The sequence below is a fragment of the Schistocerca nitens genome, chromosome 2 (genome assembly GCF_023898315.1).
Source record: "Schistocerca nitens isolate TAMUIC-IGC-003100 chromosome 2, iqSchNite1.1, whole genome shotgun sequence".
In the NCBI taxonomy this organism is placed as follows: Eukaryota; Metazoa; Arthropoda; class Insecta; order Orthoptera; family Acrididae; genus Schistocerca; species Schistocerca nitens.
In genome coordinates, this window is record NC_064615.1 from 236,502,610 (window position 1) to 236,574,698 (window position 72,089).

At 43.8% G+C, this 72,089-nt stretch overlaps 1 pseudogene; it reads left to right on the forward strand.

Annotated features, from left to right (window-relative positions):
* The first annotated feature begins 31,833 nt into the window (after window positions 1-31,833).
* On the forward strand, window positions 31,834-31,951 carry LOC126238068 (5S ribosomal RNA; annotated as a pseudogene).
* Window positions 31,952-72,089: the final 40,138 nt, after the last annotated feature.

Consider the following 72,089-nt stretch of genomic DNA (forward strand, 5'->3'; position numbering starts at 1 on the left):
AAAGAAGGAGATACAAGATGGTAGACGATATAAAGGGAAGAGGAAATTATGCAGACCTGAAGAGGATGGCAGAGGACCAGACAGCCTGAACAACTACCATGTGAAAACCTGCCTTTTGGCAGCACACTGATGACATGGACCTTGGTCTGCGACTATGAAAAGATGTCTGTACTCTCCACCAACACTAGCCGTGTTAATAAACAATCCTCAACCTGAAGATAATGGTGTGAACCATCGAAACGCGTAGTGGTAAATTAGACAAGTGACAGATGTATAAACTGTTTTATTTTGATTTGTAACACTTAACGACCATAAAAAGTTTATGGTTTCTCGGATAGGAAGAAAGATAGATGCGCATTGTTTCACCGGGGTCGAGAAAGAATCTTCTCGTATGGAAGCGAAAGCATCTTGTTCTACTCCACGACATTCAAATACATCAAGAACCAGTGAAGAACTTGAGTTTAACTTGAACGAACACCTTAGCTGAGAAGAATACGCTGTTGGCACATATGGGAAGACTTCCGCTTGTCTCTATCCCATTATAAAGTTTCATATTTTCGCAAGAAGTGAATCGTAAACCTGTGGAATTACCCTTTCTACCGAACATCCAGTATCGCCGTGTAACGAAACAAGACAAGGACGCTGAGAAATTATACAATCAGAACTAACCAAGATAGCTTGTGGGGATTACTTCTGCAGTACTTGTCTGCGTGAACATGGTTGTGCTTCTTACGACCTGTTGGGCTGGTTTCCTTCAAATCCTCAGCGCTTCGGTGGCTAAGTATCTGTAACGGTATCTTAACTGTGCCCATCCATAAAATAAACATTCTGTATGCTATGAATGTAATGCGAACAATGTGGTTAGATGAACCACGGGCGAGCTCGGAAAAAGACGGTTTTCGCATTTGATTTAGTGGTACACAGTATTAGCAACGAATGTGTAAACTGAAATGTTTATACGATTGAGTGTTGACTGATATTACGAAGCAGGTTTTTAATTGAATTCAAGTGTGAGCTACATAATCTGGTAAATGTAAACACCGCTCACCGATAATGCATTAGGTCTGTCCCGACTGATCGAATGCTGTCTACGAGGAAGTGCGAGGAGCGATGTACGATCGCGGACCATTTGATCGACATGTCGTCAGTCGCTTCAGCCGTTATTGTCAGTGGATGAATCATGATGGCGACGCTGCTTCTGCCTACAAGCAGTTCCTCATTTGGCGTCTCAAGGGCCGAGTGGACCCGGAGACAGGCTTCCCAAACTCAGAAAAATCTGAAGAGGTACCGGGGATCGAACGCGGGTCCTTACTAAATGGAGGGAGCGACGCTAACCACTGTCTTTCTTTTGTCTTCGGTGACCTGGCGTCTTTGTCACTAAATGGTTTTTTTCTCTTTCTTAAGATACTTCTTTCTTTTCTGTTATTACTAGTCATAAGGTAGTTAAACAGCACCCACATGAGTACTAAAAGGAACTCGTTATACTTCGGTTACACGATAAATCAGTCTAATCTAAAAGCCGTAAATTCAACTAAATACCTAGGTATTACAATTACGAACAATTTAAATTCGAAGGAACACATGGAAAATGTTGTGGGGAAGACTAACGAGGGACTGCGTTTTATTGGCAGGACACTTAGAAAATGTAACAGATCTACTAAGGAGACTGCCTACACTACACTTGTCCGCCCTCTTTTGGAACACTGCTGCGAGGTGTGTTATCCTTACCAGATAGGACTGACGGTGTACATCGAAAAAGTTGAAAGAAAGGCAGCACGGTTTGTATTATCGCGAAATATGGGAGAGAGTGTCATAGAAATGATTTGGGCTGGAAATCATTAAAAGAAAGGCGTTTTTCGTTGCGACGGAATCTTCTCACGATATTCCAGTCACCAACTTTCTCCTCCGAATGCGAAAATATTTTGTTGACACCGACCTACGTGGGGCGGAACGATCACCATGATAAAAATAACGGAAATCAGAGCTCGTACGAAAAGATATAGGTGCTCATTCTTCCGCGCGCTATACGAGACTGGAATAATAGAGAAATGTGAAGGTGGTTCGATGAACCCTCTGCCAGGCACTTAAATGTGATTTGCAGAGTATCCATGTAAATGTAGATGTATAAATACTTGATTCTCTATTAAATGTTAATTGCTATTGGATTAAATAACCGTGAAGTAAATTAATGAAATAATTTAAATAAAGTGTTCTTTTTAAACACTTACATCTACATAAAAACGGACGTTTTACTCTTGTGTTCATTAAAGACATTTGATTTAAATAATTATATTTGATTTTCTATTACCCGTCTTGTTTTTCATGGGAATAAGACTGCTGTCTCTTGCGGAAGTCGTGAAGATAGCTACTGAAATAATGTCGATTAAATGTCATATCTTCTCAATATAATGGTGAAAATAGAGTTAAAAGCAAATGTGATATAAGCAGAACACATGTTCCATGGCTTTCTTAACATTCTTTAAACAGATAACGCCGCGGAATCGAACCTGCTAACGCAGTTAGCACTTGCGGTGTCCATATTAGTTCAATATGTCTCGCACCATAACGCCATCCTTAAATTTCAGCACAATATTTAGCTGTTCTTTGCGTATGAAAAATGGTTTATAGAATATTGCCGAAATTCCATTTGGCAACGCAGGTAATCACGTAATTTGCTAGTGGAAGAGACCTCATTCACTATAGTCACTAAAATGGACAGGTAGCGCGCAGGCCTTCAACTGGCCACCTCCTAACCAACACACGGCCACCACTGGCACCGAAGCAGAACCAGCGTTCATCACAAAACACAACAGACCTTCACTCTACCCTCCAATGAGCTCTCGCTTGACACAGCTGAAGCCGCAAATGGCTGGGGTTTGGGGTCAGTGGAATGCTTCTGGCTCGGAGCTGTTGTTGAAGTATCCGGTTCATAACATTGCTCTGTGTCACTGTGATGCCAACCGCTGCTCACATTGCTGCTACAGATACAGTACGATGCGCCACAGCCATACGCTGAACACGTCGGTCTTCCCTCTCCCTAGTGAGTGACACATGGCCCTCCCCGGCCCGGTCTTCTTATGACCGTAATTTCCCGTGATCACCGCTGCTAGCAGTTATGTACAGTGGCTACCTTTCTGCTAAATCTTTCTGCAGTATCGCAGAAGGACTATCCAGCTTCTCGTAGCCGCATTTCACGACCTTGTTCAAACGGCGAGGTGTTGACGATGGCGTCTTCCTTACCTTAAATGTATTCTTCACTAACATCAACTGACCGCGCCCAACCTCGCGAACGCTACAGCGTGTACTCGAACAAATGTGATTTTCATCCTAATAGAAGTGTTACTAGCGCCACTCTTAAGTGACTGGCTAGAAATCTCAATAGCTGTCATCTTTCATATGTGGAAACACGCCTACTAAGTTCCATTTATCTTGAATAACACTAGTTAGGATTTCTTCCCGTCAGTGTAGTTTCTCGATCACATGACATTCCTTTCTCCTACCTTCATGGATTGTGTTTCATCACTTTCTACTTATTCTCACTCTCTTCTATCCCTTCTCTAACGTTCACTGTTGCCAGCCTTTACAGCTTAGAACTAATTTCCTGTAACTTGTCTGTTTAGTAGTATTTCTCATGACCCTTTGTAACTATGTTTATTTCTTGGTCGGATTCTTGAGCACAATGAAAACAAGTAACGAAACAATAGATTTTTCTCTGAATTTTAGTAGGAAAACTACATGTGTCAATGGACAAATGTGGTATTGAATTGACAAGAGTGAGTTCCGTTTCTTCAAAAAAGCATTTAATTTGTTGAAAGTAATGAGAGTTATAAATAAAAATTTAAGTAGTTATTTTATGGAGTATTTTTGTCCGAATTTCCATAGCCAACAGAAGAATGGGAAATCGTCAAATTAAATATTATATTGACCAGCGTCTTTCTTTGAAAACAGTTTTAATTGCTTGAAAGCTACCAGGGTAACTGAGAAAAACTTAATTCGTGATTCGACGGATAATTAAAATATTTCACCAAGAGATACTGCAAGCTATATAAATTAAATGTCAAGAAGTTGATCTCTTGAAGGTCTAGCTGTACTGCACATAACAAGTTACGGTGGTGTGATATTTAAACAATTGAGAGGACCAGAAACAAGACTCCAAGAACTTTCGTAGTGATTTTTGGTCTGAATATTCACTGGAAGAGCGGGAAATAGACTAATGGGGTATCAAACTGACCAGCACGAGATCTATTTTCTCAATAATTTTTTAAAAAAGTTAAGTTTTCCTTGAAATAATTTGTCTTATAGTGAGAATAGAAAATTTTTTAAAAGAAGACGATCGAATGTTTTCTGAAATGATTTGCCTAAAAGTAAGATCATATACAGTAAATGAGGTGCCGATTAGGAATTGAAAGTTACTCCACACATTTGAATTTGCATGAGTCTAAGTTAAACATTGAACTTTAAATTTTCAATCATCAACTCATTTGTTATACGTGATTTTACTTTTAGACAAATAATTTTACAAAATATTTAACCATTACTTCAGCAAAATTCCTTCATTGCAAAACTAGATCTCTGTTTCTCTTTCCGCACTGTAGTAAATAACCAAACTTTTTTTTAATGTTTTCTGTTAGATGTAACTTATAACACACTTACAGTGAAGAAAGTATTTCAGATTTGTAGAATGCCTGATCAGATGTCAGAATCCCACGTCCCACATTAAATCCAAATGAATTATAATAATGGCTGTACATATGTATGTATGTATCTATGAATTTATGTTCTACATCTCCTCCTAACCTCTGGACAGATTTCAACCAAATTTGGCATGCATATTATTTATGTCTGGAAAATATCACTGTGGGTTTAAGAACCACCCACCTATCAAAAGGGTGAGCGTGAAAAAGCAGTGTGGACAATGACACGAGAATCCCCATACTTGAGTAATCCTGTTTTCGAGAGACATGCAACAAACTCTACACATAATTTTAAACCTTAACTATACATTTTCTCGCTGACGACCGCCACAGAATGATGAGAAAAGAAAAAGTTTGTCGCCTACTCTATTTTCGCTGTTCATGCAATAAAAATGTCACATGGATCTTAATGTACTACTTCCCTAGTACTAATAGTATTCACGAGTACCACGGAATGCACAAAAAAGTTAGATCACTGTACGACACTTAGTTTGGAGATACGACATCACAAACACTAAGTCAGTGAAAAACTTCCACGTCATCTAAGACGTTTAAATTTATTAATTCGTTGCTACTATATTTGCAGACGGTATCCACATTTGTTGCTGAATGTACAAACATAAATGTATCATTGTATGACTCATTGATCGGAAAATATGAGGTCGAACACTGATTTAAGAGGAAAAACTGCATATGCATTACATTTTAATTTACTACTTTTTTGCTTCTAACTCTGTTCCCAACACATTTCGCTGACAGCACCCCACATATGCCGCTCAGTGCACCCAGAAAAGTATATCATTGTATGACACATAAGTCGAGCGACGTCATAAACGTTGAGTTGCATATGAAACGGTCACATTATGTATGACTTTTAATTTATTACTTCTTTATAACTAAATATATTCGCAACACAGTTCATTGACCAACATATGACGATGAATGTATCCACAAATTTACGTTGTCGTACAGAACATAGTGCAGGAGGTACGATGACATAAACATTATGCTGATTGAGAACGAAATTGTGGGGCAAAATTCGCTAGCTATAAAGCTGAAACATGTATACAAACAAGTGTGAAATACCTTAAATGCATGTGAAATATATCTGATATGTGTGTATGTCAGCAAATTCATAGGTTAAAAGATCATCCTTAAACCCCTGGAACGATTTCAATCCAATTTGGTTCATGTATTTATTTGTTAAAATATGAATAAAAATACTTTAGGGGTAATAACCACCAGCCTCATATTGGGAGAGAGTGATAACATGGAGGAGGGATAGGGAGATGGACAGACAGTGAGGGTGACATAGGAGATAGGTACAGATAGGAGGAGGAGGAGGTGGTGGTGGAGGAGGAGGAGGAGGAGGAGGAGGAGGAGGAGATGAATTCTGATAGGGGATAGGGGAAATGGACAGAGAGAGGAGAGAAGAAGATGGACAGACAGAGGGAAGAGATGGGAACGCACACAGAAATGTGAAGGGACGAGATGAACAGGGGAAAAAAGGAAAGGAGATTCATAGCGAGAGAGGGGTGGATGAGATGGACATAGGGGAAGGGGCAGATGGACAGAATGTGGTGGAGCAGATTGACAGAGAAGGGGAGAGTCGGAGATGGACAGAAAGAGGGGCTGGAGAACAATGACATAGACTTCGACAGAGAGAGGAGGGAGAAGGGGCTAGACTAATAGAAGACTGCAATAAGGCCGAGTAAATAAATAAAAATAGATGGAGAATTATGGTGAACGAGATGTGTAGTACATGATTGTCACAAAGCATGGTGCAGCGTGTAGCCTTCCTGGAGGAAGCAGGGGTGCAGGAGCGAGGAGAAACCAGACCGCTGACAATAGCTAATCTACGGTGACGCCCGCCCGCCGGTCCCACGCCCTGAGACGCCGCCGCCGTCCTGATCGAGTTATCGACCGAGTCGACTCGCACTCTGATGGACAGACAGACGGTCTTCCCGCTCCGAATGTGATCCGTGCCAGCGTGTCGCGCCAGATATCGACTGCAGCTGTCGACAGTCGATGCCGGCAGCAGGAGCGCCTCAGCCATTCAGCGCGGGCTCTGCACATCAAAGCCGCCTCCCCCTCATACCCGCTCCCCTCTCCCACTCTCTCTCACTGTCCTTCCCTCCCCCACCCCACCCCCACCCATCCACCGACGCCGTCCACAACCTACGCAGTCGACGTCCCCGGTGCCGCCTTAACCGTAACTCCTGCAATATTTCAACGGACTTAAAAGACGCTTAAGACGGAAGGAGATACGTTATGCGCTTGCTTACGAAACATTTCCTTAACGCGACTTTGAAATGGAAACTTCCTGGCCCTGCCGGAGCAAGGAGCCCGAAGAACTTTCTCCTTCCTTTGTTAATGATATACGGTACCTTTCAGAGGATATTTGCAGTTTAAATATTCTTGATCTCACGAACAAATATATTGTAATTGCGAAGTATTTCGGGACCAGAGTGAGCTAAACTACATATTTTCTGGATGTGGTTCCAAGTCCTATTCAAAATATAACTGATGAATATCGATTCGGCTAAGGTTACAGAGGTCTTCTTCCGGGTCACAAGATGGAGAAGAAGGCCCCAGAAACATCGGCCGAATCATTGGTTTGCTGTGTGATGTGGTACCATACCCATAGACCTTTTATGTTAATAACGCTATATATTGTCTGACTGGCTAATCTTTCCATTCCAATGCTCGTTTGATACCACCCGATACCATTTATTCCATTCAGTCCCCTCTGCAACACAGTCAACATGCAGGAGTTACTTGGATAACAAAGTGGAATGACTTCACACACCAAACCTTTTTCAGCATATTTGGTTATTGCTGATTACAAATTTATTGTAATGGTGTGTTCTAGGTATAATAATGTATTCTAGGCACACAAATTAAAGGCCATCTAACAAGTACGACTCAATGGCCTTTCCGCAGTGGTAACACCGGTTCCTATGTGATAACCGAAGTTCAGCAATATTGGACTTGGCTAGCACTTGTGTGATGACCATCTGGGTCAGCCGAACGCTGTCGACAAGTAGGGTACACTCGGCCCTTGTGAAGCCAATTGAGGAGCTACTTGAAGGAGAATTAGAAGTTCTGATCACGAATGATGCCAACGGCCGAGAGAACGGTGTGCTGACCACATGCCTCTTCATATTCATTTCCAATAACGCCTGACGGCTAAGGATGATACGGCGCTCGGTCTGTATCATTGGGCCTTTAGAGGCCTATTCGGACGGAGAGAGTTTAACAAGTACGGGATGCACAAGGTTGGGAATGTGTCGTCCTTCAGTAACCATAGAAGGATAGGGGATGACTTACACAAAATTTTTATTTGGTGTCGTGTGCAGTAGCTTGCTTTAAATGTGGAAAAAATGTTAGGTAACGCAGATGAGTAGAAAGAGCAGTCTTATAACATTCGAATGTAATTTTGTGGTGTGCTGCTAGACATAGTAATATCAACGAAATACGTAGGATTAATGCAGCAGAACGATATTAAATCTAACGAGAAGACCGGCAGTACGAAAGACAAATGATACAGTTCGGTTTATTGGGAGAATTGTAGGAAAGTATGACTAGTCTATAGGATCTACCAAAAGTAAAAACTCAATTTCATGAAACACGTATATGCTGTTCAAAACATATCTATAGAACAAGGTCACATAAGACGCATTAGAAATCGTTAAATTTAAGTATCGTCAACCTGAATGTCGACACAAAGAGACCACCCTTCCGCCAGAACTAGTAACATGCTCCGTAGCCGATCAGGTGGGATGCTGTTAGCTACCACCACTGTCTTACCATGAAATCTGACGCAGGGTACTGATTTTGTACACGTGGCACATGATATAACTCCGCGTGGAGAAGTGAGGGTCTAAGGTCAGGTAACATCGAGTCTACATAAGGAGTCAGCCTCTACCAATCCAACGTCCAGGGAACATGCAGTTCAGATAATCTCGAACAATGAGAGCTTAATGGGGAAGCGTCCCTTTCTGTGATATCAAATGTAATTCAGAATACTATCTGGCTCTAGTTGTGCTCCAACTCTACAAACATGAAAAGTCCATAAATCCTAGTCTAGATCATCCCTAGCGATAAGGTTCGGATGTTTCTGTTCCTCACATCACATCACGTCACCTCATGAGGACTATATTGTCGACCCCTATCTGCTTTTGCGACGGTTCAAGAAAGCACATTTGTGAAATGGGGCCTCCTCTGAACAGAGAAATTTATTTAACAAGTTGTAGCCTCCGCCTTGCTAATCGACATACTGGACTGCGATATAATTCACAGGGATCGCTTTAACCTAATAAAATTTTACAGTGAGTAACGCTATCGTTACCTAAGGAAAATAATGCCGGTTAGTAGAAGGAAGGTGTACAAGAGTCCCTTCTGAAGGAAAAATCTATTCTAAACTTAATATAAATACTGATGATAATTTTGAAATGGGTGGAAATTTAGTGCAATCGCTCACGAACCACAGAAGTGAGAGAAAAGGTATCAAGTAATATTTTTAATACAAAAAATATTTATAGTACAAAAAATACCGATTAGTTGAAATGGGGATAATTAAACGGTCGCCAGACCGTTGGGCAATGAATCTCTAGCATCTTCATAAAGGTATTGGGAAATTAAATTTAAGCAAATAATCACTGGCATGGCAACAGGAGGTTGTCACGCTTTTCCACAGCACAACAGTTCACGAGAAAGTAAATGAATCAGAAAGCAATGACTTTGCTATTATTTATTCTGAAATACTACATTTTGAAAGTAAAATTAAATGAAGTTACTAATTAAATGAATAACTGGTTTTAACTAAGACATTGTTATGTAAGAAACGACTTTCAGTAACCTCAGTCTAACGTGATAGCCGGCCGCTTTGGCCGAGTGGTTCTAGGCCCTTCAGTCCGGAACCGCGTTGCTGCTACGTCACAGGTTCCAATCGTGCCTCGGACATGGATGTGTATTGTCCTTAGGTTAGTTAGGTTCTACATCTACATCTACATCTACATTTATACTCCGCAAGCCACCCAACGGTGTGTGGCGGAGGGCACTTTACGTGCACTGTCATAACCTCCCTTTCCTGTTCCAGTCGCGTATGGTTCACGAGAAGAACGACTACCGGAAAGCCTCCGTGCGCGCTCGAATCTCTCTAATTTTACATTCGTGATCTCCTCGGGAGGTATAAGTAGGGGGAAGCAATATATTCGATACCTCATCCAGAAACGCACCCTCTCGAAACCTGGACCGCAAGCTACATCGCGATGCTGAGCGCCTCTCTTGCAGGGTCTGCCTCTCCGTAACGCTATCGCGCTTACCAAATAACCCTGTGACGAAACGCGCCGCTCTTCTTTGGATCTTCTCTATCTCCTCCGTCAACCCGACCTGGCTCGGATCCGACACTGATGAGCAATACTCACGTATACGTCGAACGAGTGTTTTGTAAGCCACCTCCTTTGTTGATGTTTAAATGGTTCTAAGTCTAGGGGACTGACGACCTCAGATGTTAAGTCCCATAGTGCTTAGAGCCATTTGTACCGTCTAAAGTAGTGCAAAATTTAGAAAATGGATAGCAATTTACTTCTGATTATTGAAAGACTGAATTGAATTTACTTTAAAAAAGTAAGTAACTGACTTTAATTTAAACATAATAACAATAAAATACATACCAAGCCAGCAGAAGTAAATAGCTAAGCTAAATACAGAATAAATGAAATTGCGCATTATTAATTTGTGCTGCATCTTTAGTGCTGCATCTTTAGCTGTAAGTTTTGCCAGTGAAATTTTACCTTACTTAATGTGAAGTTAACACTCAAAATCGCAATCTAGTTAAGCTTCTATTATGCAGTACAAGAATGAACAGTTACTGAGGCAGCAAAATTTAAACTGAATCTGGTCACTGCAAAAAATGTCTGTAAATAGTTAACTAATTTTTATATTTTTACGAAACTCGGCGATTGCTTTGAAATGAAACGGACCTACTTGGTAATAATGCCTGAGAACAATGGCAACGCAGGTGCCCTACAGATTTTAACTATCGCAGGTTATTATTATAGTTAGTCATACTTTGTGAGACAAATGCCACTGGGTAAGCCTCTACAGTCTTAGTTACACTTTGTCACTTGACAGTCTTACGATGTTGTAGACGATGGAGGATGTGACCGACGACAATATCGACCTGCTACTGTTGCTGCTGCCGGTAGAGCGCCACGATTCGTCTCGAGAGCCACGGATAATTATACGACAGACAGTAGTTAAAATTGGAGTTTTCTCCTCCTTTCCAGTACTACCATGCTCTCAGTACTCGCGGGTTAACGAATTAGGTGCGCCTACACTGGCGCGATCATAGCTGCACAACGGGTATGGAGGAGCACCCTACAAGCACTTCCGCACTCTTTCATCACTCAAGCTGCTCCGCTTCCTCTCTGCTCGCAGTGCGACAGAGGCTCTGCATACGCAAAAATAAACAACGGTGCAGCTACTTCCACTTCGACGTTGCTATCGATACATTTACATAAAGTTTACTCGGCCATTACGCAGCAATTTAAAATGTTACATTATAATTACAATATATTATATACATTCAGAGATAAATAAACCATTATATCCATTACATATCAAATAAAGTTTCTGTAAGAAAGCGTAAAAATTCAGAATTAGAAGTACAGTCCAAGTTATCAACGGATATTAAATAGGGAAAAATTTTGTGTGGTGCAGAAGGTGTTTTATCTGCATTTTCAGTGTTGCAAGGTTTCCATTTTAAACGATCATAAAAAGTCAGCAAAATTTCCTTTCGGGTGCTAAAGTCCTCCTCTTCCAGGCGATTCATTACGGAGACTTATAGATAATCTTTTTCCCTTGCTCCACTTGTAAGTGGAACATGAAGTGGAATGACTAGTAGTGGCACAAGTACTTTCCGCCGTGCACTGTATGGTGGCTTGCAGAGTATGTATGTAGATGTAGTTGAGGCTGTAGATACTGCGATAAGGAACAGCTCAGTAGGCCGATTAGCTGATGAGGAATAGGCATCTTTAAAAAGGGCAATCACAGAATCTAGGAAGAGAAACATAGGTACAAAGAAATCATGGGGAACAGAAGAAATACTTCAATTGATCGAAGATAGAAGGAAGTAGAAAAAATTTCAGGGAAATTCAGGAGTACGGAAATACAAGTAAGTTAATAAAGAAATAAGGCGAAATGACTACATGAAAAACGTGGAGAAATCGAAAAGGAAATGATTTTCGGAAGGACTTACTCAGCAAACAGAAAGGTCAAAACTACCTTCGGTGAAAGTAAAGCAAGGATGTTAACATTAAGAGAGCATTGGAAATTCAACTGTTAAATATAGAGAAGAGAGAGGATAGGAGGAAAGAGTATATGGAGGACCTGTATGAGGGGAAAGACTTGTCTGATGACGTAATAAGAAGAAATAGGGGTAATCTAATTATAAAAGATGTAGGTGATCCAGTATTAGAATCAGAATTTATAAGAGCTTTGGAATGGTTAAGATGGAATAAGGCAGAAGGGATAGATAACAGTCCACCACATCTTTTAACGTAATTGGAGAAGTGGCTAATACACTCCTGGAAATTGAAATAAGAACACCGTGAATTCATTGTCCCAGGAAGGGGAAACTTTATTGACACATTCCTGGGGTCAGATGCATCACATGATCACACTGACAGAACCACAGGCACATAGACACAGGCAACAGAGCATGCACAATGTCGGCACTAGTACAGTGTATGTCCACCTTTCGCAGCAATGCAGGCTGCTATTCTCCCATGGAGACGATAGTAGAGATGCTGGATGTAGTCCTGTGGAACGGCTTGCCATGCCATTTCCACCTGGCGCCTCAGTTGGACCAGCGTTCGTGCTGGACGTGCAGACCGCGTGAGACGACGCTTCATCCAGTCCCAAACATGCTCAATGGGGGACAGATCCGGAGATCTTGCTGGCCAGGGTAGTTGACTTACACCTTCTAGAGCACGTTGGGTGGCACGGGATACATGCGGACGTGCATTGTCCTGTTGGAACAGCAAGTTCCCTTGCCGGTCTAGGAATGGTAGAACGATGGGTTCGATGACGGTTTGGATGTACCGTGCACTATTCAGTGTCCCCTCGACGATCACCAGTGGTGTACGGCCAGTGTAGGAGATCGCTCCCCACACCATGATGCCGGGTGTAGGCCCTGTGTGCCTCGGTCGTATGCAGTCCTGATTGTGGCGCTCACCTGCACGGCGCCAAACACGCATACGACCATCATTGGCACCAAGGCAGAAGCGAATCTCATCGCTGAAGACGACACGTCTCCATTCGTCCCTCCATTCACGCCTGTCGCGACACCACTGGAGGCGGGCTGCACGATGTTGGGGCGTGAGCGGAAGACGGCCTAACGGTGTGCGGGACCGTATCCCAGCGTCATGGAGACGGTTGCGAATGGTCCTCGCCGATACCCCAGGAGCAACAGTGTCCCTAATTTGCTGGGAAGTGGCGGTGCGGTCCCCTACGGGACTGCGTAGGATCCTACGGTCTTGGCGTGCATCCGTGCGTCGCTGCGGTCCGGTCCCAGGTCGACGGGTACGTGCACCTTCCGCCGACCACTGGCGACAACATCGATGTACTGTGGAGACCTCACGCCCCACGTGTTGAGCAATTCGGCGGTACGTCCACCCGGCCTCCCGCATGCCCACTATACGCCCTCGCTCAAAGTCCGTCAACTGCACATACGGTTCACGTCGACGCTGTCGCGGCATGCTACCAGTGTTAAAGACTGCGATGGAGCTCCGTATGCCACGGCAAACTGGCTGACACTGACGGCGGCGGTGCACAAATGCTGCGCAGCTAGTGCCATTCGACGGCCAACACCGCGGTTCCTGGTGTGTCCGCTGTGCCGTGCGTGTGATCATTGCTTGTACAGCCCTCTCGCAGTGTCCGGAGCAAGTATGGTGGGTCTGACACACCGGTGTCAATGTGTTCTTTTTTCCATTTCCAGGAGTGTACATTCTACAAACTATTTGACTTTCGGGTAAACATCGTCCGTACTATTGCGACGACTGCAAGAGCATAAAAGCAAGAATTATCGCACAGTCAGCTTTACAGTTCATGCTGCCAAGTAACTCGCAAGGAAAACATACAGAACAATAAAAAAAAACTTGAGGGTATGTTAAACGACGATCATTAGGCAGTAGGAAAGGTAAAGGCACTAGAGAGGCGATTATGACGTTGGAGTTGATAAAGGAAACAAGACAAGAAAAATCAACACATGTTGGACCTGGAAAAATAGTACACAAATGTAAAATGTTGTATGGTGTTAGAAATCCTGAGAAAACTAGGACAAAGCTTTAGGGAAAGACGGGTAATGTACAAGGGCCAAGAGGAAAGAATAAGAGTGGAAGACCAAGAACGAAGTGCTCGGATTTTAGGAAGTAATATAGGGATGTAATTTCCGCCACTCTATTCAATGTGTACGTTGAAGAGACATGACGACATAAAAGAAACATTCAAGAAAAGATTTAAAAATCAAGGTGAAAGGATATGAATGATAAGATTCACTGATGACCTTGTTATCCTCAACGAAAGTGAAGAGGAGTTACAGAATGTGTTGATGCTGTAAACAGTCTGCCGCGCGGTATTAGCCGAGCGGTCTTAGGCGCTGCAGTCATGGACTGTGCGGCTGATCCCGGCGGAGGTTCGAGTCCTTCCTCGGGCATGGGTGTGTGTGTTTGTCCTTAGGATAATTTAGGTTAAGTAGTGAGTAAGCTTAAGAAGTGATGACCTTAGCAGTTAAGTCCCATAAGATTTCACACACATTAAAAAAAAAGTAAACGGTCTAATGAGTACAGAATAGGTATTGAGAGTTCACCGAAGAGAGAGGAAAGTAACGAGAAATAGCAGAAATGAGAACAGCTGGAAATTTAACATCAGGATGGGTGATTACGAAGTGTAGGTAGTCAAGGAATAAGGTGTCCTAGCCAGCAAAGCAGCTCATGACGGACAGAGAAATAATGACATGAAAAGCAGACTAGCACTGATAAAAGAGCATTCCTGGCCAAGAGAAGTTTGCTATTATCAAACATAGGCCTTAATTTGAGGAAGAAATTTCTGAGAATGTAAGTTTGGGCCAAAGCATTGTGTACTAGTGAATCATGGACTGTGGTAAAATCGGACAAGAAGAGAATCGAAGGGCTTGAAATGTGGGGCTTCAGAAGACGGTTGAAAATTAAGTGAACTGACAAATAGTAAGGAGGTCCTGCGGAGAATCGTAAAGGAATGGAATATATGGAAAACACTGACAAGAAGAAGATGCAGGATGATAGGACATCTGTTTAGACATAGGGGAATGACTTCAGTGGTACTAGAGGAAGTTGTAGAGGGTAAAAACTGTAGAGGAAAACAGAAATTGGAATACATTTAGCAAATAACTGAGGACGTAGGTTGCAATTGCTGCACTGAGCTGAAGAGTTCGGCACAGGAGAGGAAATCGTGGCGGACAGCATCATATCAGTCAGCAGACTGATGACTCAGAAAAAAAGTCGTGTCTTTTCGTGAAAATGTTTGTACTTTCCACTTTTGTCGAAGTGTCGAAGTATTTAATCTATTACGCAAGGTTTCGTTGCAGTTACTTTCCCTGTAGAGATCATCATGACTATTTTTCAATTACAAGCCACATGTTCTGTGGATAAACATTATTTTTCTTTAATTCACGGGTTTACACTGTCTTCAGAATCCTCATGTCGTTGACCGTTGCTGATTCTTCCGCCTTTTGGGGTAGTTTGCCCATCCCAAGGGCAACAGAGTGCCCTGAACCTCTGTCTGCTGCTATGATATATTTGACAAGACAGCTGGCTGAATGAGGGTGATTTCTCATGCCGGAATTCTTCTGCCGCGTTGGCTGATGAGTTTTATTCGAAATTCAACCATTGTCTGGGTTCAAACCCAGGACATTGTAGTTAATGGTCTAAGACCCTACCACTTGACCACCGGCGAACTTAGCGCTACTGATGGATCAAAATGACAATATGCTTGTGAGTTGTGGCCTATGGATCTTCCTGTTTTCTCTGTTAGGTTGTGGTGTTTTTGAAAAGATAGTAGGTTCAAAATGGTTCAAATGGCTCTGAGCACTATGGGAATCAACTGCTGTGGTCATAAGTCCCCTAGAACTTAGAACTACTTAAACCTAACGAACCTAAGGACAGCACACAACACCCAGCCATCACGAGGCAGAGAAAATCCCTGACCCCGCCGGGAATCGAACCCGGGAACCCGGGCGTGGGAAGCGAGAACGCTACCGCACGACCACGAGATGCGGGCGATAGTAGGTAGTAGGTAGAGAATTATCTTGACTACTAAATAAATGGGCATACAAATTTACAGCTGGAGTGACCAAGTTCCAAGTTCCCGCTTCAACGGTTCTCAGTCGGCAGTGATTCGATTCTTTCCAACCTTCTCGTATCGCAAGGTAGCATGTTACGCATTATAGTTTTTCTTCTATACTTACCATTCACAAACAGTGAAAATGTACTAAAAAAAGTGTCGCTCCACAATCTTAAAGGAACTGTCATCATTCACGCTCCTTCCTTGCTACATAAATTGAAAGTTAGTGTTCTACAAACTGTGAAATTCTGAATGTTAAAGTGAATAGCATATCGAGTGGTAAAGGTTTTGAGATATTGATCGTTTTTGTATGTACGAACACCCACAAGAAATCCGAGCCCTGAATTGTCAGATGTAAGTAATTTGAACCAGAAGTGCGTACTGGAATCGGGAACGGTTTGTAATAATTTTGTGAGTGTGTTGGTCCTTTTCCGAAATAAAAGAAGGCATTAAGGCTTTTATCTGGTCAGGTTAAATAAACAATAAATAATTTAAATTTCTTGAGAGTCCAGAAACCATTTGGTGCCAGATTATGTGAGTGTACAAAACTGTTACCACAAAGAGGCTATCAGGGAACGCTGTTTCGCATGGGACTCGATCCCGATATAAAATACACTCCTGGAAATTGAAATAAGAACACCGTGAATTCATTGTCCCAGGAAGGGGAAACTTTATTGACACATTCCTGGGGTCAGATACATCACATGATCACACTGACAGAACCACAGGCACATAGACACAGGCAACAGAGCATGCACAATGTCGGCACTAGTGCCGTGTATATCCACCTTTCGCAGCAATGCAGGCTGCTATTCTCCCATGGAGACGATCGTAGAGATGCTGGATGTAGTCCTGTGGAACGGCTTGCCATGCCATTTCCACCTGGCGCCTCAGTTGGACCAGCGTTCGTGCTGGACGTGCAGACCGCGTGAGACGACGCTTCATCCATTCTCATACATGCTCAATGGGGGACAGATCCGGAGATCTTGCTGGCCAGGGTAGTTGACTTACACCTTCTAGAGCACGTTGGGTGGCACGGGATACATGCGGACGTGCATTGTCCTGTTGGAACAGCAAGTTCCCTTGCCGGTCTAGGAATGGTAGAACGATGGGTTCGATGACGGTTTGGATGTACCGTGCACTATTCAGTGTCCCCTCGACGATCACCAGTGGTGTACGGCCAGTGTAGGAGATCGCTCCCCACACCATGATGCCGGTTGTTGGCCCTGTGTGCCTCGGTCGTATGCAGTCCTGATTGTGGCGCTCACCTGCACGGCGCCAAACACGCATACGACCATTATTGGCACCAAGGCAGAAGCGACTCTCATCGCTGAAGACGACACGTCTCCATTCGTCCCTCCATTCACGCCTGTCGCGACACCACTGGAGGCGGGCTGCACGATGTTGGGGCGTGAGCGGAAGACGGCCTAACGGTGTGCGGGACCGTAGCCCAGCTTCATGGAGACGGTTGCGAATGGTCCTCGCCGATACCCCAGGAGCAACAGTGTCCCTAATTTGCTGGGAAGTGGCGGTGCGGTCCCCTACGGCACTGCGTAGGATCCTACGGTCTTGGCGTGCATCCGTGCGTCGCTGCTGCCCGGTCCCAGGTCGACGGGCACGTGCACCTTCCGCCGACCACTGGCGACAACATCGATGTACTGTGGAGACCTCACGCCCCACGTGTTGAGCAATTCGGCGGTACGTCCACCCGGCCTCCCGCATGCCCACTATACGCCCTCGCTCAAAGTCCGTCAACTGCACATACGGTTCACGTCCACGCTGTCGCGGCATGCTACCAGTGTTAAAGAATGCGATGGAGCTCCGTATGCCACGGCAAACTGGCTGACACTGACGGCGGCGGTGCACAAATGCAGCGCAGCTAGCGCCATTCGACGGCCAACACCGCGGTTCCTGGTGTGTCCGCTGTGCCGTGCGTGTGATCATTGCTTGTACAGCCCTCTCGCAGTGTCCGGAGCAAGTATGGTGGGTCTGACACACCGGTGTCAATGTGTTCTTTTTTCCATTTCCAGGAGTGTAATACTGCTTTATTGCACACATCATGAAACTCTTTACTAGAGATAGGACCGTCGATAACGTATGTTGATATATGTCCACACTTCCCTCCGACACTAAATCGTGAGCCCTTGATGTCTCAGAATGCGGTCCGTCAATCAATCCCTACTTCTTGTCTCCTCAGTTCTATTCAGTACCTCCTTATTAGTTACGGGATCGACCCATTTAATTACAAAAACATTCTTCTGTAACAGTACATTTCGAAAGCTTGTATGTCTTGTGCAAACTGCTTACCTTCCACGTTTGACATCCGTACAAGTATATATACAAGACACAACTAAATACCTCTAGAAAAATTTTAATTCTTTAGAAACTATTTCCTTATCATTGGCAGTCTACATTTTACATCCTTTCCACTTCATCCAGTTACCTTTCTACCCAAACACAAAATTCTTCGACTTCTTTTTGTACCTCGTATCGTAATTCCCTCGGAATCACCCGATGTAATTTGACGACACTCGATTACCTTTGTTTTGCTTTAATTGATATTTTTCTTGTAACCTCTCTTCAGGACACTAGCTATTACTTTCAACTTCTCTTGCAAGTCCTTCGCAGTCTCTCACAGAATTACGTTGTCATCGACAAACTGTCAAAATATTGTTTCTTGTCCGTAGGGTGACTAATTTTGGGGGAGGGTGGTCTGTCTACAGTCCATCCTACAGCACGGCTTGAAGAGCTAAGTCATAGTATTATACTAATAACAATAATTTAAATAGTAACAACAATTATTTTTTATAGAGTCCGTTTCATGTTTTCCTTACTCGTAAAAGAACTTGTAATTCTTTTACTATTGCTATCAAATGTCTCTAGGGAGCCCATTACAGTTCTGACAGAAAAGGAGGCAATACATTTTGTACCACATCTAACTTGATATCATAACTTTGTTGGTGTGGGATCCCTACAGCTGTCACAGTAACCCACATATCTGTCGCTGTCGTTTTCTACCTCCCCAGACTTCCTCCTCTTCTTACTCTGCCGGCCGCGGTGGTCTCGCGGTTCTAGGCGCGCAGTCCGGAACCGTGCGACTGCTACGGTCGCAGGTTCGAATCCTGCCTCGGGCATGGATGTGTGTAATGTCCTTAGGTTAGTTAGGTTTCAATAGTTCTAAGTTCTAGGGGACTGATAACCACAGCAGTTGAGTCCCATAGTGCTAAGAGCCATTTTGAACCTTCTTACTCTTTTTTTCTTTTTAATGGCCTCCTTTACCCCATTCCTTTCCTCTTCTCCGTCTCAGGGTGGCACGTTAAGATCTTCTTCAGCTATCTGTCATTCGCATTGTATGTCCGTACAAGACACGCTGACGTTCTTCTGTTCTGTAATAATGCTTTCATGAGTCCAGGTATAAGACGTATTTCTCCCGTGGTCTCGCCGAGATATTGTACACAATCTTCTGAGATAGACCACTTCTATAACTCAAAGTTCGTTTTTATTTTTCCAGTAAACCCTCACGCTCGCATCCACATTTTGTTCCCGGCTATACAATGTTTCTTTCTATAAAGCACCTTCTTCACTTTCCACGTAAACTTAGAATATAACGGTTTAGCTTCTGGACTGTTATTTTCCCAAAGTCTGCTCGTTGCTGTATTTCCCAAGTCCTTGTTCCGTCTTCCGATACGATGCTGCAAAAAAATAGATAAATTTTTACATGCATTTATGTAGTGGACATCAACTAATAAACTACCTACATTTTCTTCACTACATAGGTACTCAATGTTTTGAAAATTTATTTCAGTACCCACTTATCTCTTTCTTAGCGTAAAGCAGGTATCATCCTCTTGACTACTCATCACTTACTGATGGAAAAAGGTGTACTTACATTGATGCTTTATTACCTGAATATGCATTCTTGCACAATTTCTACTCTATGAGTCTAAGGCTTTCTGAATGTACATTTTAAACAATGTGAAAGACAAGCAGCATCTCTCCTTTAAACTTTTGCAATTTTGAAAGGCTGTGAAAAAATGTTATGCCCAACTTTGACAACTGTGATGCAAAAATTTCGCGCGTACTAAATGTAACGTCAACGGCGGTGCGTGGACCGCTATTCTGTGTGCTGTGTAGTCAACTATTTAGCAGCTGCTCCTGGTACGGTCGCTGATAGAGTGACATATCGATGTTGTGCGGAATCAGTGGGTCTTTCATAAGAGAGGACCGGTAGCGCGAGATACAGTTTGCATCCATGTGGGACTTCGAATTATTTTTAGATCTAGCTATTAACTGTACATGGCAGCGACCAACTGCTGTTCGATTCACACATCCTGCCACAGACAGCAGACCGGGAGACCTGCAGCCATCTAAAATGCAACCTCCCACCGGAATAATGGACGGGAAGTTCCAGGTCAGGCGGACAAAAGCGACGAGCTGCCACGTTCAGCGCCGCCGCCCGCGCTAAATGCTGCTACTGTCACAATGGGTGACCACGAGCATGTGGAGGTGAAACTTCTAACGGAGTAAACTGGCTGAGAGTGGAAACAATGTGTTTCCCTTCCACGTGCAACTGACTGGAAACCTCGCCGTCCAGACACACCTGCCGGCTCATGCCAAAGCTTCAGCTTCCCAAAATCACTGCAATAGCAGACTAGCGACCGCTAGAGAGACTGACTGGTAGAAGTTTCTCGTAATGAGAAATGGGAAGGAGCGATCAGTATGTACTTCAAAGAAAAATTTCAGTTATTAAAATCCACTTGTACTACATATTGTGGATTTTAACAACTGTTAAACCTTAAAGGAGTGCTACATACACTGATGGGCCAAAACTTTATGACCACCTGCTTAATATTTGTTCGTCCATCTTTGAAACAATTCTGCGCGTGAGGGATCCAACGGTTTCTTAGTACGTCTGTGTGTGTGTGTGTGTGTGTGTGTGTGCCGACCGTGGTGGCCAAGCGGTTCTAGGCGCTTCAGTCCGGAACCGCGCGACTGCTACGGTCGCATGTTCGAATCCTGCCTTGGGCATGGATGTGTGTGATGTACTTAGCTTAGTTAGGTTTAAGTAGTTCTGTTGTGTACATAGTTCCGCATAGTCAGCGCATACACAACTTTCCCACTAGAACGCGCCTTGCTAAGCGCAACAGCGCAGGTGCAGCGCCCGCCCGTCTCCACACTACGAGATGGCGCTGCCTTAGAGACGGACCAAATTCTGCTTCCGCCGATCCGCGTATTAATATGTCACGCAGCCAATGAGATTGCTGCTAACGTAGAACCTTTTCTCCTCGCGGATCACACTCGCGCAGTGATACCTGAATGCTCGAGGTATTATAACGAGTGTACAGACCTCCGATTAGCCAGTGTGCATTAGTCTGCATTTATCTGCACCTGTCTGTACCGGTCTACATTAATCTGTACCAGTCTATAGTCAAGTTTCAGTCAGCGCCTAATAAGATTACCATATTCCTGTACATATCCATGAAGATAAATGAATAGACACTTTGTCAAGTATCAGAGACATGTGAGAATAAGATTAACGTACCAAGACCAAAGGAACTTCACATCGTCAATTGTAAATAGCATCCAGAATCAAGTTAAGTAAGGTTTGTGATTGTTATTATTTTAATAAATGTGTGTGAATATTAATCAAGTTCTGTTTAAAGTTGATCACCGTCAATCTGCTACTCTAAGCGTGCAAGTGGCATTTCTATCGTCTGACCTAACGGCAGAAGATAAACACACCACGATAAGACCACGAGACATATTGCTGACACTCGCCTACTTCGCTAGAGCGACAAGTCAAATGATCTGATAGTGTGTGTACCGAAGGTCTTACAGTACGCACACCACAAGTTCTAAGTTCTAGGGGACTGATGACCTCAGATGTCAAATCCCATAGTGCTTGTAACCATTTGAACCATTTGTGTGTGTGTGTGTGTGTGTGTGTGTGTGTGTGTGTGACATTAGATGTCTACGCACAGGTCATGTAATTCGCGTAAACAACGGGCCGCTGATTTGCGCACATGTTGATGTCGCCCAGTAAACCGAGATGGGTTCCATAGGTCTTACATCAGGCGAATTTGGTCAACCTGAGTTCACTATAACGCTCCTCAAACGGATAAATTTCGATTCGGCTCCGAGACACAGACAGTTATACTGCTGAACGGTGACATCGCAGTCGGGAAGACATCAAGCATGAAGGGATGCTGGTGGTCCGCAGTTGTCAGCGTCTCTTGGATTACTACCACGCGCCCCATGCAAGCCAAGAATGCCTCCCACCTCATAATGTGCTCCCACCAGGCTACGTACGTGTCGCGGTGAACCTATCGAGTGGCCCTTTACCTCAATGATGGAGTTTGTGGTGACTACCAACGAGCTCGCGTAGCAAAAATGTGATTCACCCGAAGGGCCCACACGTTTTCATTGATCGAAGGTTGAATCCCGATGGCCCTGTGCCCACTGCAATCATAATTGACGATGTCGTTGAATGAATACGTGAATTCGTTGGGGTGGTCTGCTGTGGAACTCCATGTTCAAAAATGTACGATGGACGGTCCTAGAGATTGGGCCGCTCCATGTCCGCACCAACGTGGTGACCAGACCGAAAGTTCTACTGTCACCTCCGTCAACATGTTAGTTATCTAGTAAGTGGATCGCAGGATGCTGGGCTGTGATGTTATCTGGGCGTCTGGGTAAGACTACGCATTAACACGGTCCATCAGGTGATAGATAGTCGACGAAACGAGAATGAGGGTAGAAATTTTAAGAGCAGAGGAAAAAAAGTACCAAAGCTCGTGCCGTGGGAAAAAAAACTTCTGCGATAGTGGGATTGGTAGTAAGAGCAGTAGTGGCGTACTAGATGCGATAGTTCATGCAAGGTTGGATTTGTTAGTATGGGTATCATGCATCATTACCGTGGCAGGCGATGGCGATGTATCCCAGTTGCTGCAGCCGCTGCATTCCTGGAACAAAAAATGGTTCAAATGGCTCTGAGCACCATGGGACTTAACATCTGATGTCATCAGTCCCCTAGAATTCGAACTACTTAAACCTAACTAACGTAAGGACATCACACACATCCATGCCCGAGGCAGGATTCGAACCTGCGACAGTAGCGGTCGCGCGGTTCCAGACTATAGTGCTCAGAGCCATTTGAACCATTTGATTCCAGACTGTAGCGCCTAGAACCGCTCGGTCACCCCGATCGACCATGAATAATGTACTCACAATGGAACATTGTCTTTTTAATTGGATGAAGATGACAGTCTTACCCGTCGGAAACGGTCCGTAAAACACAGGTGTGAAGGCGATCACGGCTATATAAAGGACTGACTGAACCTGTGTCGTAATGCTTCTAACCTTGATCATGATATGAGGTCACGGAAAATCTTCGTGACGAATCCTCGAATTTAGTCTTCGTACAGAATCATTTGATTGTTATTACTATAATCTCAGGCATAATGTACAAGGGCTTCAACACATGATTATGGTACAATAAACTAGCACAGCTACTAGAAAATACTTTGTCTCACTGTTAGTGTTGGTAATATTTGGCAGGGCGGAAGATCGTAATACATTCAACAGACTAAGCAAACCGACTTCTACACGAGGGCATTGCATAAGATGAGTGAACATTGTCTGAAGACTGTACATGTTCTGGATTTCCTGCAGTCACAGTTTCGCTGCTGTAGTGACAAGAGTTTCGTAACAGAGTGAAACTGCACGGCGACCGGTAACGTGCTCGAAAGTTGACGTACGCGTGAAAGTTCGATCCTTGCATGCAACACGTCTAAATTTTTAACTCTCCCTTTTTTTGCAGCGGGTGAGTTAAATTGACAAAAACTATGCAGACTGGAGTTGCAAGAGACTCAGATTATTGCTCTATCGGAATAACTGGTTTGACTTCGTATTTCCGAGACCGTAGAGTTTGGAATATCTCACGTGCGTCACTTTTATTCGCGTTGAGCTATCGCACTTCCATAACTTAGTTACAAGCAGGCTCTATGTGATTAATAAAATTCTTTGTCATCTCAGTGAAATCGCCGCAATGATCGCTGAACAGATATCGCTCAAGCCTTCCATACAACAATACTCATCCACACTTCCAGTTGGAAAACTGTCAACAATACGTTAAAGAGATCAGAGGTATCAAATAATAGATCATAAGTCAGTGCTCGAACGAAAATAAGGAACTACCCTGACTTATAGGAACCTACATAGATACATAAATCAGAAAAAGATTTGGAGGAGGAAACGTAACGAAGAAAGTACCAAATGAAGAATGTAAGACGAAACATGAAGACGGCTTTACAAAGACATCGAAATTACGGCTTAATCTCCCAAATTTAAAGCATTACGGAATCATGTTTTACATGTACGTCTCTTTTCTTCATCACCAACAGCGTTGTTCAAAATTAGTGCTTTATTTTTGCTTTTAGAAAAATATAGAACTACTAAAGCAGAAAGAAAGGCAAATGCTCATATAACGTTATAAACTGCTTACAGACTATAGTTGATTTCTGGCGGTAAATGGACCAAACGAAATGTGGCGTTCATCAGTAGTGATATAATGCTAATAGTTTGACCAAGGCCGCACGTACATTGGTGATGCTCATCGGGAATGAACGATCACAGACAACAATATCCAGGAAACAGATGAACTGATTCGAAGCACTCGCAGATTTTTCGACGATGAGGTCGTTTACGCAGCGGCTCTCGAATTGCTCCGTGACCAATGAGCGAATTCAGGTTACCTTCCATTCAGAAGATTGTTGCACGCAAAGACTGTTATATTGACTTGTAAATAATAGATTTAAGCTATCAGTTGTCCTTTTGAAATTTTATTGGCAGATCTAGATGTCAGCTAGAAACTAGCCATTCTCAATGCACTATCATTTTTGATCAATGCCTGTTGGTCGGGCTTCATCCACAGGAACTGTTTCTAATGGATATGTGCGGGTGAAAAGTTCATAGCTTTTGGCTTTTAAGTGGAACTGAAAAGTAAATTTCATTCCGAATGAAAGCTTGATGTCTTATTAAGGAAGTGTCTTTACACGCAGAGTGAAAAGATGGAAGTAGTTAAGAGCTGGTAAGCTAGAACACAAGGTCCTGGAGTGAAAGACACTGGACTTTTAGGAAAAACAATTTATTGACAAACGATGCTACAAACAAGATGTCACTGAGAAATAATTACTTTAAAACCTTCGCCTGAAGTGAAATTTACGGAGACTACCCAACTGCAGCAATTACTTTTGTTAAAATTAACACATACTCAATACAGGCACTAGTCCACAAACTACGAGTTTTGCAACTTAAATAGTGTTACATGTTTGCATCTGTTACTGTCCATCAAAGTAGTTACCAGCGTTGTGTAGAACCCGTTGCCAGCGGTGTGGAATGTGTAGTATACCGTTAGCAGAGCTTGTTGTGTTGTTGGTGCGAATGGAGTGGTCTACTGCCTGTCGAGTCTCTGGAACAGTTCTGAAGCGAATGCCACGAAGTGGTTCCTTCATCTTCGGAATCAAATCAAAGTCACAAGGACTTAAGTCCGGGGAGTATGGTGGATGGTACAGTACTTCCCATTCCCATCGACCGAACAGAGCAGCCACAGCTTGTGCTGGATGCGCTCGCGCATTGTTGTGCAAAGCTGGTCGCAGACGATGCTCCAAAAACGAACAGTAATACTGTGCACTGACGGTCTACCGTGGAGGAACCTAATGCGTTAGGATAACACCATCACAGTCGTACACGAGAGCCAACTTAACTTCCACCATACCGGGGCTCTGACGCACTTTCGACTTTCGCGGCGACCGACAATGACGCCATTCGTTGGATTTGCGTTGCAGTTTTGGCTCGTACTATGTGGCCCATATCTCATCTAGTGTTACGTATCTCATCTAGTCTTACGGCGTAAGAAAGTCTCTTCTTCTCACTCATAGCGCTCCAAGTGCGTCTGAGCAGCGTCGTAACGCAACCATTTCTGCATTTCCGCCAAGTCACGCGAAACCCATCGTGACGCAATTTTTCGCATGCTCAGGCGTTCCTTCAGGACGCGAAGCACAGTCATATGCTCTAATCCGAGCTTACGAATCGTATGGCGTCGATCACTGTCATCTAACGCGGCAACAGCATGCACTTCTTCTTCAGAGACGCTAGGACGACCTGCCCGATACATGTCTGCCGTAGTTTGGCGACCTTCGTTGAAGGCTTTTAACCAACGTGCCACTGTTCTGTACGGAAATGCCGATTCCCCGCACGCCTCCTGAAGACCTTGATGACACTGTCGTGCTGTACGACCTCTGGCACATTCAATATTGATCCAAGTCAGTTGTTCCTATTTCGGAAACATAGTGACACCGTTACGTTAGACCGCTCGCTCACAACTGTGTTTTCCTCGATTGTGCGCACGCCGGTGACGTGGGACGGGCGATTCCATTTTCTCGGAGGTAAGGTAGGTATGTCAACAACGTGTGCTATCAGCGACAATAGTAAATTTCACTGAATAGTGTCTTGACAGCAGTGTTGCCGCTATTTAAGTTCCAGCCTACGTATTTTTCTTTTTATTTAACACTGGCTGAGAAGTACGGGGACTATCCCCCTGTAGTAATTATTCTTTGTTAAGCAACATACGCTGAATATTAAACACTTTAAAATATTACAATACTAAGACTTTACTCAAGATGCAGTTTATGGGCCAAGGCCACAGCATCGATTACTCTTTCTTGAAAACAATGTACTGAACTTTCAGTAACGTTACAGGCAGCAGTTCACTGGAATAGCTGCCTTCAAAGAACGAACCGGTACATACACGTCGTGTAAACTGTCCGACCATTAACAGTGTATGACATACTTCGGTAAGAAGCAAAATTTAACTCCATTTACCAACGATACAGCCTGGGTAATTACTTACGATGTGGTAACAGTTTTATACAATCCTTATAAAATGAATTAACCACCACTAACAGATGGTAGCATGTATTCTTTAACTAGAGAGCCGGCCGCGGTGGCCGAGCGGTTCTAGGCGATTCAGTCCGGAACCGCGAGACTGCTACGGTCGCAGGTTCGAATCCTGCCTCGGGGATGGATGTGTGTGATGTCCTTAGGTTAATTAGGTTTAAGTAGTTCTAAGTTCTAGGGGACTGTTGACCTCAGATGTTAAATCCCGTAGTGCTCAGAGCCATTTGAACCATTTAACTAGAGACACAAATTCACGGGCGATAACACCTGGTGACAACTACTGCCAAATAGAAATGGTTTGTGCTAGCTGTTCCAATGAACTTTTCCGCCATTAACACACTGTGACATTCATACTTTAACTATAAACAAATATTGAAATGCGTTCACGTGCGCTAACACACTGTGGCAGTCAGTTACAAACCAATACAGTTTTTTACTGGTTGTTTAAATAAAATTTTTGGGCACTAAGGCCTGTGACAGTTACTAAACCAAAATCAAGGAGAAAAGCCAACAAAGAACCATGGGAAGCCTACGGACCTTGTAACCAGCTTTCAACCGTGCAGTGAAAAATATATAACGTAGTATATCACCCGCTCTCCTCGGGTCGTAGCAGGCTGTGCCAGGATCCGGCCGCATCAACCAAGTTTTACTTTCCGATTGTGACAGCCACCGCCGCTTTCTCTCTGTCGCTTCGCACTGCAGACCCTAATCGACAGCGAACTGTACTTCAAATCGTCTAGGCTTTCCGCTCTTCGCTCCCACACGCGACTGGTTCCACTGCCCGTCGCCATCCAATTACTGCTCGCGCCACTTTCGGATGTTACCACCACGACCCGTTTCCTAGCAGGCGCGGGAAAACCTCTCTGATGCGAGTCGATACCAGGAATGTATGACAGGCATGCACCATAATGTGATGTGTAACTCGAGACGACTAAGGTACAAACAGGCTTAGAGTGTGTAGAGTCACAGGGTACTTCTTGAGCGAATGTCTATAAGAAACATTTACACCGAAAAGTCACAAACACCAGTCAAACGTGGCTGTCTCGTTTCGAGACTGGGCACTTCAGAGTTGGAGATGAGCCCCGCAATGGCTGGTCCGCAACATCAACAGACCCAGCCTCAAACGACGCCGTCTATGATTTGCTTTTAAGATCCACTGAATAAACAGAAAACGACAGCGTGTTGGTTTCTTTAGTACCCAAATCTCTGACATGAAGGTCGGAAATGTTTGAAGAATGGACAGAAGAATTCGCGAACTGTGAAAGTCAGAGATATTGTGGCACGTTTTGATGATACAAAGGCCTTTTCGGATAGGTTCGGGGATGAAGATTACATAATTTTGTGTCGTCTCGCTGTCACTGTAGGCTTGTACCATGGCGAGCAAGAAGGGGATGTTGTTTGGTGGCTGGAATCCTCTTTCTACAACAAACTTCACACATATATTAATAGGGTCCTCTATTAACGTAAACCAAGAGCAACTTAGCTTAAGCATCCATGTGCTTTGTTACAAGCTCTTCCGCAATAGTTCACGTTAGCCTCACTGTTGGTGAAGTACATCTCCGCTATGTACAGTATTTTGGTCACTATGTGCTCCCTGTCTCTCAGCTAGAGGCTGAGCTAGCTGCGACGGGGACTCCCACTGGGCTGCGACTGATGACTCTCATTGTTGACTCACTGGATAACTGACTGGCTCTGCGGTTCACGGCGGCGATCTAATTACTGGCTGCAGAGAGGGCGCTGGCGGACCGTTTCTTGCGAGTCTGTCTTTGGCCTATACCGGTCTTCTCGCAGCGTCATTGCCACCTGTGTGCTGGCGACAGCTTACGCCACCACGAATAATACCATTGTACAATGGAGTGTACCGTGTTTGGTGACAGTTGTTCTTTATTTCTTTTGATGTAATTATGAGCCGTTTTGATTGTTCCAAGTTGGTAGGTAGATTGTTTGTCAAATTTTCAGAATGACTTATACAAAGTGTCCAAGAAACGCTATAGTAGCTCACTTCGCTCACTGGGCTGTGTCTCCGCAATATATGCTGTGCGAACTAACTCGATATGACAATATAAAGGGGCCTCGTTTCTTTTGTTCTTTGAATGTCTGGAAATGGAAACTACAGAAACCATAGACAGCATCCGCCTGTGGTTTCCAATAATCCTCTGTGCTGCTCTGCAACTCGTTCACTGTGCCAAAATGCTGTCGTCATAGCCAGCGGCTCATGTAAGCAAAGAAATGAATATCAGAGGGAGACAAGTTCCTGCTGTATGGTGATTGATCAAGCACTTCCCATCGGAAACGCTGCAGGACTCTTTGTTGGACCTAAAGCGTGAGCTCGAGCATTTTTATGAAGACGAATAATGCCTCTTCGATTGTTCTGAATCGCCCTTTGTAGACGATTTTCTATAATAGCCCGATAGACTCGCTTTACAAGATCAGCGGTTAACACTCGCTTCGTCCTCTGACCTCCTGCATCATGAACGGTTGTACATCATGTTTTAAATTTCCTCCACCACTGCCACACTTTGCTGTCAACAATGGTTCAAATGGCTCTGAGCACTATGGGACTCAACTGCTGTGGTCATTAGTCCCCTAGAACTTAGAACTACTTAAACTTAACTAACCTAAGGACATCACACACATCCATGCCCGAGGCAGGATTCGAACCTGCGACCGTAGCAGTTGCACGGTTCCGGACTGCGCGCCTAGAACCGCGAGACCACCGCGGCCGGCCACTTTGCTGTCACTCACGAAAGTTACGTCACGTGAGCTGCATAGAAATCAGGCGCAATCCCTCGGCATGAAGAAAACGAATGACAGCAAGCACTTCATGGTTGGTGAGAGACTCTAATGTTGTAGGATCCTTACATACTCATTGTGCGCTCAGATCTGAAATGTGCTGTGTGACGTGATCGATTGCACAACACATCTACGCAAAGTTTCGTCGGATTTTCGTGGGGGGTTTTGCGAATGACTGAAAATTGAAGAAAAAATAGTCCTCGATCAATTTGATTTGTCTACATGTTTCAACACTCCGTTCCCCTTGTGCAACTACGCCATGGCGCGTATTACGAATCGAAACTTGGCGAGATGCTCTGTCCACTGGTATTTGTCGTTTCTCTCTATGTCTTTTTACCTTCCACACAGTCGTCTTCTAAACTCTTGATGTACTTATAAATAACATAATATTCGGTGGTTGAAGAACCCTTCAAATAGGAGTAATGTCTTTAAGGTGCCAAATTCTCATTGTTTAAATGCGGTTCCGCTAAAGAGTGTACTGCTCTCGGATTACCTGTGCCTTTAAAAGGTTGCTACGTTAGTTGTAATAGGTTGAATAGAGAAAAAGAATAATCGTTGCTGTGACCGACAGGTCGCGCACTTCACGGGAATTTCTTCACTTAATGATTGCAGCAGCTCTCTGAATAGTCTTCGCTCTAGTTCGGTAGTTAAGGCCGTACATTTAAGAACATAACATCCAACTATCTAATCTTGGAATAATTTACATAATTCATAATTCATAAAAAACAATGACCCGTGTTTAATTATTACACGAAGATGTGCTGTAGGATGCGCTCTGAATTAGTGGTTGATGGGGCGTGGGATGAATGTCATTTATGTAAAGCCTGAACATAATTACGGATTAAATTAAGTTAGAGATATTAACTGAGACAATCGTTAACATAAACAAATGCGATGATTTCTGGTGCGTGGTATCTATTAAGATCCTCTCTCGATAAATCATAAACCTTGTTTCTCAGTCCGCTCCTAAATTCGTTGTTTATGTAACAAGAATAATCAAAGGATTGGTTAGCAATACACGCACTAAACACACACATGCAGTTGATGAGGTTTACACAGAGGAGAAAAGAACAAATGCCCTCCACCATGACAATACGTGGCCAACTCCATTTTGACACGTGATTTGAATATGTAAAGTTACATTTCAAATACATGAAACGAAGATCAAGACATGAGCTAAGAAACATATTTAATTTAAATGTGCACTGTAAGAAAAAGATTACGGTAGCTAAAGCATTAAAGACTTTTAAACCGCAACATGACCATGTGATGGTAACTAAAAGAAAATAAGTACCCAAAAAATAGGAATTTCAAAACGAACGGATTAGAACTGCACTGAATTTGCCACGAAGTAAAATGCGAGGTGAAAGCTGAAGGCTCTAAAACACGCACACGAAAACTTGATGGTAATGATCAATGGAAGTACCAAACAATGGAAGGAACGGAAGAAAGCTGATTGTAAAATTAGTGACAAGACCACATAGACACCATATAATTCACATACAATTGCAGTTAGAAAAATCAGAATTTGATCAAACTGAGTCGTTACCTGTTCAACATATGCCCATATGTTCAAGTGACTAGTTTAACAAAATAGTAGCCTACGAAATCACCTAAATTTCAAGGTGTTCAACACTCGCTATACTACATAAAACTCCCCACACAAAATAACAGATTGAAGGCTATTGGAGGAAAGCATTTAGGTTTCAGTTAGGCTGAAAACTTATACACATTCAAACACAAGGAGGAGTTCTTGTGAACAACCAATCTTACCCAGCTCACAGCACACAGTGCACCAGCTCTCCTCACGAAACGAGGATTATGCTTCCAACGGAAGTGACCAGACGGCGGACCTGCTGTATTGTGGCAACTTATACTAAAGGTTCAATCAAGGCGAGCACATGACTCTTTGCTGACGCAGTGTCAACTAAACATGGCCACCGTGTCACTGTAACTAACTCCCACTCCCATACACGTAGAATTCGCAGCTGCGGGTGTTCATTCAGGCAACGGCCATGCCGCAGTGGATACACCGGTTCCCGTGAGATCACCGAAGTTAAGCGCTGTCGGGCGTAGCCGGCACTTGTATGGGTAACCATCCAGGCCGCCATGCGCTGTTGCCATTTTTCGAGGTGCACTCAGCCTCGCGATGCCAACTGAGGAGCTACTCGACCTAACAGTAGCGGCTCCAGTCAATAAAAACCATCATAACGACCGGGAGAGTGGTATGCTGACCACGTGCCCCTCCTATCCGCATCCGTGGTCAGTGGTCGTATGGTCCCGATGGGCCACTTGTGACCTCAAGACGGAGTGCATGTTCATTCACTCGGTTCATTATTCCAGGAGGGAAATACAGATACAGCGGAATATGGCGCTGAAGCATTGTAAACATGAATATGGGACTCATAAAAGTAGCAAACCTTGATGCAATTTGTACAAGTAAATCTGAATTACACAACTAGCAGACAAGTTTAGTATAAAATACGAAATACGTGTGAAACGTGGCTGCTATGAACGCACTCAGCTGATCACTCCTTTTATACCGGAGGAAATTTAAAAATTACACCGTACAGAGCGGTAACATAGATAATGATGTGTGGTTCCTTTAAATAAAATCTCTTGAAGAGGCTCACATAGAGACCACATTACGGTGGTGACGACAATGCACTCAGAGAGGTGAGATAGTCTTATCACGTAGCGTAGAGCATTAGCTGTGCAGAGACCGGCCCGCCACTGGCGACTCCCGGGTGCTCGCGCGTCCTGCCTAAGACGCGGACCTTTCAGAGAGCCCTAAGCTGCCCCACTAAGGCGGTATGCGAGGCCATGGGCGGGCGGACGTCGGCGCAACGAACCGAGCCGGCGCCAGATACGTACGATCCTCGGCGTCCTGCGATGGCTGCAGCCATAACGGCGGCGCTGTGCTGCGGGTAGCGGAGTAAGCAGGCGCTCTGTATGCAAACGGCTATGCGGGCACAGCGTCCGCCCCGACGGTCCGCTAAACGTCAGCGCCAGAGGGAGGGACGTTGTGCTGCAGACGCAAGCCACGTCTGGGTGGGAGGGACGCCCAACCGTCTAACGACCACTCTAGTCGACAAGTAGAAGTCTCTACGTCACTCCGAATGCATATACAGCGCCACACAATCAGTGCTCCGGGTCCAATGAAGCGTAGCGGAATCACCGTGTTTACCAATTATTGGCATAGGAGTCAGCAAAATAGGTCGCTTGGATACAAAATCGGTGCAATGTGAAAAACAAGAGCCGAGCGATATTAGAATCTGTTCCAATGAACGTGAAAAACTGTTCTAGTGAGATCTACATGCAGCTCCTGGCTAAGTTATTGCAGCACCATGTGTTGCGCCAAGAGAGATGGTTAAAGGGTGAGGACCTTCTACATTTACTTGTGGTCTTGTAGCTGACTTTCAGTTTATAAAGCCATTGTCGGACAACAGTTATTAAGTCCATGACACTGCTCGCATTGTAGATTCTTTGATTTAGTAGAAAGATAAACCAAACTCTATGTATAGTGGTGAGAAACAGTCAGAAAAGCTTGTAAGGGATTTCCACGGCAGGTTGGCTGAGAAATGACTGTTAGGAAAACAAAAAATTCCATACAATGCACCGTTTCGCAGGTATTTATCATTAAAGTTAGCCAATCAGGTCGTTGCGTGCACAGATTCACGCACTTTCACTCGCTAAAATGCGATAATGAGGAGACATCTGTGTGTTTTGTTCGCATGCTCATTAACAGTTAAAATGCGCCTTTTTCGGAAGCCATAAATTTAAGCTAGGCGAGCAAAAGCTGTGTTTGTTCGGTTTGTGGAAACGAAACCAAACGCAGAACACGTTTGGCGACTCTGCTTCTGGCAGGCAGCTTAAATTTGCACGTGCGTCGACCTGATTGGCTAACATCAGTGACAATTAAATCGGAAACAGCGCAACGTATCGAATTTATTTCTTAACAATTATTTATCACCACAAACTCCCTGTGATACCCTTACATTCTCTTCAGACTCTTTCTGTATATCTACATCTAAATCTATACTCCGCGGAGGGTTACATGCAATAAAGGGTTGTAGCAAATATGTCGTTAGTAGCTGTGATCTCACGATGTGTTATTATCAGCACAACATTACACATACACATGCACTGACACATACACATACACAAACACACGAAAAAATCACTACAAAACCCATCGAATTTTTTTTCTGAACGATTATTTCTTTGCACTACCTACCCTGCAACACTCGTTCAAATTTTCCAGGCTTTCTGGCAAATTGGAAATACACTGACGGAAAAAGTCGCAACACTGAGAACTAATTGTGCGACATAAACAAAGTTCGTAGGTGTGTTACTACATCTGAAAGAAGATGTCTAATAAAACTTCTCGCCAGTAACAGAGCTGCGCTAGTAGCGTCACTATGAGGATGCAAATAAGATTTGTTTAAATACACGCTGTAATGGTCGTGGGCGTTAGTTACCTTTAAGATCGTACGTGGTGATTTGATGTTAATAAAGAATGCTGTTAAGGTGACAAAGACACCACTATCAACACCTCACTGAGTTCGAACGAGGTCGTGTAGCAGGATTACAAGAAGCTGGATGTTCCTTCTCCGACTATGCAGAAAGTTTTGGCAGGGATGTAGCCATTGTTCGTCATTGCTGGCAGCAGTCATCAGGGGAATCTCGGATCACAAGAAGACCAGGCTACTGATGGCCACGTGGCACCACCTTGAGAGAAGACAGTCATGTTCCGTGTATGGCTTTGGCGTATCGTAATACACCTCCAGCAGCAATTTGGGCAGCATATGGCATCACAATGACACAAAGAATTGTTACAAATCGGCTACTTCAAGGACATCTCCGATCCAGACGACCTGTATCACGCACTCCCTTGACCCCAAACCACTGCCATTTGCTACTTCAGTGGTGTCAGTCCAGAGCTCATTGGAGGGAGGGTCATGAGGTATTTTGTGTTTCCTGATTAGTGTTTTATGATGAGAGTTGGTTATGCCTCGGTGCAAGTGATGGTTGTGTGTTGGTTAGGATGAGGCTAGTTGAGGCACTGACCTGTACTTGGAGCTATGGTTTGGGGTGCGGTTTCGTATGACAGCAGGAGCACTCTTGTGGTTATCCCACCAGCCATGGCTGTAAAATTGTACGTCAGTATTGTGATTCGACCTGTTGTGCTGCCATTCATGAGCAGGCGGGGGGGGGGGGGGGGGGGTTCCAATCAGGATAACGCTCTCCCACGCACCGCTGTTGCCACCCAACATGCTCCATAGAGTATCGACATGTTGCCTTGATCTGCTCGATCACCAGATCTGCCTCCAATTCAGCACATGTGGGACATCACTGGACGACAACTTGAGCGTCATTCGCAACTAGCGTTAGAAATCACTGTACTGACAGACCAAGTGTAACAGGCGTGGAACTCCAGCCCACAAACTGACTTACGTCACCCGTAGAACACAGTGCATGAACGTTTGCATGCTTATATTCAACATTCTGGCGGCTACACCTGTTATTAATGTACCAGCACTTCACTTTTGCAATGGATTGCCTCCTCCTTACTTTTAACTTTTGATCTTGTACTTTTAATGACTTAAATATGTTACCTAGCCAAATGTATTGCAGAGATTTTGTTACTCTCCATTAATTATTTTCTGGTGCTGTGATTTTTTTTCAGTCAGTGTATAAATATAGTCAGAAGCAAATTTATTCCTGATCACCACTTACGTTGACTCTCTGGTGCGCAAAAGGGGTAATTCTGTAGTATTGGATGAAAAAGGCTTCCAGAAATTCTCACTCAAATCGGTTATGATTTCACCTTCATCCTGTATTCGAGAGTAATCGACAAGGACTTCTGACTGCAGATTTTTTATTGGTTCACGACAACCGTCGTCCCACACAGCTCGTTCTGCCGCATCTACAATACCGGACATGAATTCTGAGTTTTCCTAACTCGCACTTCGTCACCAGTCCACGCTGCGAGCGAGTTTAATGGGTTCAAACGGCTCAAAGTGGTCCTGAATTCTTCTCACCAAGTAGCGACACTCTTCCAAAGCGATGGAATGCACGCATTATACGTCATGCGGATTACGTTGAAAAATGATATTTCTCTATTTTTTCCTTGGTGCCCATTTTGCATTAATAATTAGGGCTCTAATTTCACTCATTCTCGTAAAATAGTGCTACTTACTGTCTTTCCTGCCGTGTCAAGTTTAATGTAAAGCAGTGTACACAGTGCGTGTATGACGTACGCCCCCGCACGCATTGTCTAACAATGCAGCCGGGCTGGCGCACAGTGCGGGTGACGCAAGCCTCTCGAAGGAAGAGGACGCGAGCTCTGATGCCGCGCCAAACAAAATAGCGCGCTAGGTCTGAGTGCGCATGCGCCGGCATCCGCGGCGGCTGCTCTTGAATAAGATATCGCGCCTAGTGTGCGTGCGGACGCGGTGGGTGGTGGGGGTGAGGGAAGGGTGGAGGGGAGAGACAGCAGTGGCAGTTTAGGGCCCGCGTCCACCGTGCTCTCTCCACTTTACGACCGGGGGCGGCTGCTCCCGCATTCAGAAAGCCAGCCCCCTCCTTCCCCTGACAAACAGCCGGAAAAAGTCGGCGCATCGCGAGATCAGGTTTGTTGCGGGCCTCCGACCAGGGAGTATTACGGACCGCACTGTTCCCCGAACTCCGGATTTCCTCGTTCCAATTCCGTCAGATAATCCCGAAAACTTAGTAAACGGATGAACCGGCTGATTTAAGAGGTCCTATAACGGAGTTTACCGCTCAGGGCGTATACCGTCCGCAAACTTTATTGCAACGTATACATATGAATTTAGTTGTAAAACACCGTTCAGCTTTGAGTCTCCATGGAATTGACAGTATCCAGAATACATAAATAATATTCCAAAAATTGCAACAATATCCCTTGCATGATTATTTTGTTGAGACTGTGGTGCATGAATCGGTACAACTCTTTCTGAACTGCTTGAAACCTTCTACTTATACCGTGTTAAAAACTCCGCGAAACTCTTTGCTTAGCCTTGCCGACAGACATCTTTTAGCAAAAGTATCACATTCTACCAATCTCTGGTTAGTCCTATCCTTCTTATGCCCAAACATTCATGCTTTATCCACTAATAATCTCGTGTAATGGTAAGGAAGGGATGTAGCAAGAGTGACAATAAAAAAAAATACATACTAGTAAGCGTTCTCAGATTCAATGACCATGGTGTGTAGAAACTAAGTCAAACCGTTTCTCCTTGTGCTACGCAAAACTCCGATGGTCAACACAGTGATCTATTCATGGCATTAGCCAGCAAGGCTTAAATGCAGCGTACCAGCAACACCACATCAAAATCAATAAATAAATTTAAGTTGTAAAAGTACTTCAAGCGTATTATATGGCCGACCGAAGTGGCCGAGCGGTTCTAGGCGCTGCAGTCTGGAACCGTGCGACCGCTACAGTCGCAGGCTCGAATCCCGCCTCGGGCATGGGTATGTGCGATGTCCTTAGGTTAGTTAGGTTTAAGTTGTTCTAAGTTCTAGGGGACTGATGACCTCAGATTTTAAGTCCCATAGTGCTCAGAGCCATTTGAACCAGGCAACTGAATACCGTCTCGTCGCTTTGTCACGGCGTAAAGTCAAGAGCCGACACGCCAGAAGGGAACAATAGAGAAGAGATGGCTGTGAGAAGAGCTCAGTCAATAGCACGCTCACCGACCCCTCTCCAGGACGACAAAGCGACAGCAGCGGCCCATGTGTGAAGAGGACATAAGCGTCGCGACCGACGGTGACCCCCCAATTCCAATAGCAGGGTCAACTCTAGTTACTTCGCATGTACTGTCTCTGTAGCACAGACTTGGATTCGTTTATAATGAAGAAGAGTCGCCCTTTGCTTACGACACATCAGTGCAACTGCAAAAGTTAAGTACTGAAATTTTCGTTTCGTAATAAAACTCATTAATACTATTTGTTTGAATGTTTGTCTAGCGAACCTAGTAAGCAGGCTTCCTAGACACCACAGGTCACAATAAGGGAAGAATAGTTATTATTAATGTTTCACTGTTTGAGAGGGCGCCCATGAAAAATGAGTGGTCGTAACCCTATGAAACCTTCCGGAAATATTTGTAACAACATGGGGGAAGAGAAATAACGAATAAACCATCGAAAGAGAGAGATTTTAAATTTCACTTGAAAGGATAACATTTTTTAATCGCGTACCATGTTTACGTTCCAGGTTACAAACTTGCTCAGTGTGACGACCACCTGCGTCAACTATAGCCTCGAACTGCACTATAGGTTGCTGCCAGGAACAACGGTGGACCAGGGAATATTCGGCTGTAGTGACAGAGGTCGTGCACTGTTTGAAGATCGCTCATTGCGTCCTGCATTCTCACCCTTAGCAACAGTAACTTCTTCAATAACTTGTGGCACAATTGGTTGTCGACCCCTCCCAGGAGCAATTCAGAAATCGGCAGTTCATTCTAACTTCCGAATCACGTGTTTCAACCTCGGTGCAGAAAGGGAGCCTCTCAGTATTCCTTTAACGCGTCGATACACGCTAAGAGCAGCAGCACCATTGCTGTTGTTTTAAGAAAGCAGCTTTACGGGTAAGGTCCTGCTCACCTTGTCGAGAACCATGTTGACTCTCTGCAGCTGTAATGCACACTGATGCTTGCGTTTCAATCCTATGTCGCCGTACCTGCACCGATGCCTGGCGGCAAGGTACCAACAGTAAAAAATGGCTCTGAGCACTATGGGACTTAACTTCTGAGGTCTTCAGTCACCTAGAACTTAGAACTACTTAAACCTAACCAACCTAAGGACATCACACACATCCATGACCGAGGCAGGATTCGAACCAGCGACCGTAGCGGTCGCGCGGTTCCAGACTGTAGCACCTAGAACCGCTCGGCCACATCGGCCGGCACACCAACAGTAACAACAACGCAAACCCTGCAGTGCTCAGTATGAACATCATTCCCATAAAGTTGGGTAGTTATACAGAAAAACAGTTTTCCGCCAAAGCCGGCTCAAGTAACGAAAGTTTAGTGGTAACCACGTTGTAAATCGGGTAATTAAAAAAATAATAACAAAATTCAGTTATTACAAACTACGGAAAACAGAAACAGAGTAAGGTGCAAAGTTTTGACAGAGCTGCGCTGTTGGTTGTTTGCAGCTACATAGCGACAAAAAAACAAGAGAAATCATTTTGTTTGCTGGAATTTGCGCGAATTCAGTCTATTGTTCAAGCGCAACGATTATTCCACCGTCAACTAAGCAAGAAGCAGCCCCTGCACAAGAATATTTATGACTGGCATGCAAAACTCTAGAATATTGGTTGTATAATGCAAAGGAAAGAGCGCTAGTCGGCCACGCACTTCTGAAGAAAATGTCGAGCGTAACCGAGATACGTTCACAGGGAGCCCTCGCAAATCCACAGGACGGGCAGCCCAGGAACTTCAGCTTCCTCACGGTGTGACTTATTCCGAAGCGACGACTGCATATGAGGTCATGGAAGTAGCAGTAACTGCAGCAGCTGCGTCCCGGTGACTGTAACATAAAGTACGAATTTTGCATTTTGTTTCTCCGGGATATGGCAGATGATACTTCTTTCGAACAACACGTGTTTTCGGACGAATCGACGCTTATCTATCGGATAAAGTTTGCCGCCATAATGGTCACAGAAACCTGGTCTCGTTGAACATGAAAGAGACTCACAGAAACTGAATGTGTTTTGTGCCGTTTCTGTTCACAAAGTCTATAGACATTTCTTTTTTTGTAAAGAAACTATGACAGGAAAGTCGTGCCTGGATATGCTGCAAAACTAGTTATTTCCTCAACCCCACGAAGATTCTAAGATTTCATTCTTATTCATGACGTCCCCTACCTCTAGTATAGTGCGGGTTATCTTGTGTGTGTGTGTGTGTGTGTGTGTGTGTGTGTGTGTGCGTGTTCCTAAGAGACCAAACTGCTGCGGTCATCGGTCCCTAAACTTACACACAACTTAATCTAACTTAAACTAACTTACGCTAAGGACAACACACACACCAATGCCCGAGGGAGGACTCGAACCTCCGGAGGGAGCGGCCGCGCAATCCGTGACATAGTGCTTCTAACCGCGCGGCCACAACGCGTGGAGGCGTTATCTTATCCGACAACGTTGGACTGAAAAAAGTGGTCAACAGTTGCCGTTCATTGCTTTTGGTCCCGCTGGTCACCAGATATCACAACTTGTGATTTTTTTTTTTTTTTTTTTTCTGTGGGGTACATGAAAGGCAGAGCCTTCTTTCCAACCACGGCAGCTGCTCCTCAAGAGGTCAGAAGTCGAATTATTGAGGTTGTCGGTTTAGTAAAAATGGACTTGTTGATTTGTTTATGGAATGAAATGGACTACCGTTTCGTTGTTTCTTGAACAAGGAATGGTGCTCTTGTTCAGCGTATGGTGTAGTGACTATCCGAACACACAACTTTGAACTTCCCGCTATTCAATGATAGGCACAGTGTGTTCCTTTTATTGTTTGTCAGTAATTGAAATCTGTTCTTTCTTTCTGAATCACCCCCTACAAGCGAAGTAGAGCTAACGGAAATCGTTGTAGAGGCAATACGGGAGCAAATTTGGAAACCCACTGACGAACGCGAGTTTGACAAACGCCAGAGTATTGTGGTCTGGCGCCTAGGAATGAATATTTTGGAAGCGATGAAGCTGTTCGGCTGTTTTCGCGTGCTACTGTCATGGTCATCTACAGAAAGTGGTCTACAGAAAGTAACAGAACCATGGTGAACTCAATAGTACACGATAAACTGTTGAGCCGCAGCTTAAGGGAAACTTGCCCTCTCTGTAAAGCAGGACAGGCAGCTATCTGTGGCAGACTGACGGACAATCACAGTGCTTGTGCACATACAAAAGTTACGAAACACAGGGCTCGATGCACATTGCTGAACACAGGACTCTTCAGCAGAAGATCACTTCGTGGTCCCATGTAGAACAAAGGACATCGACACTTAACGATTGTAGTGGAAACGGTATCATCGAGATTGGACCTTTGAGATGAGCAATACTGCGGCCACGACAGTTCGCAACAACCTCCAGGCATGTGGAGAAATGTCAACTAGGCCCTCGGGGGAGCTCACAACAGATCAGGTGGACGCTGTGACATAGGACGACTAACTGACGGCTGTCGACGATTTTAATATAAGGATTGCTAGTCCACTGTGATCTTATTGTATTTCTTTTTATGGACGCCGCAATTGTGTTGGTATACTTTGTAGCGTTTTAAACTCATGAGCGAAGTTCGAAAACCTCCTGATTAGAGGACTATCTCTCTAAAAGCGTTGCTGAGTGATAGGACAAAGGACAGTTGAATGCTCACATCCTTAAATGGCGTAGTATCAAACCAATGAAACACATCTTCGAAGCTGTCGGGTGACAGTCTGGTCCCCACAAACCACCGGTCCGTATTCTAAGCTACCTGCGTGTCATTCGCGTAGGCATGTGGTGCCCCATCGTTCCGGAAGCCACGCTATCCTGAACTACCGCTGTATAGCGCTCGAACACAGAGAAGGCCGAAGTACTGAATTCAGTCTTCCGTAGTTGTTTCACTGCAGAAGGTCGTAACACTGTCCGTTCTTTTATTCGTCGCACGAACGTCGAAATGGGAAATACCGAGATAACTGATCGCGGAACTGAAACGCAGCTACGATCCCTTAGTAGTGGAAAGGCGTCAGGACCTGATGAGATACCTATAAAATTGAATAAAAATTATGCGAAAGAACTTTTTCCGCTTCTAGCAGTAGTTTTCGTAGATCGCTGGAGCAACGAAACGTACCTAACGACTGGAAAAGGAGTATTATATGGAAATTCCGTAAAAGACAAAACGAAAACATGGGATTTATTTACAATAAACATAATGGAGCAAAATTTCGGTTGGCTCATCTGTATTATAGTGTCATATCTGAAGATGCTGATACTTAAAAGTTATATCTACTTTCCAAAAGACAAAATCGTCTGTCAAAGATTACGAGTTACAAAGTAAACGTGTAACATATATTTTTTATTTCAAAGATCCTGAAAATCAAGCGTACGAGCAATATGAGGTCACAAAAAGTAGCCTACAAATATACTTTCTGCTAATCAGAATTTCATTCAAATTGTCTCAAGAGCACTAACAAATTTATTACAGCTACATCTCACCATAACGCATTGTCTTCCTTAATTGGCTCAAATGGCTCTGAGCACTATGGGACTCAACTGCTGTGGTCATAAGTCCCCTAGAACTTAGAACTACTTAAACCTAACTAACCTAAGGACAGCACACAACACCCAGCCATCACGAGGCAGAGAAAATCCCTGACCCCGCCGGGAATCGAACCCGGGAACCCGGGCGTGGGAAGCGAGAACACTACCGCACGACCACGAGATGCGGGGTCTTCCTTAATTGACTGTCATTGTTAACGTACTTAAAGAACTGTTTCTTCTGCATCATATTTATTCTAAGCACTGCGTCATTTCCACTTAACCCCACTCACAAGTGGTTCCGTATAATGTGTAAGTCGACTGAACGATACCTCGTCGAGACAAAAATCAGCAGCGATAGATTCCATTAGATTGTACACCTTGTAAGAGGTATGCGATGTATACGCTGCCTGCAACAGGCAAGACTTAGGAGAGTCTCTGACCAGAGAGCAGTATGTAGTTAGTTGTTGCTTGTCGCTAGTCTTGAGTAGTCTGCGTGAGTCGGCAGTAGTGTGCAGTAGTCGACTGTAGTCTGCGTGATTCGGCAGTAGTCGGCGCGTGTCGGCAGTCTGCTCTTTTTTAAAAAATTACTTTATATTATAAAAATTATTATTGGGGCATTTTTAAAAGAAATTGAATGACAGTTGACATACATTATTAGATATGCGCAAGGCTGCTTCTTTACCTTCTACAATAATACTCATCCTCCAGAATCCCGACCAGAGCAGACTGCCGACACGCGCCGACTACTGCCGACTCACGAAGACTACAGTCGACTGCTGCACACTACTGATGACTCACGCAGACTACTCAAGACTAGCGACAAGCAACAACTAACTACATACTGCTCTCTGGTCAGAGACTCTCCTATGTCTTGCCTGTTGCAGGCAGCGCATACATCGCATACCTCTTACAACCTATTTTTCAAAAACCACTGAAAGTTACAAAGAAATATTGAAAGCAGAAAAATGTAGAACTATTTTAATTTTATGTCCCTGTAGTAAAAGTCATCTCCAGACTGAAGTATCACAGTTGTTCAGCTTTCCATCGCCATGCAGAGAAGAGTCCGGTGCAGCGGATGCTTTCGCATCGCGATGCCCCGCTGCACGCTAGTCGCCTGCTTTCTACATTACCATAGACAAACAAAGTAGGGACGCAGATAGCAAATCGACAAAGTTTATGCCTCTGGGTATTCTCGACAGTCAGGAACAGCATAATTTCCATACGCTGCCGGGTACAACAGTCGAATAATTCAAGCACCGGCGGACGTGGGTAGTTGGAATTGGTACAACCCGAGGTATCACAACAGCTGGCAGCGAACGACCAACTCCTGCCCTCTGGGTACTCGTGGCCCTAAAATGAATCGAGTCTCACTCCAGACAGAGTACTAAGGTTGTGAAACGTTTATGAGTAACTACAACGCATTTCCACTTCTGAAGTAGGTGACAGTGTTTTACGTTGGTACACATTTCATATTTCCGCCTCTAGCCAGCTCTTATTCCACTTTCAACCCTCGTAATACCAAGGCGGTGGGGGGGGGGGGGGTAGGAAGGGGGAGGGAAGGGGGTAAGGGAGAGGTTCAAAAAATGGCTCTGAGCACTATGGGACTCAACATCTGAGGTCATCAGTCCCCTAGAACTGAGAACTACTTAAACTATCTAATCTAAGGACATCACACACATCCATGCCCGATGCAGGATTCGAACCTGCGACCATAGCAGTCACGCGGTTCCGGACTGAAGTGCCTAGAACCGCACGGCCACCGCGGCCGGCGAGGGGAGAGGGAAGAGGGGTTGTACTGATATGCGGTACAAAATATTAAATCGTGTGACGACTAGTCGGACACAAAACGAAGTACAATGAAAATAGTAAAACTTCAAATTATTGAAAATATCACGCGGGGACCTTAAAAATGCGCGTGTAATTAACTGTCAGAACGGTAATTTGTAATGAAACGAAATAATAACGAAACAAAAGACTGTATAAGATAACTGTATGGAATGTATGTAGCAATGTAATTGTTCTTTTACTCTCTGGTGCAAGAATCCAAAAAGACCAGCAGTATTACACACTCTCTGTTCTAGCGTTGAAGAAAACGCACGCTACGGCGGACATTTCGCATTGTAAATTCTGATTTTTAAAGAATATATTGTAATTTTGCTAACTGCGCATTTTTCCTTCGTGTATATAGTGACCTTCATGCAGAAGTAAAAATAAGGTTTATTTTTCTAGGTCTTCAGTTCCCTGAATAAACAAGAACGGCCGAACAATTGACCATTCTTGACAGACATCTTGCGTAGGAATAATTTCATTGCTTTCTGTCATCAACGGACAGTTCAAAAGACTCTCAATAGTAATTAGTAAAGAAAAGAAAGTGCATAAATTAATTTATTTCATATTAAAGTAAAAAACTAAAAACTTTCAGTTCAGTATAGACAAAAATGGTTCAAATGGCTCTGAGCACTATGGGACTCAACTGCTGATGTCATTAGTCCCCTAGAACTTAGAACTAGTTAAACCTAACTAACCTAAGGACATCACAAACATCCATGCCCGAGGCAGGATTCGAACCTGCGACCGTAGCGGTCTTGCGGTTCCAGACTGCAGCGCCTTTAACCGCACGGCCACTTCGGCCGGCTCAGTATAGACATCGACCACTTCTCTGCAAAACAAAGATTATTTGGTTTAAAAAAGGAAATACTTTCTTTAATTCAAAGATTTCTTTTACCCAATTTCGCTACGGTAAAGATATCCTGCAGCAATATTTTAATGTGATAACACGAAATACACTCCTGGAAATGGAAAAAAGAACACATTGACACCGGTGTGTCAGACCCACCATACTTGCTCCGGACACTGCGAGAGGGCTGTACAAGCAATGATCACACGCACGGCACAGCGGACACACCAGGAACCGCGGTGTTGGCCGTCGAATGGCGCTAGCTGCGCAGCATTTGTGCACCGCCGCCGTCAGTGTCAGCCAGTTTGCCGTGGCATACGGAGCTCCATCGCAGTCTTTAACACTGGTAGCATGCCGCGACAGCGTGGACGTGAACCGAATGTGCAGTTGACGGACTTTGAGCGAGGGCGTATAGTGGGCATGCGGGAGGCCGGGTGGACGTACCGCCGAATTGCTCAACACGTGGGGCGTGAGGTCTCCACAGTACATCGATGTTGTCGCCACTGGTCGGCGGAAGGTGCCCGTGCCCGTCGACCTGGGACCGGACCGCAGCGACGCACGGATGCACGCCAAGACCGTAGGATCCTACGCAGTGCCGTAGGGGACCGCACCGCCACTTCCCAGCAAATTAGGGACACTGTTGCTCCTGGGGTATCGGCGAGGACCATTCGCAACCGTCTCCATGAAGCTGGGCTACGGTCCCGCACACCGTTAGGCCGTCTTCCGCTCACGCCCCAACATCGTGCAGCCCGCCTCCAGTGGTCTCGCGACAGGCGTGAATGGAGGGACGAATGGAGACGTGTCGTCTTCAGCGATGAGAGTCGCTTCTGCCTTGGTGCCAATGATGGTCGTATGCGTGTTTGGGGCCGTGCAGGTGAGCGCCACAATCAGGACTGCATACGACCGAGGCACACAGGGCCAACACCCGGCATCATGGTGTGGGGAGCGATCTCCTACACTGGCCGTACACCACTGGTGATCGTCGAGGGGACACTGAATAGTGCACGGTACATCCAAACCGTCATCGAACCCATCGTTCTACCATTCCTAGACCGGCAAGGGAACTTGCTGTTCCAACAGGACAATGCACGTCCGCATGTATCGCGTGCCACCCAACGTGCTCTAGAAGGTGTAAGTCAACTACCCTGGCCAGCAAGATCTCCGGATCTGTCCCCCATTGAGCATGTTTGGGACTGGATGAAGCGTCGTCTCACGCGGTCTGCACGTCCAGCACGAACGCTGGTCCAACTGAGGCGCCAGGTGGAAATGGCATGGCAAGCCGTTCCACAGGACTACATCCAGCATCTCTACGATCGTCTCCATGGGAGAATAGCAGCCTGCATTGCTGCGAAAGGTGGATATACACTGTACTAGTGCCGACATTGTGCATGCTCTGTTGCCTCTGTCTATGTGCCTGTGGTTCTGTCAGTGTGATCATGTGATGTATCTGACCCCAGGAATGTGTCAAAAAAGTTTCCCCTTCCTGGGACAATGAATTCACGGTGTTCTTATTTCAATTTCCAGGAGTGTATAATCCCTGAGATTACGTCTACGTTTTTGTCCCTAAGTACGCTTCACGTAGACATCAATTTTGCAACAAATTCTAAAATCGCCTCACGCAATCCTATACTAACAAGGCGTTGAGTCACGTGCTGTTAAATAATCTGAGCTCAGAGAACTATCTTACGAAAGTGTACCTTGCAATACCTCATATTATCATCATCTCTTCTTGTGTCCGCTCCGCCACGTAAGTGCTCTATTCACGCTCTTTCCGGGCGTAAATACCAACAAAGTTAGCGTTAAGATTTTCTTACACTCTTTTCGTCACATTCGTCGAGGACACCGTAAATATATTTTAGACAGTGTCCGGACCTGGGCGGTAACGGTACATTTGGCTCCCAACTTGTGGTGGTCTGAACGAAACAAATATTACTGTTCGGTACCCAACTTACAGTTCAAAAATATTGCTGTAGTGAGTACAATATTTAATGACAAATTAATAATACCAGATTATGTTTATGTATGTAACATAACAATTTTTTACAGTGTGTAATTCTGTAAATGCTCTGTTCTATGTACTTACAACAACTACAATCCATTACTGAGCACGGAAAATAAATAATTCGAGCTTCTGAACTGAGATAGACTGCAGCTGCCATAATGTTATTGTACAAAATAGACCTCGCAACCTTGATGTGGGGCGACGAGTAACAGAGATTGCTTACCATGGGGATGGGATTGTATGAGCTTCCATGTTCCATATTAGAATCATTAGGTAACTGGGTGCAATGCAGAGTGCTTACTAATTAAATAAAGTGTGATATTCAGTACTTTGATTAGTGAAACCGGCTACATAAGCTTAAAAAAAGGTGACTGTTTCATTACAGTGCTCAAGTTCAAGTGTAGCCACATTCTTTCAATTGACATAGATATTTTGTGTGATAAGCTACACAATCAGCTGTGGGGCTACAGATCGTTTATGAGTTGCATTCGAGAGTAATCTTAATCCTTCTTGCCAAGGTGCTACGACTGAGTTTTTGAGTGTGAGTTGGTTAGGATATAGTGCACTATTTTGTGTACAGTGTATTTGTTTGTGTTAGACTAAGTGGTGTATTTTTGTGTTTTTTGTGTTTTTTGGGGGTAACAGCGTTAATACAAGTATGGTTAAGCCCCGGAAAGAGAGAAAACTAGGCATGGATGACGCAACAGAGATCGATGACGAATCTGTTTCAGCAATCCAGGACGAGGAGGAGGAGATTAGTGTTTAACGTCCCGTCGACAACGAGGTCATTAGAGACGGAGCGCAAGCTCGGGTGAGGGAAGGATGGGGAAGGAAATCGGCCGTGCCCTTTCAAAGGAACCATCCCGGCATTTGCCTGAAGCAAATTTAGGGAAATCACGGAAAACCTAAATCAGGATGGCCGGAGACGGGATTGAACCGTCGTCCTCCCGAATGCGAGTCCAGTGTGCTAACCACTGCGCCACCTCGCTCGGTTCAGCAATCCAGAATTTGGAAAATGCACAGAGCAATGTAGAGGAAATTTTGGCTGCTGCTAGCGGTCATGAGCTGGAACAGCAGACATGCGTCAACTCAGCAGATGACTCAAACGAAACATCAGTTGTAGACACAGCTGATGTACTACCACAGCCAGCACCGACGAATGATTTTCTAGCCGTTCTGCTGGCAAACTTCGAGTTGAGAGAACCTGAAAGAGAAAAACGGGAAAAAGAGGAACGTTTAGGAAGAGAGAAACGCGAGAAAGAGGAGCGCCTCGAAAGAAAAACGGCTCTAATAGCGCAGGTGAAGAGTATATTACTAGAGCGTGTGGGAAATGAAAAATCGATAACCAGTCAAGTTAAAACTATAGTGATCGCAGATTGCTTAGAACGAGAGGGAAAAAAAAGGCAGAACGCTTAGAGAGGGAGGGAAAGAGAAAAAACTGAAAGCCTAGAAAGGAAAACGAAAGAAGTGGAACGTGATGAACGTTTAGTCTGTCGACTAAATCAGATTTTAGATGAACGAGATAAAGTCATCGTTTCACATCTTATGGGAGAAATAGATGGTCTACGTGAACAAGTTTCCGGATTGGTAGTACAAAGGAAAGGTGTCACAGATAAAGCCTAGAAACTTGACGAGAAGGTAACCGAACTCGACAGAGCGCAGCAAGCATTGGAGGGTCAGATGAAATGGCTAGCTAAAAATCTAAATCAATTTGTTGAAAGTGTAGGGACAAAAATAGAACAAGAAGTAACGAATGCGTTGCAGAGATGAAACAGAGGTGTTGAGTGTGAGATCCAAGGCTCGAACACGAACTTATACCTTGAACTAAGTGAGATGCAGCAGCGCACTTCCACTTTACATAGGGAAAGTGATCGTAGGGAACAAAATGGCTCAAATGGCTCTGAGCACTATGGGACTTAACATCTATGGTCATCAGTCCCCTAGAACTTAGAACTACTTAAACCTAACTAACCTAAGGACAGCACACAACACCCAGTCATCACGAGGCAGAGAAAATACCTGACCCCCGCCGCGACTCGAACCCGGGAACCCGGGCGTGGGAAGCGAGAACGCTACCGCACGACCACGAGCTGCGGACGTAGGGAACAGGATAGCCCACCACACGTTAGTACCCGGTACGGAAACCAACCTGTGACTATGTCAACCGGTGAGCAATCTTCGAAAATACTTCGGAAAATATTTAAACAAGACACGATAATGGGATGAACCCTTGCTTCTGAGAGATGTACTGCGTATATTAAAGGGTAAAATGCCAATCAATGAGTGAAAAGATTGTTCCTGTGCCCGATATAGACCTCGAACAATTTACGGTCACCATAGATTCATTGGAGGCTCTGAGCACTATGGGACTCAACAGCTGTGGTCATAAGTCAGATTCATTGGATCTAATTCAAGAAGACGCAAGGCAAAACGAATTTGGCAATGGTGGGCCAGGTTCGAACAGTAGTAGCAATGAGCAAAGAAATCCGAATGGAAACAGTCACAGTAAAGGTGTACACAATAGAGAAATCGATTACCACGCCGACTACAGTAGCAACAAGAAAAATAGTCACATTGGTTCGGCTGGCTACCAATACACTGTAAGTAATAACCGTTCCCCGAATAAAAACGGAAATTTTAATAGGAAACGGAGAAACGAAGGAATTTGTAACGCTTCCATTGCTAACAAAATCATGCGAATTGCAAATGAATATTGGCACAAATCTGGCTCTGCAAATTGGCAGGTACAGCACGATTCCACCGAGCGGAACGTGCCAGTGAATAACACAAATGTTATACCAAAGCGGCCGCCACCTATGCAGCAACATTGGACACCACAACCGTAATATGTGCAACAACAGCAAGAAAATGAAACAGTACGCATTGTGGAAGTGGTTGAAGAGCCGCAACCCTGATGTTCGGAGGCGGTAAACTCCAATTGACCTATGTAGGCCTTCCACATGGGGCCGCTATGGCAGGGAAGGCGTGGAAGCAGTCATGTTGAGATATAATGAAGGTGAAAAACTAAGTGAGGAATTAACTGCTGACCTGAGACAGACACAGCAACAAAAATCTAAGATGGTGCAAGCGGCTTTTAAGGCTCGGATAAACGGAATACTCATACCTGTCATTATTGATACAGGAGTAAGTGCTTCAGTTATGGATCATGAATTATATAAACACGTAGACCAGGTTAAGAGACCGCCTATTTTACCAGTGTGAAACTGTAAAACTGTGGAGGCCATACGTGGCCGGGTGCAGATCATTAAAAATCAGGTACAGGCCGCCCTAGACATAGAAAAACAAGTGATGAAACCCTCATTAATGGTCGTTAGGAAATCAGCAGTATTCTGTATCCTTGGTTTGGATACGTTGCATCAGAGGAACTCAAAGATAGCCTCTCTCATGCGATATGCACCTTGAAAAACCACAATAAGGTCATTGAATTGACTCATATAATAATTACTGTGGGCAGGTTCAGGTGGATATGAATGACCAAAACGTACTGCATGTAGAAAATTACTTCTACAGGGAGACTTACAATAAGTTTAGTCCATGATACCGTATTTGAAAAGAAATAAGGCCAGGAACTGAAGTAAAGGTGTCGGAATCGAGTTACCTGGACAGTAACCAAATGAATGAACTGACTCACCTGCTAAATAAGTATAGTCAGGTATTCAAATGGTTCAAATGGCTCTGAGCACTATGGGACTTAACGTCTGAGGTCATCAGTCGCCTAGAACCTGGAACTAATTAAACCTAACTAACCTAAGGACATTACACACATCCATGCCCGAGGCAGGATTCGAACCTGAGACCGTAGCGGTCGCCCGGCTCCAGACTGTAGCGCCTATAACCGCACGGCCCCTCCGGCCGGCGTCAAGTATTCTCTGAGAAACCTGGTATAATAAGTGGATACACTTATGACATGCAAATTAAACTGCATGATACATTTTGCCACACCACGCATTCCGTGCCATGGTCTGAAAAGCAAGTTGTGTCTAAAGAGATTCAACAAATGCCTAAATGACAGATAGTAGAACATTCATTGTCGCCGTATAGTATGCGATTCGTGCTGGATGCCCGAGACATTAAAAGAGAACCTCAAAGGACAGATTCAGAAGTTCCAAGGAGTTAAAGTCCGTACTAGTCTTGATCTGAAGCCATCCTGCTGAAGTTGCTGCTAACACAGGCCTCGTGAAGATATACAGCCTTTATACTTACTGGTTGTAGTTATCATTTCGAAGTGCTGCCTTTTGGGATTAACGTAAATGCGGAAGTCTTTATTGAGGCACCTGAGACCGTTTTCAGACCGGACTTAATGGAAAAGGTGACATTGCATGTAGATGATATATTAATCGCCACGAAAAAGTGGGAAGAACATCTAAAATTATTAGACCGGGTGTTAGCTAGGTTCGCAGAAGTGGGAGTTACTGCAATCTTAAAGAAACCAAAACTTGGCCGGTCTGAGATAAAGTTTTTAGGACATATAGTGTCACCAGTAGGTGTAATGCCCGACCCAGGCAAGTTGGAAGCTATCCAACATTTGCCGTATCCGACTATGAAGAAACAACTGAAGGCTGTTTTAAGGATGGCGTCATTCTTTAGGCGTTTCGTGCCCATTAACTGCTCAATAATAAAGCACTGCTACGATTGTTATGTAAAAATAGACTGTAGGTGTTCATGGAGGAATGTAAGAAGGCCTTTGACAACATAAGAAATGCACTGTTTGAATTAGAAATCTTTCACCACCCGGATATGTCAAAGAGTTTCTATCTGGAAAGAGATGCTTCCTTTTGTGGGCTCGGAGCTTGCTTATTCCAACTAGAAGAAAATGAGGGACAACCTGAAGCGAGAATAATTAGCTTTGCGCGCCGCGTACTAACTGTATGTGAGCGTGCATACTCGGCTAATCAATTAGAAGCTCTGGCCGTAGTGTGGGCACTTACGTAGTATCAGTACTACGTTTATGGAACAAGGATGATTATCTTCTGCGACCACCAGACTCTAAATTATCTACTTACGTGCCAATTACTACACACACGTTTGACTAGGTGGGTGCTTGCATTACAAGATTACGATTTCCAAATTAGGCATGTCAAAGGTAGTGACAACGTAATTGCGGATGCATTATCCCAGTTACCCAAAGGTTTGCCGGAATTCACAGAATTGGTGGAACGATCAATAGAGTATAAGATCTTGCTGATAAAAGACGCAAGTGGTAACCAGTTGTTCTTACACACGTGCAATAATATGCAAATCCTATAGTAGGAAATGAGACACTTAAAGTAGTAAATGAGTTTTGCTATTTGGGGAGCAAAATAACTGATGATGGTCGAAGTAGAGAGGATATAAAATGTAGACTGGCAATGGCAAGGAAAGCGTTTCTGAAGAAGATAAATTTATTAACATCGAGTATAGATTTAAGTGTCAGGAAGTCGTTTCTGAAACTATTCGTATGGAGTGTAGCCATGTATGGAAGTGAAACATGGACGATAAATAGTTTGGACAGGAAGAGAATAGAAGCTTTCGAAATGTGGTGCTACAGGAGAATGCTGAAGATATGGTAGATCACATAACTAATGAGGAGGTATTGAATAGAATTGGGGAGGAGAGGAGTTTGTGGCACAACTTGACAAGAAGAAGGGACCGGTTGGTAGGACATGTTCTGAGGCATCAGGGGATCACAAATTTCGCATTGGAGGGCAGTGTGGTGGGTAAAAGACGTAGAGGGAGACCAAGAGATGAATACACTAAGCAGATTCAGAAGGATATAGGTTGCAGTAAGTACTGGGAGATGAAGAAGCTTGCACAGGATAGAGTAGCATGGAGAGCTGCATCAAACCAGTCTCAGGACTGAAGACCACAACAACAACAACAACAATAGGCAGACTTTGTATGAAACAGAATAAAGACTTCACTCGCAGAAAACCCGACCGGGAGCTTACAAAAAAAAATTATAAAGCACATGATGGACTATTGTTTCATAGAAACCAAGAGGGATCTGAACAATGGTGCATATGTATTCCTGCAGATGCAGTCGACAATGTAATTTTATAGACGCACCACTGTTGTGGTGATTTTGGGACTAGAAAATGATTGGAGAAAATTGCAACATATTGCTACTTCCCAAACTTAAGCCGACATGTCAGAAAAGTGGTATGCTCGTGTGTAATTTGCCAGAAAGCAAAGCCAATAAATAAGAGCACTCATAACGAGTTGCACTCAATCATTCCAACAATACCACTTCAATAACATCAGTCGATGTCAGAGGGTCCTTACCGATGGGTAGAGGTGTAGAAAGGTACATCATACCAGTCTATGACGTATTTTCAATGTATGCAAAGATGTATCCGACAAGAAAATCCACATCGGCCACCATAGTAAGATAAATGGTCACTGACTACATTCCACTTGTGGAAAAACTTGTGACTTTGCTCACAGATAACGCGGCCTATTTTGAAAGTAAAAAATGGAAACGGTTTCTGCGAGAGGCAGACATCAAACACACATTAGTGTCCCATTTTATTCCAAATATCAATCACGTGGAACGTTGTTTTCGTGAGCTCAATCGATTCATAGGAACATATGCCTCACATCAGCACACAAAATGGGTAGATCTAGTACCAACTTTTGTAAATATTTATAATAACATACCACATGAATGAACTGGATATACACAGACCGAAACCATGACAGCAACAATTATGCTAGATGAAGGGGTAAAACCACTCCCTAGAACACCCTGACATATGTCGCAGGTGGAAAGATTACAAGAAGTCTGGGTGATGCTGAAAAAACAAGCTGACCTAAGACAACGAAAACACAATAATCTCTTAAACAAGGTACACAAGTACCACGAGGGAGATTTTGTATTACTGAGGACACATTCAAAAGCCTCAAGTATAGAACAGGTTAACAAAAAGTGGCAAATGTTATATACAGGTCCACATCAGATTATTAACATACCCCATGAGAGATGTTATGTTTTGGCAAACCTTGAGACACAAAATGTGCGAGGTCTCTACCCGCACAAAGACTCGAAACCCTTTGTGTGAAAAAAAAAAAAAAAAAGAAACTATTCATCGTGAAATGAAGGCCACGATGCAAAAGTAGTTACAGTAGTGTAAGGTTGTTTAGTTACTTTTACTTTCATTCTTGTACTTTTCTTGTGTGTGTATTGTAAATATGTGTCTAAATGTTTATGTATATGTACATTATGTGTCTGTGTATGAAAGAAGGATATGTGCATGAATACATGAGATAGCGTATAAATAACTAAAAGTGAATTACTAATGAGGACAGTGCACTTACAAGGGGAGGCCACGACGTTTGGAACGCGGATTTACTTCAAACTTCGTACACTCGTAGTACTCTATGAGGACAACAAAATGTGTAAGCAGTAGCGCGTACTTCTCAGGCGTTATTGAGAAAATATCAAGATAATTTCGGTGGTTAGATATGTACCTGTGCGTGGCCGTTATTATCACGAAGCGGCAGCAGCTGAAAAACAAGGAAAAAAATGTGGTTAGCGTCCAAGTCCCGCAATCTTAGGTCGTTGGTCGCTGGATCGAGTCCCGTTCGTCACTTTTTTTTCCAACACAGTCATATTCTTTACTATTTATATTACAGTCGATATAACGGGAAAAATACGTGTGATCAGATGAACTTTTATTAAATTTACAATGTTATTTGGCAGTCTACAAATTTTTATTATCACAAGTAATACAATATTCATAACTACCGACTAGTAAACGACCAAACGCATAAAGTGATATCGAAAATGTATGCTTGTCCGTGATTTGAGGAATCCCTTATACCTGGAAGGAGTCCGAAACTATTCGTTACCTGCAAGTTTTGACTGCCACAGACTAATCGTCGCTTTCGACAATTCAAGTTGCAGGGTGATATATTTCGTAAAAACATGGATTACATAAAGTTAAACGGCACCAGCTGCATTGAATAAATGCTATGTTTCCGCATACGCAAGGTCTTTTGAGGTTTTCCAAGGAAAAACAAACCTCGATAACATTTTTAAAAATATCTCTTTCATCCGATAATTTGGAAGCAAACCCTGCATAACGCAGCATTTCCCTAAATATCGGCGCTGATAATTGGTCATGCAGAAGCGAGTGTATTTTAATAGCGTCTTCACGAGAAGCAATTTCTCGTTCTCTTTCGATTAAATAAGAACAATTTTGAAGACGCTTATTGAAATGTTTAACTTGCCTGTAGAAATAACATCGCACGGTTGGCAACCTGGCTCGCATTTCAGAGGTGCGACTTCAACCGTACATGTTCCAAGTCCTTCATCATCGGTGAAAATTTCGTCATACGAACTAGGATTCGTTTGACGCCCCCCTCCCCCCCCCCCCAATAATGTATTATTAATTACAATATTTCTATCTTCACGTAGGGAAGCATGACGCTACATAAAAATGAACAATATACAATCCTGGAAATTGAAATAAGAACACCGTGAATTCATTGTCCCAGGAAGGGGAAACTTTATTGACACATTCCTGGGGTCAGATACATCACATGATCACACTGACAGAACCACAGGCACATAGACACAGGCAACAGAGCATGCAAAATGTCGGCACTAGTACAGTGTATATCCACCTTTCGCAGCAATGCAGGCTGCTATTCTCCCATGGAGACGATCGTAGAGATGCTGGATGTAGTCCTGTGGAACGGCTTGCCATGCCATTTCCACCTGGCGCCTCAGTTGGACCAGCATTCGTGCTGGACGTGCAGACCACGTGAGACGACACTTCATCCAGTCCCAAACATGCTCAATGGGGGACAGATCCGGGGATCTTGCTGGCCAGGGTAGTTGACTTACACCTTCTAGAGCACGTTGGGTGGCACGGGATACATGTGGACGTGCATTGTCCTGTTGGAACAGCAAGTTCCCTTGCCGGTCTAGGAATGGTAGAACGATGGGTTCGATGACGGTTTGGATGTACCGCGCACTATTCAGTGTCCCCTCGACGATCACCGGTGGTGTACGGCCAGTGTAGGAGATCGCTCCCCACACCATGATGCCGGGTGTTGGCCCTGTGTGCCTCGGTCGTATGCAGTCCTGATTGTGGCGCTCACCTGCACGGCGCCAAACACGCATACAACCATCATTGGCACCAAGGCAGAAGCGACTCTCATCGCTGAAGACGACACGTCTCCATTCGTCCCTCCATTCACGCCTGTCGCGACACCACTGGAGGCGGGCTGCACGATGTTGGGGCGTGAGCGGAAGACGGCCTAACGGTGTGCGGGACCGTAGCCCAGCTTCATGGAGACGGTTGCGAATGGTCCTCGCCGATACCCCAGGAGCAACAGTGTCCCTAATTTGCTGGGAAGTGGCGGTGCGGTCCCCTACGGCACTGCGTACGATCCTACGGTCTTGGCGTGCATCCGTGCGTCGCTGCGGTCCGGTCCCAGGTCGACGGGCACGTGCACCTTCCGCCGACCACTGGCGACAACATCGATGTACTGTGGAGACCTCACGCCCACGTGTTGAGCAATTCGGCGGTACGTCCACCCGGCCTCCCGCATGCCCACTATACGCCCTCGCTCAAAGTCCGTCAACTGCACATACGGTTCACGTCCACGCTGACGCGGCATGCTACCAGTGTTAAAGACTGCGATGGAGCTCCGTATGCCACGCCAAACTGGCTGACACTGACGGCGGCGGTGCACAAATGCTGCGCAGCTAGCGCCATTCGACGGCCAACACCGCGGTTCCTGGTGTGTCCGCTGTGCCGTGCGTGTGATCATTGCTTGTACAGCCCTCTCGCAGTGTCCGGAGCAAGTATGGTGGGTCTGACACACCGGTGTCAATGTGTTCTTTTTTCCATTTCCAGGAGTTTAATTGCGTGGTAATTTTCCTGGATTTCGAACTCGTTATGACGACAATCGGAAGATCTTTCGTTAATCTGCCAACGGTGTTCTGAACGTTTGGTGCAAAGTTCACCTTGGCTTCTCGCAAACAATGATACACGTGCGGCAATAATTCGCCACACTGTGTTATTGCATATTGTGCCGTGAACGAGTGCGTCACCTTATTCATACCGCGTCTTCTGACAAACACGGTCTTCGAATTTCTTTCGGCGAGTGTTCTGTTGAATATGGACTGGTACTGGCAACCAGTCTGGTCTGTATTGTTAACAAATTATTTTTCGAAATTCCAGATGACTGCCCTCGTCTGGAATTGAAACTTTCTCGCGGCTTCCAACGTTTCTTCCGCGAACACACATTCCCTCAAACTTACATACTACGTGATCTTCCTCTGGCGAATGCTGTGCTGTAGTTTGAATTTTTTTATCCATGAAAGCGATGCTTTGAAGATGAAGTCCTCCGATTGGAATTGGCCTGCAGCAGCCAAAGCCCACTGCTGTAGGTTTCTGGTTGTTACCTGAAAAGTAAAATCAAAGTTTCATTTTAATAATATAATTATTTCTTCGAATGAGGTTGTTTAAGATACAGAAAATTAGACGTAGAGTGATAAAAATTAACACTTACTTGCTGATACATTTGGCGAGACTCCACGAGACGCTCATAGGTCCACGAATCAATTATCGAATATTTATCGATCGTTGATTCTGCAGATTTTATGTTTTCTTCCCATCTCTTTACTTCATTTCACTGACAGCGTGGGCAAAACCTGGAACCAGATGAATTTCCATACAGAACACAGTTTTCGCAGTGGTACCTGAAACAGTTTCAAATGCGTCTTACAATTATGTCGTCTGCGCAGGTTACAGATGAAGCTACTTTCGAGGGTGACGGGGTCTACAATATCGGCCATTCACATGTTACGAGTGAGGTTAATCCACATGCCACATTTATCTAGAGAGTTCGAAGACTCAGTTTTGGGTGCTCTTTCGCCAGTTTAACAACTTTTATTTTGGTCTCCAATGGAACATAATCGCCTTTGGCGCCTTTTCTGCTGGCTCATAATCTTCATCGTCTGACGGATTTTCTTCGACTTCACGGAATTGATCTTCTTCGTCTACTTCATCGAAATGAATAAGGTCCTCGTGAATGATGAGTATTTTTTTCTCCTACCATTTCCATGGTTGCCCGATACAATTCGCCTCCAATCACCATTGCATTGACAGAAATCGTTGCTGATGCTTCTGTATCAATGACGTCCGCTTCTTGAAGAAGACTCTCACAATATACGAACGCATCTTTCAGACGACGTTTCGCAACTGCACTATGGATTGAATATTCATGACTTTCCTCCCCCGCAGTTCTCGACGAACCGGATGTCACTTCCATTTTTCTAGTCACGATGTAAGGTTTTATACTCCACGAGCAATTCGCACGTACGTTGTTTCTTCCTGCTACATAAACAAAGTCTCACCGCTATGCGAGTTAACCGTCAAATGATTCCCATTCTACCCTGGTTCGAGCCTGTGCCTCCACTCCTCGTTGGTCGTTTACTAGTCGGTAGTTCAAAATGGCTCTGAGCACTATGGGACTCAACTGCTGAGGTCATTAGTTCCCTAGAACTTAGAACTAGTTAAACCTAACTAACCTAAGGACATCACAAACATCCATGCCGGAGGCAGGATTCGAACCTGCGACCGTAGCGGTCTTGCGGTTCCAGACTGCAGCGCCTTTAACCGCACGGCCACTTCGGCCGGCAGTCGGTAGTTCGTTGATCGTTTACTAGTCGGTAGTTACGAATATTATATTATTTGTAATGATAAAACTTTTGATTACACGTATTTTCCCGTTATGTCAGTTGTAATATAAATAGTAAAGAATATGACTGTGTTTGAAAGTAAGTGACGAACGGGACTCGATCTAGCGACCAGCTATTACGGGGCATGGACGCTAACAACTTTTTTTTTAATCCCATTTTGTTCGATTTCGTTCGTTGCTCCTGCTCGTGGCGGACGTCGCAAGACACCCGTTGCATTTCGTTGTTGATCCATTTACTTAGTTTTTTTTTTTTTTTTTTTTTTTTTTGTTACAGAGGGTAGCTGACCCTCTGACCAAACATGCCGAGTTACCGTGTCGGCCTCATTCGGCTGCGAGTGTACGAACTTTGTAACGCCGGAAATGCATATCCTCCTATTTCCATCTATTGTACTGTAAATTTTTTTCCTTAATTTGTTACCTGAATATATGACATTACTGTGCCTTTATATATTGTAATTGGTTTACTATTTGTATATATATATATATATATATATATATATATATATATATGCATTTATGTCGATGTATAATTGGTTTGTTTCGTAAATATTATTTGTATTTTTACGCTGGGTCTTGCCTAGGGAAAACTGCTATCGAACGATTACATCGATAGGTCGTGTGAAGAATCAAAGTGTGTAGGATCTTTGGTAGTGTTAACTCTGCCGCGTGGAGCGCGGGCAGGGCAGTTGGAGTCTGGCTGGAGTAGCGGGTGGAGCAGGTGTGTGTGTGACGCTCCCGCGAGTTGCCGCGCTTTCGGGGTTTAGCAGCATGTAATTGCGCTCGACTTGCGATGATAGTTTCTGACATGGTGTCGCGGACGGGAAGCATTAGCTGGCGCACATCAAGAGCCCGTTTCGCCTGGTGACCGTGTCGAGAAGAAGGCCCGCCAACATCCAGCTTCGGCAACAGCGACGACCGACAATGAGTGACTGTCTCCACCTCCTCGATCGACGGTTTCAAACCTTCAATCAACCAACAAGGAAGACTAAAAGCACGTAAAGTTTCAGAACTGTATGGCAGACCTCAGCTTTTCAACTTGTTCCATTTGCCTCGCAAAATTACAGCAACTCAGCATGAACCTTTGTTGCTCATTGTCCCAATTGCATTACCAAGCAGGGTCCCTTCCTTTTCCGAAATGAAACCGAGTGTCGTTGAAATTCAGACGCCAGCATTAAAGTACTATCATTGCATTTCATTACTTTAGTTTCCAAGTGCAGTTAAAGCATAGCTGGCTACAATAGTTAGATTACACAAGCACAAATTAAGAGTGCGAGTTTTGTTAGCATATTTTAGCTTACCTGTGACTGCAGCTCAGCTTGGTACGTACTAAATTTTATTATTGTTAATTATTCAGAATCATTTAATTCAAGTTCAAAATTAAATCTCTTGTTTCTAAATTGCGTAGAGTCAAGTTGCTTTTGAAATGATTGTTGAGGTAGTCCAAGACTAACCGTATTCTGCTGGATTTCGATGTGCTTCAGAAAGAAAGCTCACTATTAACTTCAGTCACTAAATTAACTTTCGATTTTCCGGTTTTATTAATTCTTTTGCTAAATTAAGTCAGAGTGTAGCGAAATTTATTACTTCTGACAAACTTTCAGTTTTCACACTACACGTGTCAACCTTCAGTTGCCACGCTTCTAGTGCTAATTATATGTGTAATAACCTTTCTTTTTCAGTTACTATAGTAATTGTCCTTAGGACTGGCGACCGTGATTTCCCCCAAATCTCAAATATCTAATTACCGCTAGTTAATTGTTGACGTAACGGCCGCACATTTACTTTCTTTATTAACTTTACCCCTTTTCAAAATTAATTTCCACCAGTTTCATTTGCATTTTTCCTTTCATTTAGATGTAACCCTTTCCTCCCTCTTTACCGACAGATTAACTTCGGTGACGATTGCTTTTCCAAATTTCCCATTAGGTACACGCGGTTTAATTTTTCACTGTCATTAAGGTCGATAAGTGAGGGGGAGGTTACAACTTTGCAGTAAATCTGTGTTCCAAACTTCGTGGCCTCTCCTTGTTAGTTAAAGTAAATTTCATAAAATCACAATGTAAGGAAATGTAGGCGATTTGCATGGTCCCTAGGTGACTAATGTGCGCCTGAAAATCATAAACCAATATCACAGAATTTTAGAATAGCCTTAGTGGCAGAACTGTCAAACAGAAGTACTGATATTAAACTTCTATCACTGTGAAAGGTATAAATCCTTCACACGTTGATACTTGGGAGTAACGTGCTCGGATTATGTTGTAGAAAACAAAGTAAAAACTAAATATTGGATCAGTGTTGAGAGCAACTATTATTGTAAAATATACTGAAGTGAATAGTACAGGTGACCAATTGGTTGAACTTTCTGCATGAGGGGACACTGGCTACATGAATCCTACCGAAATATAAACACTAAAAGTCTTTATATTTCGGTAGGATTCGTATTAGACAGTGTAGAGTATGTACCATGTGTGCTACATAATGTAAACGCGAAAGTGCTTATAATGGAGTCTTCACATTGTACAAAATGTGCGCGAAAAGTGTATGTTAAGTGTCAAACAATCTGGACTCTAAAGTATAGACAATAAAAGGTCAAACCTCTTAACAAACAAGAGACAAACACACGAAATGTGTAGGTGGAAAAAGTGGTGAGCACAACCAAAGTAAGGAGTAACTGTGATACACAGAAAAGACTGTGAATCTGTAATATGTAAATTTATGGCCAAAATCCATGGTGTGTGGAAATCTCTAGGCATTAATGTGAAATATCACGTACGAAATATTTACATGCAGTGTACAAAACTGTGGAAATATCACATGCATAAAGAGATTTACTGTCAAACTGCGGAATCTGCATACAGCAGTGAGTAACGTGAAAATACGGAACATCTGAACAGTTAAAATGACAGGTGGACCAACATACAACATAAAATCCTAACGGAACACGACGACTGTATGAGCACTTCAGGAAGTGGAAATGCAGTGCGTGTGTGAAGTTAGTTGTTGACAAGTTATGAGCTGTGCATTTTATTAAACGGTAAGATGCTAGAAGCCTAATCCTAAATGATGTAAAGTGCTGGACTTGTGACATCCAAAACAAAGTACATACACAAACAAAAAGAATGTGAAACGTGTGGCTAAAGACTGATTGTGAACTAACCAAAAGATCTTTTCAGCTTATATGTCTATATATCTTCATGACCAGTTCTAAGCAAAGAAGGGAAAGCAGAAAGGTGGAAGGACTATATAGAGGGTCTATACAAGGGCGATGTACTTGAGGACAATATTATGGAAATGGAAGAGGATGTAGATGAAGATGAAATGGGAGATAAGATACTGCGTGAAGAGTTTGACAGAACACTGAAAGACCTGAGTCGAAACAGGGACCCGGGAGTAGATAACATTCCATTAGAACTACTGACAGCCTTGGGAGACCCAGTCCTGACAAAACACTACTATCTGGTGAGAAAGATATATGAGACAGGCGAAATACCCACAGACTTCAAGAAGAATATAATAATTCCAATCCCAAAGAAAACAGGTGTTGAGAGATGTGAAAATTACCGAACTATCAGTTTAAGAAGTCACGGATGCAAAATACTAACCCGAATTCTTTACAGACGAATAGAAAAACTAGTAGAAACCGACCTCGGGGAAGATCAGTTTGGATTCCGTAGAAATATAGGAACACGTGAGGCAATACTCACCCTACGACTTGTCTTACAAGCTAGATTAAGGAAAGGCAAACCTACGTTTCTAGCATTTGTAGACTTAGAGAAAGCTTTTGACAATGTTGACTGGAACACTCTGTTTCAAATTCTGAAGGTGGCAGGGGTAAACTACAGGGAGCGAAAGGCTATTTACAATTTGTATAGAAACCAAATGGCAGTTATAAGAGTCGAGGGGCATGAAAGGGAAGCAGTGGTTGGGAAGGGAGTGAGACAGGGTTGTAGCCTATCCCCGATGTTATTCAATCTGTATATTGAGCAAGCAGTGAAGGAAACAAAAGAAAAATTCGGAGTAGGTATTAAAATCCATGGTGAAGAAATAAAAACTTTGAGGTTCGTCGAAGATATTGTAATTCCACCAGAGACAGCAAAGGACTAGGAAGAGCAGCTGAACGGAACGGATAGTGTCTAGAAAGGAGGATATAGGATGAACATCAACAAAAGCGAAACGAGGGTAATGGAATGTAGTCGAATTAAGTCGGGTGATGCTGAGGGAATTAGATTAGGAAATGAGACACTTAAAGTAGTAAAGGAGTTTTGCTATTTGGGGAACAAAATAACTGATGATGGTCGAAGTAGAGAGGATATAAAATGTAGACTGGCAACGGAAAGGCAAGCGTTTCTGAAGAAGAGAAATTTGTTAACATCGAGTATAGATTTAAGTGTCAGGAAGTCGTTTCTGAAAAAATGGTTCAAATGGTTCTGAGCACTATGGGACTCAACTGCTGAGGTCATTAGTCCCCTAGAACTTAGAACTAGTTAAACCTAACTAACCTAATGACATCACAAACATCCATGCCCGAGGCAGGATTCGAACCTGCGACCGTAGCGGTCTCGCGGTTCCAGGCTGCAGCGCCTTTAACCGCACGGCCACTTCGGCCGGCAAGTCGTTTCTGAAACTATTTGTATGGAGTGTAGCCACGTATGGAAGTGAAACATGGACGATAAGTAGTTTAGACAAGAAGAGAATAGAAGCTTTCGAAATGTGGTGCTACAGAAGAATGCTGAAGATAAGGTGGGTAGATCACGTAACTAATGAGGAGGTGTTGAATAGGATTCGGGAGAAGAGAAGTTTGTGGCACAACTTGACTAGAATAAGGGATCGATTGGTAGGACATGTTCTGAGGCATCAAGGGATCACCAATTTAGTATTGGAGGGCAGCGTAGAGGGTAAAAATCGTAGAGGGAGACCAAGAGATGAATACACCAAGCAGACTCAGAAGGATATAGGTTGCAGTAGGTACTGGGAGATGAAGAAGCTTGCACAGGATAGAGTAGCATGGAGAGCTGCATCAAACCAGCCTCAGGACTGAAGACCACAACAACAACAACAACATATCTTCATGATAAGAAAGCTGATAAGCGCTGGACTTGTTTCATGCTTGCTGCGGGGTGGCGCTACGACGGGGCCGGCCTGCCGTCCAACAGGTGACCGGCGCGCGGTGTGTGGGACCCGCTCCTACGACAACGATGCGCAGCTGTCCAGCGTTCAGGGACCGGCGGCGGGAGGCGAGTTCCCGATCGTCTGCCCACCATTCCAGCGGCATCGAGCAACAAAGTCAACCAACTAAGAGCATCGTATTCATTTCTTATAAAAATTACGTAAAAATCTGTAACCAGAAATTATTCATATATTCTGTAGCATTGTCTGATAGAGACATGAATGAAAAAGTTTTTGTGCTATATGTGTCTCCTAAAAGCTATCTTAGAATGTAGGGTGGATGTACATTAAAAGTTGATGCACTAGAAGAGTGATCGAACACCAGTTACATATTTTCATATTGTATGCCCGATAAAATGTTTTAAATGTGTAACTTGTAAATATGGTGTAAAACTATTTACTGTAAAAATGATAGTCTGCAGATCAAGATAATCAAATGATAACATTATTCACAATCAATAAATCGCTCTGAGCACTATGGGACTTAACCTCTGGGGTCATCAGTCCCCTAGAACTTAGAACTACTTAAACCTAACTAACCTAAGGACATGACACACATCCATGCCCCGAGGCAGGATTCGAACCTGCGATCGTAGCGGTCGCGCGGTTCCAGACTGTAGCGCCTAGAACCGCTCAGCCACTCCGGCCGGCCCACAAACAATACTTGACAGTAGCGGGAGTGTGAACAGTTTGAAGACTCCGGGCGGGGTTCTTTTAACCCGCGCTTTTCCCGTTGCCCGAAACCTAAATAGGGCAGTAAAGCTATTGTTTACCGGGATTATTCAATCATACCAAGCTGTTCTCACTCGTCGCGTATTGCATGGGCGAAAGATACAGCATTGCATATAAGAGAAATAGTTGAAACCTTGTAAAAATGAATATGTTGTTTGTAACAAAATCAATGTAAATTACCACCCATTGTAAAATGGTATATAGCACACACATATGTGTATAAAACTAAAGAGACGTAAAGTGACATATGTCTATGAAAACATACGTGTGAGAAGTAACATGTTATAAAGGTGGTATTACTGCTCGCAACCACAGGTGTTTTTGCCCCATTCATACCAGGAGCCCTTGTATCGATACGCTGTACAAAATATTAAATCGTGCGACGACTAGTCAGATACAAAACGAAGTAAAATGAAAATTGCAAAACTTCAAATTATCGAAAATATCACGCGGGGACTCTGAAAATGCACGTGTAACTAATTGCCAGAACGGAATTTGTAATGGAACGAAATAATAACGAAGCAGAAGACTGTATAGATAACTGTATAGAATCTATGTAGCAAGGTAATTATTTTTTTGTTCACTGGTGCAACAAACCAAAAGAGACCAGCAGTATTACACACACTCTCTGTTCTAGCCTTGAAGAAAAGCACGCTACGGGGGCCGTTTGGCATTTTAAGTTGTGAATTTTAAAGAATACATTGTAATATATGCTAACTGCGCATTTTTCTTTCATGTATATAGTGACCTTCATGCAGAAGTAAAAATAAGGTTTATTTTTCAAGGTTTTCAGTCTTCCTTTCTTTTGCTTGTGCCTTAATCCATCGCTTACGTAGAGTCGGCATGGTTAGGAACGGATTTGGCAAGGTTCATGCTACAGGGTTGCCGGATGCCCTTCCTGCCAACACCCCCTTCCCCCTGGGACGTAATTAGTGTACCCCAGCTGTCTGCGACTGGTGTAATCCATGGAATAGTGTGAACGTGTTCACATGTCCGCGAGTCGTGCGACTGAGGCGGGACGTGAGGACCAGCCCGGTATTCACCTAGAGGGATGTGGAAAACCGCCTAAAAACCACATTCAGGCTGGCTGGCACACTGGCCCACGTCGTTCATCAGCCGGGAGGATTCTATCCGGTCCCAGCGCGCCTACCCGGTCCAGGAAGGAGCACATTAACGCTCTCGGCTAACCTGGCGGGTATTTTTCTAGGTTTTAAATACGCATGGTAAACAACAAGAATGCCCGAACAATCGACATTTCTTGGCAGACATCTTGCGTAGTAATAATTTCATTGCATTCTGTCAACAACGGACGCTTTAAAAGACTCGCAGTCATAATTAGTAAAGAACAGGAGGTGCATAAATTAATTTATTTCATATTAAAGCAAACAACTAAAAACTTTCTGTTCAGTATAGAAATTGACCGCTTCTCGGCAAAACAAAGATTATTTCGTTTAAAAAGGAAATACTTTCTTTAATTCAAAGGTTTCCGTAAGTAAATTTCGCTGTGGTAAAGATATCCTGCAGCAATATTTTAATGCAATAATACAAAACATAATGTCTAAGATTACGTCTACGTTTTTGCCTCTGTGGACGCTTCCCTTAGACATCAGTTTTACAACAGATTCTAAAAGCCCCTCACGCAATCCTATACTAACAAGGCGGTGAGTCGAGTGCTGTTAAATAATCAGAGCTCAGAGAACTATTTTACGGAAGCATAGATTTCTTCCACCCATGTTATCATCATTCTTTCTTGTGTCCGCTCCGCCAAATAAATGCTTTATTCACACTCCTGCCGGACATAAACATCAGTAAAGTTAGGTGTTAAGATTTTCTTACACTCTCTCGTCATATTCGTTGTGGACACCGTAAGGATTACTGAGACGGTGACCGGACCTGGGACGTAGCGGTATAGGGTCTTTGAAAATATTCAATCTAGTCAGATTCTATATACTATATACACTCGGAAGAGAAATTTGGTGATTGAAATTTAGTAAACAGATCTCGCCGCAAAGAAAATCGCCTTTGTTTCAGTGACTGCCACCCCGTCTCGCGTATCATATCAGTGACACACTCACCCCTATTGCGTGGCAACACGAAACGAGCTGCCCTTCTTTGCGCTTTTTCGATGTCCTCCGTCAATCCTACCTGGTAAGCATCCCACACCGCGCAGCAATATTCCAGCTGAGGACGGACAAGTGTAATGTAGGGTGTCTCTTTAGTGGGTTTGTCGCATCTTCTAAGTGTTCTGCCAACGAAGCGCAGTCTTCGTTTCGCCTTCCCCACACCATTGTCTGTGATCTTTCCAATTTAAGTTGCTCGTAATTGTAATTCCCAGGTATTTAGTCAAATTGACAGCCCTTATATTTGTGCAATTTGTCGTATACCCGAAATTTATCGTATTTCTTTTAGTACCCATGTGGATGACCTCGCACTTTTCTTTGTTTAAAGCCAATTGCCACTTTCAGCACCATACAGAAATTCTCTCTAGACCATTTTGTAATTGGAATTGATCGCCTGATGATTTTACTAGACGGTAAAGTGCAGCGTCATCTGCAAACAATCTAAGGGAGCTGCTCAGATTATCACCTAGATCATTTATGTAGATCAGGAGCAGCAGACATTACCTTGCGAAAGGCCAGATATCACTTGTGTTCTACTCTATGATTTACCGTCTGTCACTACGAACTGTGACCTCTCTGAGAAGAAATTACGAATCTAGTCACACAACTGAGACGATATTCCACATTTGATTAATAGTCGCTTGTGAGGAATGGTATCAAAAGCCTTCTGGAAATCTAGGAATATGGAATCGATCTGAGATCCCTTGTCGACAGCACTCATTACTTCATGGGAATAAAGAGCTAGTTGTGTTGCACAAGAACGATATTTTCTGAATCCGTGTTGGTTATGTATCAATAAGTCAATTTCTTCAAGGTGATTCATAATATTCGAGTACAGTATATGATCCAAAATCCTGATGCAAATTGAGGTCAGTGATATGGGTCTGTAATGCAATGGGTTACTACTGTTTTCTCTCTTGAATATTGGTGTGACCTGTGCTACTTTCCAGTCTTTAGGAATAGACCTTCCGTCAAGTGAGCGATTCTACATGACTGCTAAGAAAGGCGCTATTGTGTCTGCACTCTCTGAAAGGAACCCGATTGGTACACCATCTGGACCGGAAGACTTGCCTTTCTTACGTGATTTGAGTTGTTTCGCAACACCTAAGATATCTACTTTTATGTCACTCATGCTGACACATGTTCTGGTTTCGAAATCTGGAATATTTACTTCGTCTTCCTTCGTGAAGGAATGACGGAAAACTGTATTTAGTAAACCCGCATTAGTGGCACCATCATCGGTAACATTTCCATCGACATCGCGCAGTGGCGGTATTGACTTTTTTTTGCCACTGGTGTCTTTTACGTACGACCAGAATCTCTGTGGGTTTTCTACCATACTTTGAGACAATGTTTCATTGTGGAGACTATTAGAAGCATCTCGTGTTGACGTCCACACTGAATTTCGAGCTTCCGTGAAACTTAGCTAGTCTTGGGGATTTTACGTTATTCCGAATTTGGCATGCTTTTTTCGTTGCTTCTGCAACAGTGTTCTGGCGTGTTTTGTGTACCATGGTGGATCAGTCCCTTCTCTTACTAACTTATGCGGTATGTATCTATTGCTGTCGATACTGTATCTCTGAACTTGAGCCACATCTTGTCTACACTTACATAATTAGCTTCGAAGGAATGGAGACTCTCTCTTAGGAGGGCATCAAGCGAATTTTTATCTGAAGTTTTAAATAGTTACATTTTGGGTTTAATTTTTAGTAGTTTTGGTTGATGTGATTTTGAGCCTCACTACAATGACCTTGTGTTCACTCATCATTGCATCCGTCATGACGCTCTCTATTAGATCAGGATTATTTGTGGCTATGAGGTCAAGTGTGTTTTTGCAAACATTTAGAATTCGTGTGGGCTCATGAACTAATTGTTCAAAGTAATTCTCAGAGAAATCAATTAGCACAATTTCGGAAGATGTTTTCCGTCTACCACCGGCTTTGAACATGTATTTTCGCCAACAAATCGAGGGTAGATTGAAGTCTCCACCAATTATAGGTGTATGAGTGGGGTACTTATTTGTAATGAGATTGAAGTTTTCTTTGAACCATTCAGCTGTTATGTCATCTGAGTCGGGGGGGGGGGGGGGGTCGGTAGAAGGAGCCAATTACTATTTTGGTACGGCTGTTGAGTATAACCTCTACCCATAGTAATACGCAGGACCTACCCATTTCAACTTCACTACAAGATAAACTACTACCAACAGATACAAACACACCACCACCTCCTTTATTTAATCTATCCTTTCTGAACACGGTTTGCGCCTCTGTGAAAATTTCGTCAGAATTTATCTCCGGCTTTAGCCAGCTTTCTGTTCCTAAAACGATTTCAGCATAAGTGCTTTCTATCAACGCTTGAAGCTCTGGTACTTTTCAAAAACAGCTACGACAATTTACAACTACAATACCGACTGTTGCTTTGTCGATTCTCGTTGTTTCTTTGCACTGTACCCTTTGAGACTGGAGCCCTTTTTTATCTTTCCCGAGACTGCCAAGAAGACGATTTGCCTGTTAAATTAGCCACATCGACCTCAGAGAATCTTAGTCCTCGCAGGTCAGAGATAGAAAAGATTAAAAATGGCTCTGAGACACTATGGGACTTAACATCTGAGGTCATCAGTCTCCTAGAATTTAGAACTACTTAAACCTAACTAACCTAAGGACATGACACACATCAATGCCCGAGGCAGGATTCGAACCTGCGACCGTAGCGGTCGCGCGGTTCCAGACTGAAGCGCCTAGAACCGCTCGGCCACAGAGGCCGGCAGAAAAGATTTATATGAATTTAGTAAACTGCAGGAGCATCCAAGGAATAGTCCCAGAATTAGTGTCGCTTACGGAAGGTTATAATGCACAGATAGTATTGGGAACAGAAAGCTGTTTGAAACTAGACGTCAGTGGCAACGATATGCTAAGTTCAGATTGGAATGTTTATCGTAAGGATATGTTAGTCACCAATGGTGGTGGCGTCTTTATTGTGGTAAAAACTTGGATAAGGTTATCACGGATTCCGAATGTGAATTAATCTGGGTGGAACTGAATATGAAAGAACGGTCAAAAATGATGATCGGATGCTTGTATAGACCACCTGGGTCAGATCCTGTAGTTGCAGAGAGCTTCAGACACAACTTGCAGAATATAATTAGTAATTTTCCTCATAATGCCGTTGTATGACAAGTATGTTCCGAGTAAGGTTTTAAGGGAGAGGAAAGATCCACCATGGTTTAATAGTCGCGTTAGAAAAGCGCTACGTATACAAAGAGCACATCATCTCAGATTCGGGAGAAGTAAAAACCTTGTTGACAAACAAAAACTGAACGAAGCGAAAATGAGTGTAAGGAGAGCAACGAGAAAAGCGTCCAATGATTTTGAAAGTAAGATGTTGTCAACCGACCTGAGCAAAAACCCTAAGAGATTTTGGTCGCAGGTAAAATCAGTAAGTAGGTCAAAATCAACTATTCATTCTCTCAGTGACCACACCGGCACCGAAACAGAAGATAACGGAGAGAAGGCCGAAATACTGAATTCAGTCTTCCGAAGTTGTTTCACCGCGGAAGATCGTAACACTGTCCTTCCTTTCAACCATCGTCCGAATATCGAAATGGCAGATATTGAGATAACCGATCGCGGAACTGAAAAGCAGTTACAATCGCTTAGTAGCGGAAAGGCTTCAGGGCCAGATGAAATACCTATAAGATTCTATAAAGATTATGCGAAAGAACTTGCTCCCCTTCTAGCATTAATTTATCGTAGATCGCTCGAGCATCGAGCAACGACTGGAAAAAAGTTCAGGTCATTCGCGATTGTAGGAAAGGCCGTAAGACAGATACACACAATTATAGACCTATATCGTTGACATCAAACTGTTGTAGGAATATGGAACGTGTTTTATGCTAAAAAATTTTGTCGTTTTTGGAAAATGAGCATGTACTCTGTAAAAATGAACATGGATTTGGCAGAGAGAGATTCTTCGAAACTTTTTTAGCTCGTGAGAGAGCGTTACGGTGATGCTAAACAAACTCCACTGGCAAACGTTTCAAGAGAGGCGTTATGCATCGCGGAGAGAATTACGATTCCAATTTCGGGACAGCACTATTCAGGAGGAGTCGGATAAAATATTACTTCCCCCTAAATACATTTCGCGTACGGACCACGAGGAGAAAATTCGAGAAATTAGAGCCAACGACAATCATTCTTCCCACGCACTGTTCGCGAGTGGAAGAGGTTTGGAGGTATCAGATAGTGGTACCGAAAGTACCCTCCTCCACACACCATTAGGTGGCTTTCTGTGTATGTAGAATAATTAACGAAATACATATTTTCTTAGAATGTTTTACGGTGGGCATAAATACCCCTCTTGGTATCAAGTATTATGGAAAATGTGTTGAGTTAAATGATGGTATTCACTTTTTATGCGCCGCGGTTTTTTTCTGAAGTTACAAAAATTACTCCGTAAAAACAAAGTGAAAAAATGTCGAAGGTACAGCTCGGTCACGTGCCTAGGAGCAAAATTTAAATCTTTTCAATCGAAAAAATCTTGTCAATATTGCATTTAACAGTTAATATGGTGCATTATTTACTACATATCAATAATTAGCAAGTGTAATTAAATGAGGAGGAAATAGTATCAAAAACCAGTTACAAGTTAAATACATATTGAAATGAAGCTGTTGGAAACTAACACAAATTCCATTTTCAACCCTGGTGAAGCTGTCAAGGCATTAAACAAACTGAGTTCGTTTTCACGAATCACATTTTCCAGGGTGAAAGACCTTCTGCTTTAATCTACACGATGGTGCAAGACCGACGAAGTACGGTTCAACTTTACACGTGTTATACGCTGATGAGCCAAAACATTTTGAGCAATTGATTAATAGCTGGTTTGTCCGTCTTTGAAACGAACTACATCACTGATTCTGCGTATCAGGGATTCGACCGTATGTTGGTAGCTTTGTGGGGTTATGTGGCGTTAGATGTCTGCGCACAGGTCATGTAATTCGCTTAAATAACGTGTCGCCGATTTTCGTACGCAGTGATGGTGCTCTGTAGCGACCGAGATGGGTTCCACAGGATTTCCACCAGGCGAATTTGGACGCCGAGACTTCAACGTGAGTTCACTATGATGCTCCTCAAACCACGGTGGTACGGTTCTGGCTCCGAGACACGGACAGCTATACCGCCGAAAGATGACAACGACGTCGGGGAAGACATTAAGCATGAAGGGATGCAGGTGGTTCACAGCTGTCAGCGTGTCTTCTATTATTAACACAGACCCCATGCAAGCGCAGCATGATACTCCTCCCACCAGCCTGCGTCCGGCGCACGTTTCGAGTCGACGTTAACCACTATGACGGCGTTTGTGGAGAACCATCGATCTAGTATAGCAAAATTGTGATTCATTCGTCCGAGTATCCGACACGTTTCCATTGATCGTCGGTCGAATCCGGATGGTCCCGTTCCCTCTGCGGTCGTAAATGGCATTGTTGTTGGGTCAGGCTATGAATATGTAAGGATAGTCTGCTGCGGTACTCCATATCCAACAATGTACGATGACCGGTGTGCTCCGAAACATTTGTGCGCGCACCAGCAGTGTGCTCTTACGGCAAAGA